A 54,229-nucleotide genomic window follows, 5' to 3' on the forward strand; every position below is an offset into this window, starting at 1 on the left:
ACAGACAGACACACACACACAAATACATTTGAGTCATAAAAACACAACAAGGGCTCTAAATTATCTTATGATTTATTTATTTATTTAAATAATGCCCTGATATGCCTCTGGTATACAATTTCAAATCAAAACAAAAAAGCTGAATTTGATTAAGTTGAGTCAGATGTAGCTGTCATGCGGGTGCAGACACACACACACACAGCCCCCTTGTGGTTGCACAGGATCAGAAACATCCACAACACCGCAGACTCCTCACTTCCTCTGAGATGAGAATATATTTCACAACAAAAAGGTCTTGACTTTCCTTTCAAACATAACTTTTGTAACTTTGTGCAGCTGGAAGACCTGTTATATCCAATTCAAATGTTTAAATGAAGAAATTCTCACAAGAAACTACTAGACCTTCTGTAAGCTCACTTACATCAACAAGTGACTAAACAAGCAAAATGTAAAACTGGAGAAATTCTGGAGAAAAGTAATTAAAGCACTTCAGTCCATGTGGACAGCAAACTGTTAACACCAGCTTCAGTGTTCTTGTTAAAAGGATTAAATACACACCGAGGGCCACAGAGAGACATTTAACCGATATAGGGGGGCATAGTGAGAAGGCCTATATTTGGCTCAGTCCATTCTCCTTAGTTTAATGGAGACGAGGTGTCCATGTCGTCCACTGCACTGCTCCAGAGCTGAAATCATTAGCACTTCTGAAAACAAGTTAGTTCTCCTGTTTCATATAAATGAGGTTATTACTTTCTATTGTCAGTTAAAAGGCCACAGTATGACTTCCTTCATAATTCACTTCAGAGTTTATTCTGCAGCAACTTTACTATACACATCTGACTGTTTGATATTTCATTATTCATTCACCAAGAATCACGGGGAAGATACGCAAACTGTTTTTCAAAGGCAAAATTAACTGAATTCGTTACTCATGTACGAACCCCTGGTGATTAAAGTGAATGGTATGCTGCGACTAAACATACAACTAAAACATAACAGCTTCTTCAAACATCTCTGTAGAAACATTTGCAGCAGATAGTAAGAAATAAGCAACTGGGGATGTGATTTTTTTTATTTTTTTATTTTTAGATTAATTTAGAATTCAGGATTTTCCAACATGTATTTTGACAATGCAGGAAAAGCTCAGGTGCAGTGTATAAAACTAATGATGGCTCCATTCCATTAAGTGTCCCAGTATGTCAGTGAGTGAGCCTGCACAATACCAGAACACTGGAAGTGGCTACGACTATTCCTTCAAAGTGTATTTGACAACATGTCTGCAGTGAAAAGGGTCTATTAGGTGAATGGTGTGCACATTTGCATATCATATGCTACTGTTTGACTGATTCATCGACTATTTAATCTAGAGAAAAGTTTAGTTTAAATTGATCGTTAAGATCATTTTTATATATAGGTCAAACATGCTGAATATTCTCTTCTCCAATATCAGGATTTGCTACTTCTGTTTGTAATATTAAAAGATCTTTAGCTTTTGTATTGTCGGTCGAACAAAACAAGCAAACTGAAGCTTTTTCCGTGGGCTCTGAGAAACTGTGAATGCCATTTATTCACAATTTTTACATTTTAGACTAAAAAGTCATTGGTTAATCTAAAAGATAATTACAGATCGATCAATAATGCAAAAAATCCATAGTTGCATCCTCAATCTTTTTTTTTAATGAAAATCACTGTGACAGCTGTTTTGTATAGTGCCAGAGTCCTGCCTTACCTTGGTTCCTGAGGGAAAACGTTACTGCATTTAAGTGGAGCAACAAGGGGGTTGAGGCTTGTTGTAACAGAGGTACTATCACACCCTGGACCCTGCCCAGAACCGTCACAGAGGGTAAGAAGAAAAGAAAAACAAATATTCAAAAGAAAAAAAAGGTTAATTTTGTAATTGTTATTCCACATATTATTGTTACAGTACTAGTATTACTCATACAGCAATGAGATCTGCAGGACCCCAAACAATAAGGGAGTCACCCAAATGTCAACTAAACACAAGGGTTAAATTAGTTTTCACTTTCTTCCAGAGACTATTGCATTATCATAAATCACACGCCCAGCAACTTGGCAGCAACTTGAGCAGAGGTCTGAAGCAGGAGACAGATGCTTTTCTCACATGGGCAAACATCGACCCACCTTGTCAGGAACATCCTCCACCAGTGGGACTCTTCATCTGTTCTCACTTCTCTGCCCGAATTATCCTCCAGTGTGAAAACAACTACATGTCAGTCTGTCAGCATGCGGTAATGATTTCCTCCCGCATTTGGTGTTTTCCATTTTTCACCTTCCCTGCTCTGCAGTGACGGTGACTTCATGCGGGTGGAAGATCCATACCAAGCCAGTACACAGCCACTTGTTGCTGCAGCTGTCACTCTTCACCCATCATTGACTTTTAACCTGATGAGGTGGAAAGAAGGCACACCCACCCTGTTCCATCACCATGGTGATTTAGATTTTCTAATATTAAATTATACTCAGTGACGCCATCACTGGCCACCAGCATACCCAGTGACCTCACCAAACCACACCAAATATAATTCAAACCTCTGGAACAATGCTCATACTGAAACAGAACAAAAAAACAGCAGCTGGATCCAATTTTTTATGCATGCAGGACACACAGTTCATAGTTTTATTGTTCCAGAAGGCCAATGCTATGTTTACACAATGTCCTTTACTTGTGCATAGGCATTAAATTACACAGCCAAATCCTGGCACATGTGTATAAGTGTGTGACCCAGGGTGATTACTGCTATACACTCTTTTAGAAACAGTCATGGACACAGACGCGCCTATAATCCATACCTACTGAGGTTAATCTGCTCTTCAGATTATCCAACACCTGGTTCAACAGCATAGTGGAAAAAGCCAATATATCAGTGCAGTGGGAAGAGACAGAGCGAGTTTCTTTTCTTGACAATGGCAATAGTAATGGTAGAAGTATTTATATTCTTTACTTCAGTAAAAGTATTAAATTTACTCTGTCAAGTAAAAGTCACACATTTAGAATTTTATACACATATTTGCTGAGTTAGATGAGGAAATTGATACTACTCTCATGTCTGTGCAGTAAATATGAAGCTGACAGGTACGCCTATGTTAGTATAAAGGCTGGAAATATGGGAAAAAGCTAGCTATTTTATGATATGATATCTTTGCAGTGGTGCACTGGCAGTTGTGCAGTTTTTATACAATAACAAATCATATCTGACAGGCTGATCACATGTTTTGTGAAGCAACTAGGAACTAAAACTGCATAAAACTCAAGTACCTCACAATTATGCTTAAGTATTGTACTAAGTTACATTTCACCACTGGACCAGTCTGACAAGTCTGCATTTCATATAAAACATTTTATTTTTGTACATGTTACAATTTGTTGGTAGTAATTTACACAGCTGCACGGTATGATAACACTGTTAAAGTGGTGAAACAGTTATCAGTATAAAAAGTTGTTCATATATTGAAAGAGTTGAGACACACATGATTTACATCCTACAACTGTTAACGTCTTCAATGTTATTTACATGAGAGAACACTGTATGGGATGTTTGTCCAGGTGGCAGATGGAGGATGTTGACAAAAACTGAATGCAGACACAAAAAAGCATGCAAATAGAAATAAATTGGAATACGCAGATTGCAAAAGGCATGACATTGTGACAAGAGTCTGCTTCACCTGTGTTTTTTGCTTGTGTAGACCCCTAAAATAAGAGCAAAGGGCAAAAAGCGTGAAATGTAAACAAGTAGCTAGGACATGTTCTACGTGTCTAACTCTGACCTAGTGAGAGGACTGACCGCCACACTGTCCGACAACAAACAGAAACCTACAGATTGTAATCGGCTGCAGCTGTGAGGGTCCACTCAAGGGAGAACAAGGATCAAGCACGAGTCCAAGGAGGAACATGACAATACCAAAGAAAACACTGGAATTAGTCTGTCAGAAGTTCCAGATCGAGGAGCAGGATCATGTCCAAACAAGTAGTCACAGGGCAGATCTTTTTTTTAGGAATTGTTGGTAACCTCGACGTTCTTTCAGCAGGAGATGCAGCTTGAGGTTGTCTTTCCATAGAGCACATGCTGTTTATCAGCTTGCTTTTCCTGGTTCTCCTGTTCTTTCAGTTGCATTACATCTGAAAGCAGACCATTTGATCAAATCCCTGGGCCACTTGCCCCACAGCGTTTTTCCACTGAAACGTGTTTTCACTTATTTCTGGATCCCAGAGCTATAGAGGGCTCACGCTCTCTGCCTTTCTCCCATCACCACTGTTTTCACTTTATCATGTCTACCACGCCATACATTTACAAACATACAGCTGTTAAAAGGCAGAAAAATCACCTGCCAGTAGGAAAATAGCTGGTAAAACATTCAGATTGTGAAAAGCTGCTTTTACACTGATGAACAGTATAGTACGTACACTGACACTAAATTTGGCCTCCTTAAAGAATTAGAAATCAACGTTTTAGGAAATACTGCTGATTTGCTTTCTGGCAGAGTTTTAGAGTGGAAGATTGATGCCCTTTTCATACCTGTACATTTAATGTAGGGCTACAGCAGGCAGGAGTTTAGCGTAGCTTAGCACAAAGAGGTTAGCGCTTAGATAAAGGCTGCTTGTTGTAGCTTCTTATTTTACCTGACAGATATGAGTTCAATCGAACTCTCTGCCAGAAAGGGAATACACGTATTTCCCAAAATGTTAAACTATTCCTTTAATGTACAATAGTATATACAGAGTTGATCCATTGTAGTTGCTTTCAAATTGTAAAAATTAGTCATCATAGACCACTACATTTCAAAGAGTATTTAAAAGTAAGATAGCACCATTGACTAATAAAGAGCAGCTCTCTCGGTGCCTCTCTGAGAAGACCTAAAGAGTAAATTTGAGCTTTGTAGAGACAAAATAGTAGAGAACTATTTACAATAATATCTTAACTATCAAACATCCTAACACTATATACAACACTATAAGCAACACTATATACATATTCACAGTTTGGAGTTCTTCCCTTTAAGAATGGACAGATATGACTATGATTTCACTAAGCAAAAGTACCACTGTACACAATACTGTTAGGTGTCTGACAACATTTCAAGTAATAGGATGCGGTCCAGTTTTCCCCAAAGGGAGACGTCCAAGTAGATGAGCAGCAAACACGACCCTTGATGTCACAGCCAGCTCACCCAGTCAAGAGAAGGCACCGAGGAAGGAGGAAGAACAGTCTGCCCACACAGGCAGGGACATACGCAGACACAGAGAGGTTGATGTTGTGAATTGGTCTAGAAAATAAAGATCAGTGGTCTGAATGCAGTCCATCTTAAAAAGTCCAGATTCTGAGTGCCATGGTGAGCAAGTGGAGAGTCTTCACATGTTTCTGTGCAACAGAAAAACTGTCAGTCCACATTTTTAGACACCAAATATACACACTACACAGTTTTCTACTATCATATGTTTTTTAAGTTTATTCCCAACGTAGTCTCTTACTTCTAAGTGTCTAAAATGGTCTCGATTTAGCAAATTGAATTTGGTCTTGGAAACACCTTGTTCTATCTAATCCCATATATTAACCTTTGTAATATATTTATTGCTATTACATTACACTTTTCCACAATTTCCTTATTACAAGGTCTATATTAACTTCTGCTAATTCTGCTACATCTTGTGGTATACATATCCTTGCATTAAGTATTTTGCGCCATGGTATGGATCTTTAAGGGAATTATAATTTAAACTAATTAAAATTGAGGCCACACACACAGTCTTCAAGTGAAGAATAAATACCTTGTTCACAGGAGATTTTCATGTCTGTGCAGAGGAGCTCTCTCTGCAGGTATCCAGGACACTGTAGCACACACAAACAAACACAATTGATTTCATCTTTCTAGGCTAATTAGTTACTTCATTTACTGCACAAACAAGTACCCACAACACAGGTTTATCTAGCATGAAGGATCTCCATGGCACACAGAGCAGTCATCTACAGCCAGATACCACTTAAAAACAATCACCACTGTTTAACACAGGCACACTGCTACTGCCAGACTGCTGGCAGATGAAGGAATGTCTGTGTCTCATAATGGTTTCTGTCTCACTGTATCAGCTCTGGGCCTGGCTGGTGAAGATTTAAGAACGATAAATCTGTTTCCACACTGGTTTGGCATGGCTTGAACTCTTCATCTCCTCCAGCTCTCAACTAACAAACGAATCAGTACAATCTTGCCAGACTCCTGTATCTCAAACTCACTTCCCTTTTTCCTCATATCCTGATTTGTTTGGCCCATGTGTTTATCTCATTGCAGTATAGAAGGAAAAATGAGAGAGGCACTCACGCTTGATGCTGCCGTACAAAATCTGCAAACTGCCGGTCCTTAGCGTAGAGCTCGATAATGCGTATCCTGTCTTGGATTTCCTGCAGAAATACATGATATCATTAGGGAGGGAGCATTACATCACAGGCAGATAAACAGTAAACTGGACAGGCTGAAGCTCAATCAAAACCTGACATTTTACAAAAAAAAAGGTACTATGACTTTCCTATTTAAGCGGCAAAAGCCAGTTGGTGATGGAACAAGTTTACAACCTGAGATTTCCTAATTCAGATCCTTATCAGGTCAAATTTGCTCGTGGGAAATGAAAACGATGTGCCCTGCCTGGGTGATTACCGAACATCCAGATAGCCTTAAGCAAAGTACAGCTCTCACCTGCACTGGAGTACAACTGTATACATTTTTGTGTGTGAAATTTCAACGCACTCAGTGTACGTCCACATTAGGTTGGTTAAATTTTAAAAAACACATCTTTTCTCTCCCACAAAAAGGGAGCTTTTCCAAAACTATCTTCAGAAGGTGTAAATCTTAAAACGCCATTTTATTGCGGGGAAACAGAGCTTTTGCGAAAATATGACGTAAGCCAGTCCAGTGAGTGTCAGGGGTTGTGGGGCAGTAAAGTTAAGAAGAAGACTTTTAGTGGCATTTAACTGTCTCACCTATTTTAAATATGGATATACCCAATCACACTGACTGTCAGACAATATCTCAATAATAAAATAATGACTTTATCAGCACTGCAGCACAGCAACTCAGTATGACTGCTGCTTAACATCTCCTCTAAATCAACCAGTGGATAGTAGCCCCCACACACACCTCCTTTGTCAGTTCACTGTTCTCATAGATGTGTCGTATCTCCTCGCTGCTGAAGTCAGTGGAGGCCTCAGCACTGGCGCTACTGTACACAGGAGCTTCAGGATAGCGCCGGTAGTAGTGGCTGTAGCCTGTTGTGGCCTCACTCTCAAACATGGGGTTATACTTTGTCGCCCTCTCCAGAGATGGGAGGCTCTCTGCTCGCCTGCGGAGTAACAGACCAACAGAAATATTAGTCACAATGTAAAGGCAGGATGATAAATAAAGCAACACAACAGAAGCGAGAAGAGAAAACCAATGCAGTGAATAAGGCTTTAGCGTTCATTAACCTTTATTAACTTTGGATAAGTCCTTTCTCCCTCAGTCGGACTCCAGTCTGGAGTCCAGATTGTCATAAAGCCTATTGTGTTAGGTGTTTAAGGCTTTTTGGAAATAGCTCAGCAACGTATCTGATCAGTTAATTGGCTGAGGTTAACACTGTGTTTCTTCACACGCTGCTTTAGGAATCATGCCAGACAGACACATATACACACAGACAGATGGTGAACAGATACTGTGTCTCTTTGGGTCTGCAAAAGAGAGAAAAAGTGAAGAAAGGATCAAAGCAGGACAGGAGGAAAGAGACACCCAGGCAAAGGCCATTGCTGTAAGTCTAGAGGGGTGAGGGGATGGTGAAGTGGACGGTTTTGGCCGTCTAACTGAGGATACAGTCATGGGATGTCTCAACTTATTCTGTCCCCTCAAGAAAGTAACCAGGCTCCTTTAATCTAAAGAGGATTACGTGGAGGAGAGAAAACTTCAGACATACTAAATTTAAGTGTTACTGTTCACTATCAAACAGAAAAGCAAGTATTGTTTATTTTCAGGGGTAGAGTTAACAGCTTTTGCAGGCGGATAAAAAGGAATCTTACTGGGTAATTCTTCATATACTGTTTATTTTATTAGGCTTTACAGTATAACTCAATAATGTTTTTTCTTCCTAAGGCAACATGTTTTTTGGATGCAACTTTTTAATTGGCTAACAAGTGACACAGATTAGAAGGCTAGATATAAATCGTGTATGTGTCTCTCATCATCAAGGATGGCTAAAAAGTTTGGCCATATGGTACGTGAGTGGTTTCCTCACCGTATGGGGTCCTCCGACTCATCCTTGTCATACTGATCTCGTAACGTCCTGGCGAGGAAAAAGATGACTCCGGAGGCCACCAATAGGAATCCAGCTACGGAGGCAATCGCTATGCTGACCACCAGCGGCTCGGATACGTATTCCTCACAGTGCTCTCCTCTGTACCACCAATTCTCCCCGACGCGACACCTGAGATGACAACGGAAATTTGTCAGCAATGTTCCAAAATTATTTCCACACAGACTGGTGTAGTTTCCTTTTTAAAACTCACAGCACAGCAGAAGAACAAAATGTTACAGAGCATGCCCATCACTCTTCTTCTGTTTCTTATCCTCTGTTAAATGATCAAAGAATGTCAAAATGAGTGACTGAATCCTCAATCATGTTCGTATTTTGTCTTGACATAGTACATAACATGTCTACAATTATACAGTTCTGTAAGTGTCATTAAACCAGAAATGCCTTGTTTTGGATTAATTGTAATAATCCCCAAATGTTTGTTTCCTGTCGCCATGGAGCAATGAAATACTTTTGGTTGGACGGCGTGAAGTAAACAACAATCCAACAGCATCTGGAGCTGCCTGTATGTTTTATGCTGTGGTGGTGGGTGTGAAACAAAGGTTAGCACTCCTCTTGGCACAGAGTCTCCTGTCAGTCTGTTCACAATCATTCAATTTATAGCGCACCACATACAACCGTGTGAACAGAGCCAGGGGACATGTTTGTGTCCCTGATTTGGATTATCGGCATTTCATCTTACACACATTAACCCATGCAAATGTCTGTTTGGACATGATGGAAACACAAACACTGACAAAAACACACACAACAAAGTCTGTAAGTAAGCCTTTGAAATGTTGTACATAATAAAAGAAATAAAATATGGCTGTAACACTATATAATGAATAACATTTCACTCAACAAAAATGTGATAATTTGCATCCTGGGGCTTAAAAAATGGATCACAATATTAATCAAATCTTAGCAATTATGCCTTCCCAGATGGTACTCATTGTTTTCATTTATTTACAGTACATTTAATGCCAGAGGGCACGATTACATTAACATAGTAAACAGCCAAAGGTTTGAGTGCTGACTAAAAATGTTGACATGCTGATTATCTTTTTAACAAAGAACCCTCATCCAGGCCAAAAAATATAAATGTTTGAAGACGGTTAATTGGGGTATGGAGCCAACTAAGGTGTAAAACAAAAGCCCTATTGCATGGAGTTGGTTATGATTATAGTTCATTAGGCTAGAACACATGTTAAGCTTCCAAGAATGAGGAGCCAAATTAAAAAGAATGCTTTGGAACAAATGCTTGGAGTGCATTGGACATCTCTTGTATCCACATGATCAACTTCCAGCCAAGCAAACCAACTTTAAATATGGAAGAGGAAGAAGAATCTGGCCTTGTGCAGGATTTGAAAAGCTGTTGGGTTTTCTATGATGAAGCACTGGCTTTGTAACTTGCAAACTCAGACACTCTTTCTCACACACACGCAGATCACTTCTCCTAATCCCCACCCACCTGCAGATGGCTCCCTGGCCGGGGATGATGTCACACTTGCCGTCATTGAGGCAGAAGTCATTTCGCAACTCACAGATACTCTGACAGGGCAGGCTGTCCACGCTGAAGTAGCCAGCATTGCAGACACACTCCGCCTCCCCTGACCACTTGTTCACCTTACACTCCGCATACTCGTTACACGCCTGGAACTTACAGGGGTCGGCCTGGTCACCTGCAAAGGAAAGAACCAGGATTGGAGACAGGAATAAGCAGGTTGACTACAGGTTGTTCTTTTCATGCAGTGATCAGCATTTAAAAGAGGAGATATGCAAAAAAAAAATTCCAAAATGATATGAATACCTTTAAAAAAGGTAACACAGACTTATTCTGCAAATTTCCCAAAATGTCAAACTATTCTTTCAAATTACACCAAAAATAAACACAAAATTAAGTAAACTCAACAAACTGCAGCCCTAATGCATGTTGGGATCCAGTATTTTGTGTTAGCTATGACTCAGATTGATTATGACAGCTGAGTCATGACTGTTAACACAAGCATGAATCGATGATATCATGAATGGCCGATTACAAGCTAACTGATGTTCTCAGACACAGACGCTTGGAGATCGATACCACATGAGGAAATAAAAAATGTGCACAGAAAATGTCTTGCTGAGTCAATAACTGAGCCACCATTATCAGATACTAAGGTAATATAGTACACACGCTGCGTAAAACCAGAGCTGCACACAGTAATCAATCAAAGTGCAGTTAATGATATGTATTAACTGGGCTGCTGTCCAGGTAAGCCCTGATTATCTCATCACAGCTGAAGTGACTGTGACATTCGCCTCATGAGACCACAAAGTGTCACGACAGGGATTCAGAACCTGCTTTCCCAGGCCTTTTCACACACTAACATGTTTTTAATACTGACTCAGTGCCATTATTTTACAAAACAATGTTCTAAGATCACATCCACTATGGGAATAGTTCAAAGTTTGGGGAAATATGCTTTCTTGCATGGAGTTGGATGAAAAGAGTGAAGCTACTTTCATATCTGTACTTTCAATATGAAGCTGGAACCAGTAGCTGGTTAGCTTAGCTTAGCTTTTAGACTAGAAATAGAAGGAGAACAGTTAGCCTGACTACAAGCACCTCCAAATCTCACAAATTACCAAGCTATTTCATGTTTGTTTAAAACAACAGTTTGTGGTTTTACAGGAGGCTATGTGTGGTACTATTTCTTGGCTGGGCACAGTGACTTCCTGAGTTTTACAGGTGCTGGTTTTTGGATTTTGTAACATTTGGACAGCCTACCTGATTCCTCTTGTTTCCAGTCTGGACAGGCTAGCTGTTTCCTTGTTTCCTGCTGAGCTAACATAACTGTGTACTGGCTCTAGCTTCATATTAACCTTGCAGACCCAGGAGTAGTTAAATCCTCTAATCTAATTCTCAGCAAGGCAGCAAATAAGCTTGTTGAAAAAAACAGTTGATGCTATCACAGTTGTTTTGTTGTTGATAAAAGAACTCATAAAAACACTACAGTGCACATCAGAGAAAACCCACCCGACTCAACGTCCAGTGAGTACTTATCGATGGCCAGGTTCATGGTCTGGTAAGCTGTATTACAGAAGTCCTCCAAGATCAGATAGACTGTGGTGGTGACGCCTTGTTGTACGGGCTTGCCAAATTTCATCCGGCTGTTGACCACAATGCTCCCGTTCCTGAAGTTCAAGATCTCCAGGTTCTCAAAGTGACTCAGGTTGGACTGCAGGTAGGGCACAAGCTGGGAAAAGATTGAAAAATGTGCAGTTTGATGTTACAAACCAGAGGCTTTGATACAACAGTGGGGATACTGAGTAAATGTGAGAAGTTTACCAGCTCTAGGAAGCGTTGCTCCAAAGCTTTGTATTCTGGGGAGCTCTTGTTAAAGAGATCATCTGAGAAGATCATGTTGGTCACCCTCAGACTGAAGAACACCATCAGTGCTCGTCCAGGGTTCACAGGCATGGCGATACTTGCTTGGTCTGTGCCGTGTGCCACGCCAAATGGAAAGCCAGTGCTGCCCTCCTCTGTGTGGTTTATCAAACCAAAACCATAATGGATCACGTCAAAGCCCTGGTCCCCGATGGTGGCATCATCCAAGCCTTCATTAGTGGTCTGGATCTGGGGGATAAAAGAAAAAGTGGATTGATTTTGAGATGAGCCTTTAAACTTCTCAGTGGGGTACAACAGTGTTTATAGGTCTGCTTTTAAATCCCTACAAATTCAAAGTCAAACTTAAATAAAAGTTTTATTGATTTTTCTGCAGAGATAGTGCACCCCAGGCTACATTTATGTAGCACCTGAAAAATGACAGTCCTCATAACACTGGCTCTCAAACATCAAACACATCAACCATTGCCAAGGCAAACACTAACCCCAAAGGCCTGAAGTTTAGATGTTGTTTCCAAAGTTTTGTACAACAATGTTTTATCCTCATTTTAAAATGGAAAATATGCACATTAGCTGCAGTATCATTATAGTTTATATTTCTTTAAAGGAAAGTAAGACATTTCAAAAACTAAAATTGTGTATTTGTGATATTTGATGCTCTACTACTTTTCGCAACAATATCAACATCAATTATTTTCCTTTACCTCCACCAGTGAAGGGATGATGATGTCAGGTTGCCCCTCAATGGCAGGGTCTACATCAGAGATACGAGTGAAAGGCGACTCCCTCTCTGGAGACAGGGCAGTCGGTTGGGGAGGGCTCACAAAATCTGTCACTGGTGGTTTTGGTTCATCCTTGTTGACCAGTAAGATTTCATCCTCTGTAAGATCATTTGTCGAGATCTCTGGAGCTGCTGTGGTTTCTTCTTCTACAGCCGGAGCTTCGGGTAACGTCTCTTCCTTCACCTCTTGTCCCTCGCTCTCTTTTGCTTCCTCCATGCCAGCCTCTTCAAATACAGGTTCCTCAGGATAGGTCACCACCACATTAACGTCTTCGTATTCCACAGGCTGTTTGGAGTAAACTTCCTCATTATCAAGTGGAACATCTGTGAGATTTGGCTCTCCCTCTGTGACCTCCACAGAGTCTTCATCAAGAGGAAGCAGACCTGTTTCTGCCGCCTCCGGCTCTGATGCTTCACCCTCTACATCTACAGACTCAGGAGGTGGGACTAGGGCGGGCAGGCCTTCCTTTTCTGTGGTCTCAGCTGCAATTGTGGAGATCTCAAGCTCCTCTGGAATCTCTGCTTCATTCACAACAGCCTCATCCGGATGCTCGTCTTCCACAGTTGTAATAGTAGGTTCTTCTCCCACTGCCACAACATCAACTCCTACTGTTACAGCTTCAGACACAACATCTGCATTTATGGTGACATCTGCTGTTATCAGCCCATCTTCTGAACCAGTCTCCTCAAAAGACTCTTCTGCTGCTGCTGCTGCCGTGGGTGTATATGGCCGGAGCAGGTCCTCCAAGTCATCTGCGCCTGAACCAGAGGCCTCGACCTCCACTGGTGGTTCAGGCAGTGTGATACCCTCTGGCAGCTCAGGGGAGGGAAGCTCAGCTGGGAGCTCCTCTGGTGGAGGGTTTTCTACAGCAGGAGTCTGCACAGTGTCCTCCAGCAACAGACCCTCCTCTTCAAAGCCTGGAAAAACAAAGACAAGAAGAAACTCAACTCAATCTCTGTTGGTCTCCTTTGATAGAAACTAGCTACTTCTTTCCAGAGCCAACAGATCTATTCAACAAACTAGACAAAACTTTTGACATAATCGACAAAATGAGAATTGAGAGATTCAGAAAATAAGTAATTTCAGAGCAAACATAATGTAGTAAGGTTTTTATATATTGTGCTGGCGTGCATGCTTTAAATGCAGCCATCAGTGTAAATTGTCATGTAACCTGCAAACAAGGGAAATAATAATAGAAAAGGTAGATGTGAAAAAGAAAAGGCATCATAGGGGGATAAACTGCATGTGTGAATTCATGCTTGTGTTTAAAATAAACACTCACTGCCAGCTTCAGGTGCAGTCGTGGTCAGGACAGGAGCTGGAGGCACAACTGCACTCTCCTCTAGAACAATGATGTCCATATCTGCTGTCGCCACTGTGCTGGTTTCAAAGAGCTCGGACAGGACATCATCTCTGTTGACATCTTCAGCGTCCTCTTCTAGGATCACAACCTCTGGTTGCTCAGCAGCATCATCAATCTGCATCACAAACAGGCATTATGATCTAAACCCTTTCGTCACTATTTAACTGGAGTGTGTCATGCAACAGGAGCTTTGATAGGCCAGCTGTTTTGTGTTTACAGGTCAGACCATTCAGATCTCTTCCTGCTGCTGCTTTGTGGTTTGGACACAATTTTTACGAGGTACACTATGTATGTGTCTTTACATTAAAGTTATCACAAAACCTAAACTGTAAATAATAAAGTAAAAAACAAAACAAAACCATGAGATGGAATGTGACAGGCATCAAAAACTGTCTATCTACTATCAAAATTTAATTTTGCCCTTCTTTTTAAGATTTCAGTTATTATTTAGGTTTCAAATCTGTCAGAAGTGTGCTTTGTTGTAACTGTAACCCCACCCAGCAGTGATGTTACGGTGTACTGACACCCTAGATCTGTGGTTTCCTTAAGAAGGTGAGTTTTCAGATGGTTTTAGGATTTTTTTATACAATTCTGTTTGTATTGTGTATTTTTTATTTTTTAATAACCATACATTCTATCTAAGCAAACTATCAAAATACTGAGATATAGGCCTAGTGTGTATATTTTTTAGGTTTTCTGACACCTTAAAATCAAGAAGCTGTTGTCACTGTTGATTTGTGATTTAGTAGAATTCAGTTTTTCTATGACTAGCTTACTGCTAACCAAGCTAGACACTATACTAGCTGAGGCTAATGTGCTTTGTTTCTTCTTGACATGAAGCACAATGTAACTAATTAGCTTACATACTAGTCTATATTTTTGTGAATCCAGTTTCCTTGTTGCTGTGCAAAATAGTTTCTACAATACATTTGGTCTAACACTTGTTTTATAATCACTGTCATTGAATGTATTGTTCAATAGTGTTTTCACAGTTTCACAGTTACTTGCAATAAAAGTATGAAAGGCAATCCACTGTCTTCAAAAGATTTACTTTGAGTTTATGAATTATTCATGATCATATAAATGCAAATGTAATTAATAAATGCATGATAGATTTTTAAATGTATTAATGTAATGACTGACCTGTTAAATTCTCTAATTATATTTGTGGCATACTGCAGGCTCCATACTTCTAATAATGGAAAACTTAAAAAACAGTAGCTAAATCTAAAATGTTCCAAATCAGGGCAGCAAAGTGCTTCGGTGGCACAGTAGCTCTCTGCTTTTGCCTGTAAATCAATTACCGATGATAAGTTTGCCAAACTTTCCCAATTCATATAATGAGTCAAATTAATCACTTAGCGAGCTGAGCTATAAAGTGAACCAGCAGACACATTTAGTGCAACCCAAACTCTGATTACCATCAAACAGCAGTCAACCACAAGACAGCACATATAAAGACAGACTTTAGATGATATTACATGTCTGAATAAACTCATATGTGCTGTCTCTTTACTTGCTGTGGGGTGGTGCACTGTAGCCTTTGCCCCAGAATAGCAGTGGATTATTAAAGCAAGAGCCAAACTAATCCTCAAAGCCTCACTTGATCCTCGCTGGTGAGCTCATCCCCTACCTGCACTGGTGTGGTCTGGATACTATCACAAGCCAGTTACAGGTTATCACAACATCGCTCATACTGCAACTGTCAGCTTCCTTAAAACAAAACTGATTTATCAGCTGTGGAGCTCAAAACACCTGGATGGCCTGGAGAGAGATTGTTGTCATGATAGTTGTGGAGGCAACTTGTTACTCACCATGGCTCCGTCTGCAGTGTTGACAGACTCAGGGACCTCAGACACTGTGGAACCAGGGGAGAAACAAATATTAATACAAACTGACACAAAAAAGGCAAATGTGCCAAATAGCTAAAATAATCATGGCTGCAGGAGTCTACAGAACCCTTTTTACTATTACCACTTCAGCACAGCCTTCACTTTGACAGCATTACCTTCAGGGGTAAATATCTACAAATCAGCGCTAAAATCTGGAGTGAATATCAGCCGCTGTGCGCCAAGGCTATTACTGCATCACCACCAAAGAAGAAAAACAAAGCCAAGCTGTGCCTTTAACTTCCCCAGCCACACATGTCAGCCATATGAGAGTGTTTAGCCATCATTTCACATGTCCAAGAATATAATTAATGTGAGCATCAGATGGCATTCATCTCCAGGGGAGCTAACACAGTGAACTAATGACACGCATTCTCTCAAAAACATGAGCAGTGAGAAATCTCACAGGAGGAGAAGATGCTATAGACATTATCACATCCTTCAGTTTCTGGAGAAGGACCCTGGTCAGAAGTAGGAGGTTGCTAACCTACTTACTGACTGGCCATGTCTAATAGATGCAGTGTTTCAAATCTCCCCATGTGAGCAACTGTGTATGTGAAAAACATAAAACCTTTTGTGGAGGAGTGCAAAATCTGATGTACAGCACCAGTTGGGGCTTTAGACCACAAGTTTGAAAATGTAAAATATATCGAGGTTTGGACTTTGGAAGAAGTGAGCATAGCATCAGCCCACTCCTCATTCGCTGCTTGAGGCTAGCGGCTCATAAAACACCTGAATCTCCGACCAAACTGTCGGCGGTTGGGTTGCACTGTGGTTAATGCAGACACCAGGTTTCGACATCGAAGAAGAATATGTGGAATAGAAATGACGATATCTCTGGTTCTACAGCATCAAGTTATATTCTTATAAGACTTACAATCTCTTTAACCTGTCTGATTACGTTATAGGTGTGCAATCCTTAATAGGTAAATTACTCCTATAAAAGTTAACTGTAAGATGTTCTGGGTGTAAGCCAAAATAAAGGAGTGAAGTAAAGCAGAAAAAACCAGAGACCTCAGATTTCAAAAGTCCCCTTTGCTCAGTTCTCTTTTGCAGACCATGTAATGACAATTATTTAACTGTAGCACAGAATAAATACACAGTTCTTATTACTGATGATGTGTTATTTGTTCATTAAAAATGGCCCAGTTTTGAGCTGAAACTTCTTACAAATATGTCTCTGTCGTCTTTGACAGAAAGAGCAGACAAATAAGAAACAGATGAGACTATTAAAACCCTGGAATGTTTTCTCAAGTGGTGTAGCGTATGTTGTAATATCAATGCTGGGTCTACTGTGTCTCTATTTGATATGACATTTGGAGGTTTGCCCTGCACTGCATGCACTAGCTCTGCCAATGCGTTCCCAGTGACTTCACTGCCATGCCAATTAAATAAATATAATGGTGGCATGTGTGTGTTCTGTTACACTGCAGGGAATATCTTTAGGGAGCTCAGCAGTCACGCACTGGCCATCATCTTACCATTCTCCAGCTCGACGTTATGCAGGGCTTCGGTTACAAAGTTCTTGACCTCGCTGATGGTGTAGACCACCGTATAGCGCTCCATGACCTCGCGGTATGAATTTTCCACCAGGTTCGACTGCAAGGTCAGGTAGTCCAGTTGTTCAGTGCTCACTCCTGCTCCGTCCACCACAACTGTGACAGCATAGTCCACCACGACACCATCCAGCCTGAAGACATAAATATGTAGTGGTTACATCCAATCCACATACTGATTATCTTTTGCAGTGGAAGCATATTGTGATATACACTCCTCGGGCCACTTTAATAGGTACCTATACAGTTTCATGCAATGCAATGCAACAGATCTGCCAAATTCTTATTTTCCTACTGTTTTGCCCACCTCATTTAGAAATAAGAATATTAGAAAACACATCTCACTACATTGCAGTTGAGTTGAACCCCACTGCAACGAAACAATTGTAAATGTATAGTTGAATTAATACCTCTTTAACAGTGTAAATATTATCTTCGTGAAGGCAGAATTTATAGCTCAGCTGTTGTATATATAAAGTTTTACATAAAGTGAACCTAACAATGAGTGTAATTACATTGAAACTATGTCGCCAACATTAACAATTACAAGCAGATTTTAAGTTTAAATTAAAATTTTTAAGTAAAATGTGTTATTAACTAATGGTGTGAACAGCATTAGAACAGTGAAACACAGTTTATTGCATTGAATATCAATTAAATTATTTTTTGCATATATTTTGCATATACATCAAGATTGTTTTAAATATATATATATAAATATTTACTGTAGGGCCATTATGGTGCAAACATTACATTAAGCACACTGCAGAGTATATGTACATCGCCTCACATCCTTCCACAAGCTATAAATGAACATTGCGTGAGATTGTTTTGCCTACTGAAACTACTGTTTCCAAGGTAAAGAATAAACTTTCAAACTCAATTCTTATTCATATTGTGATTTTGATTTCACATCAGATACATTTCATATGCACATCAGCCATAATGCTGTTTTTCCATCTTCTGCGTCACTTCAAAAAATCAAGTGCCTTGCTTAAGGGCAACTTAATAGTTGTTAAGTGAGGGGAGAGGGTTTCTTTTTAATTTTCTGACCCAAAGTTGCTGAGGAAATTTACACTACTTCCTAAACTCCAACTAAACACCATCTTCTGTTGTTATTGTACACATATTTATGTATAAGAGAGTATAAAATAATGTCTTCTGGACGAAAGAGCAGTTCTCTAAGAGGATGAAAATCGCTTAGGCATTAGCGTGATTTAACGTCAAACCTGTTAAAAGAGTTGTAGAGCGCTTACAGTTGACTGATGACTCCAGTGATTTACTCCTTCTCGGAATGCAGGAGTGCGACTGTATAGGCCAAAAAACAGCCGAGTCAGCAGAATGATCAATATCATCATAATAAACATGGAAACCTCACAAGAGATTCCAGGCCCTGGAAAAAGCCATCTATCAGCCTTCATTTGACTACTGGAAGCCCTCCACTCTGACCTAGTTTGTTGGATTTCTGGCGGACAGCTGAGCATATGCCGGCCCACAGGCGACCACATTTAGGAGGAGATCCAATTTTTCCTCCTTTAGTTTCACACATTCACAGAGGCAGGCAGACAGAGATCTACTCCTGCTGTGCCCCGTTATCTGCAGTTAGCAGCAGCATGCAACATTCTTCACAACATCACTGTGAGAAGGTATAAATATATTTCTCAGTGTACTTAATGTATATATGTTTGCACAATTGTGGCCATATAGTATAAAAGTACAGTTAACCAAAAGAGCAGGACATGTGTCTAAAAACTCTTTTAAGGCGGAATGTAGTTGTACTTTACTTGGGTATTTCCATTCTCTCCTACTTTTATTCCACTATATTTCAGGATCAAATGTACTTTGCGTGATTGCTGTAGTGGGTTATTTTGCAGATTAATAATTTACATACAAAACAATGATCAGATACTAAATCATGATGAATTATTGAGATTAAACTGCCCAATACTAAATAAAGTTGTCAAACTGGCTCCAACTTGACCAGCTGCAACATTAAAATGTTTTAGAGGAGCTGGTGGGAGGTTTTAATTACTTTTGGTTAGAGCCAGGCTAACTGTTTCCCTCTTTTTCCAGTCTTTGTGCTAAGCTAAGCTAAACTAAGCTAAGCTAAGCAGCTGTTGGCTGCAGCCTTATATTTATGGTACAGGTGTGGTATTTCCCAGAATGTCAAACTATTCCTTAGAAATTTTAAATGCAAGACTTTTACCTGTAATGTAATGTATTCTTATACTGTGGTATTGCTACTTCTACTTAAGTAATGGATCTGAATACTTTTTCCACCACTGGTAGCAAGAGAAACAGTCATATCTATCTATTCACTAACTCTTCACCCTCCATTTACTTCTGTCTCTTTGCTCTTTTTCGTCTTCGCTCCCATGACACACACAGCATCTTTCCCTTTAACCCTCCTCCTGTCCAACCCCTTTACCACAGGTGGTAAAGCCCTGATAATCGCCTCTATAGGAGAGCACCTGCTCACTCCATTGGACCCATCACGATCCCACTTAACAGGTGAGTGACCCAACTAAGACCATTAACATAGGCAACTAGTGACACACATAACACGTGCCACGCTCACAGGTAAACACAGTGGGAGATGAAGGTGACGCCATACACGCTCACGCAGATCTAGCTAAGGAATGGTTGATTGGGATCTGTGGGCTTAAATACAAGACAAGGTGGGGATAACTAATACAAGGTCAAACTACCACGGCCTGTACTGATGACTCACCCTTGGGTGTCCTTTTGGGGTCTACGTGAAACAAGGAGTAAGGTGAAATTGTGTTAATGCAACAAGTTGAGTTTTGACCATATTGTGAGGAGCCAGGATTAAACCACTACAAAGAGACCAACCTGAAATCCAGCACAGACACACTCTTAAATCCAGGGAGCCCCTCCAAAGCAGCCTCTATCTGCAAGGACAAAAATGATCCAGCATCATAAACAAGCCTCAACTAGAGTTTGTTTCTTATTTTAAAGGGGTTACATCGAACTGGCTTGGTAAAATAAATCTGATTTATTGTTCCAAAAGGGCTCATTATGTTCAAAGTAGTTGAAAGGTCTTGAGTCTTTTGTGTTGTGGCCCACATCATTATCCTCAGGAGGTACACTACTGCACTGTGGTCAACTTCTTTTATTGGTCTACAGAGCTTTGCTTCTAGGCACTAAGAAAAAAACAACACATAAACTGTTCTACAGACTAAATCACCCAGTTTATTCTGATTATCCATCAGAGAAAGAGGATACAAAAAGGTCTCCAGAGGCTTTTGTCTCCTGGTTTGTCCTCCAATTCCCCCTTTTCTACAGACAGTTACTACCTCTGAGTCCCTGTCCTCCACACAGGCTTCTAATCTTCTCAAAGCACGTAAACTGGTGTGTACGCAGTGTGTGTGGGTACATAAGCGAAGGTACGCAGATTTTATGTGTATAGCAGATGTCCAGCGATAATAAAAATGGGTGAGCAATTACAAGAAATGACACCAAATCAAGTATGCGCTTATTATGTTGTTATTTACAAAGTATGTCTGTGTCTGTGTACCCTCCCACATTTGTGCGTCAAGCGGGTGCCAGGGAAATGTGCCTAAACAAAATTACTGCATTTTCAGAGTTCCTGTAAAAACCACTGAAGTTGCTTCCAAAGGCGAGTACCTGCACATACGTGTGCATGTGCAAAAGTTTATCTATTCCCAAGACACATCATAATGCTGTATTTTCAGCACATAGTTATTTCACCAAAACCAAATGTGTACCATAAAATCGGTGTTTTTGAACTCCTGCCTAACAGTTTGGGTTTAACTACTGCTGCTGTTAAAGTGTGCGTTATTAAAACTAACAATGCATCCATCACAGACCATAAACCAGGAGATATAGTCCAGTCTGCAGCCAAGATACAGTAGCACGAAGGGGAGTCGTAAAAAGAGACAGACAGAAGTTGGAGCTGGAGACGAACCTTTTCAGCAAGCTGTCTGCTGAGCGTTTGGTACTGGAGGCTGGCTGGATCGTTGAGGTTGTCGCTGTACTTCTCTCCGGTCAAGAGGATACTGAGCTCCACCACCTGCTCCAGCACAGCCGGGGTAGGAGGCTCCACAGCTATGTCATTGTCCAGCTGTGCAATAATAAAGAGTAATATAGTTAAGTGTATTATTAAAGCATTATAAATCCCAATATGTGAACGATATGTGTGTGCACTTACTGGATTCTCCTCTACTTCTGGGACAGTGACAGCTGCGTCCTCTGTGTCTTCTGGGTGGTTGAGGTCATGTGCAACAAAAAAAAAACAAAAAAAACTTACGTTGGTATATTTAAAGTGAATGTGAGCTTCAACCTTTGGCAAGTGCAGTGATTCCTGCTGGTTGTATGGATTAGACTGTCTTGACCCGGAGTACTTTCGAAATCACAGGCTTGCAGCCAAGCTCACTCCCCACACACACAGAGAAAGATTGGACTAACTTATTGCATAGAAAGACATAAAACAAAGCAAAACACTGAAACAACAATGCTCGAGCACAGGTACAGATATGGCAGGATGCTTATATGACAGTATAATGTCCTACAGCTAACAGTGTTGGTAACAGTGACACTAACCTAGCTCAGGAGCCGCCGCAGCCTCCGGTGTGTCTGTTGTCGGAGTGCTGTGAAACAGTAGAAGATTTTGCTGATATCATATTACCCCTACTTAATCAGAAATAAACAGCACACAGGCTTTTCAGGGTAATTCACACTGTAGGTAGAGATGGGTCTACAAATGGGATTTAAAGGATTTAAAGGATTTTTATTTTTAATCAACAAATCCTCTTAACAGTCCAAAATCAATAATGAATTTACTCTGCCAATTAGTACTGTCTTGTCTCAGCCAAAGCCTGATACAGCTAGCTGCCTCCATTGTCATTAAAAACACTGTTTTTATAACACTTAGACTAGACATTTTGAGAAATATGCCTATTCATGTTCTTTACGAGAGCTGGATGAGAAGAATGATATCACTCTGAAATTTGTATGCTGAATATGAAGCCACAACCAGCAACAGGTTATCTTAGCATAAAGACAAGGAACAGGGAAACAACTAGCTTGGCTCTGTCTGAAAGCCAGCACATCTAAAGCTCACCAATGATTAGCACAATGTAGCTCATTTGTTTAATCCATAAAAAAACAAAACAAAACTGAAGTTTTGCAGAGGTTACTGTGTCTGACTATTTCTTGAGCAGGAGCAGTGACTTCCCAGAGTCTTGCTGTCATTGTGAGGTTGCCAGGCAACAAGTGAGACCACCTTTGGACAGGCTAGGTGTTTCCCCCTACTTTCAGTCTTTATGCTAAGCTAAGCTAAGCTAACCAGTTGCTGGGTATGGCTGTATTTAGATATGCTATGTGTTAGGTTTGTTTATGTTGAAATTTTTTTTGAGGATGGCTAAAAGATATAGTCACATCCTAAGTTAGCTTAGCTAATGTTAGCAAAATGCTATCTAAATAGCTAGCTAATCTACATCTTACCTTATATATTGGATGTAACCCGCTAGCTAACGATTAATGTTGATTAGCTAGCTAATGATTGATGGTATCTTTTAAACATCTTAAAACATGGAATTATCTTTTGGACATAAAGAGCATAAAGAGCTAATCTAAGTACAGGAAAGAAGAAAATTGAACGAGGTTTGCTCAACTGTAATTGGAGCACAGAGCGAAAGGGGGCGGGGCTTAAGAGGGTTCAATTGCTTTAAAAGGCCCATACTGTTACTGGCTGACATGTTACGATGATCATGGCCAGTATAGTTTTATAACTTTATGAGCATGCACAGGGACACAGTTCAGTATTACTGAAGGAGAACAGACTACACTGACCAATGTGATGGAAGGAATAAATAAACTCAATGTGTATATATGTGGGTATAGAGCTTCTCTGCATGTTTATAATAAATGTTTAAAGGCATGAGCTATATCAGACTGTGGCTACATAGACACAAGTAAGCAGAATGAATTTATTATTTTCTTTAGTTGTTTTTTTTTTTGATGGAACTTAATACCACTGTTATCTTTTTAAGATTTTTCTTTTCAGAGAGAGGGCAAGCACACAGACGGCAGAGCTTGGATATTAGCATCCAAGTCTAAGACACACAGATAAAACAGGAAACAAATGAACATGAGACATCTGAACAGGTAAGGTTGAAGAGACTTGACAACCGTACCTGCACATATGTTGCCAGGACCTGGTGGGCTCACTACAGATAGTGGGAAGAATGACACATTTACAAAACACAGACTTAATGATGAGATCATATATTTATGATTGAAATAGTGAGCTAGTTGTGGAGGGAAGGAGGTGGAGGGTTTCTCTTACCTTTTCACACCAGGCCGTGACATTCTCTAGAAATAGAAAAAACATATGTTGTAAGCTACAGTGTCAGCCACCTGCAATATATTATGTTCACAGATGTTTTTTTTATTACACCATTACATATCCACAAACCTTTTTAACCAGAGCCTGGTGCTCCTCTGATTGGCTAAAGTAGGTGCCAATATCTTGTGCCGTGACTGTGCCCTCCTGGCACTGACTCATCCAGCTTTGGTACTCTTCTTGCTCTGGCAGGCGGTCCCAGAAGATCTTGAAAGCCTCCCATATGGTCTCCTGGCACACTGGTCAGACCAGAGAAAGACAACAGCCACTTAAAAAAGAAGCTTGCAGAACTTGCTAAGAAGTGTTTTCAAAAGTCTTTCCACTTCAATTCTTATCTCTATTTGTCTCTATACTTATTCTCGAGGTCTCTTATAGGTAACAAAGACCACACTCAGCACACTTAGCAGAGGAAAGAAATCATCTTTAATTCACCAATTACTTCATTAATTAATCTAAGACCTAGATGTTAATAACTGGAAGTTTTGAGACCCCTAATCTATCTCCATTGTCATGTTTACTTCAAGACATAACTCCTTTTCATGAGTCAGCCTGCTGGGCGCTGATCCAAAGTCAGTGCACAGACATATGCTCCGATCTTCTTCCCTAATCAACGCCGACTGTGAAGCCAAAGACACCAAATCACCTCCAAATCTAGCTTACATAACAAACCTCAAGTTTTCAACACCACAGAGAGTCACAGACTCTCTCTTGGCATCTACAAGCACTCGTTTGTCCAAGTCTAGCTGCCCAGGAGTTCATTGACTAAGCACCTTTATCTCTGCCCACTCACAGTGTTTCTCAAGTAATAAGGAGTCAAAGATGTTTCATCTCTGTTGAATATTTTGTTTCACAGCTCCCATCCACCTGTGGTAAACTGCAGGCCCCTTTGCATCTGTATCATGAGATGTCAATTCACCAAAATCACACAAAGAAATGTATTTGCTCATTTATTCCTAGAGCTATAAAGTAGAGGTGGCAGAAATATTTAAATTATTTACTTTAGTAAAAGAAGAAATATTGCAATGTAAAATGCAAAGCAAAATGTACCAGTGTGTCGGATTTTGTGGCATCTACCGGTATAGTTGCAGATTACAAGGCCCTTGCCTCACCCTCCAGTTACAAATGTGTCGGAGAAACTACAGTGGCTACGAAACTAACGAAAAACACAAAAGGCCCTATCTAGAGCCAGTGTTTGGTTTGTCAACATGGCGGCTGCCGTGAAAGAGGACCCACTCCCTCTGTAGATAAAATTGGCTCATTCTAGGTAACAAAAACACAACTATTACTGTATTCAGATGATTATACACGAATGAAAACATACCTAATATTATANNAATGTTACACGCTGGACCTTTAATGTGTCAAAAGTAAAACTACTATAAAGAAATAAAGAAAAATGACTCCCATGAGTGTTTTATTATTATATTCTATTAGTGGTTAAATATTACTGACATTTTACTGTTGTATTTGGCAACGTTGGAACTAATTTCAACTATTTTACATACAGTTAGATGGTTTCTGCTGCTAATCAAGTACTGTGAAAGTGAAGGAAATTTAGTTTGTTAAACAGTCTTTGAAACAGTGCCACTTTAACACTAAGAGAGATTTAAAGGGGAACCATTGATTTTACACATCAAAGTCTGTTAACAGGTCTTAGGGGTACTGCTGCATATGTGAAAAACATTGTATAAAGACTTTTGTGGCTCCAGAGGGAGCTGTATGAAATCTGAACGTCACTTGAGTCCGTATTGGTTGGGCCTGAAGACTACTAGTTTGAAAATGAAAAGAAAAGTCTTTAGAAACAAGTAAGCTTAGCAGGCCTCTTTAGCCCACTCCTCATCTCCATTTGACGTTAGAGGATTAGCCGCTACAAGCAAAAACACATGAATCCCCAACCAAACTGTCGGGGGTTGCATTGGCGTAAAGTGGGCAATTTTGACAATTCTGTCTGATATCAGACAAGAAAAACTTTTTTTGTGTGTCTGATAATGTGCAATGCTAAATTGTTCTCTATTACTATTTTAAGGGTAGATATCTCAAAGCATAGCCACATAAAAACAGGATTATCTGAGCAGATGCCAAAAGGGTAAGTGAGCAAATGCTTTTTGGACTGACTGACAACCTGAAGTAGACCACAGTCTGTTAGAACGCAAATCTCATAAGGCCTAATTGCAACTGGTGTCCACACAGATGTCTGCTTGACCCAGGTGAATCCCTTGGTGTAAATGCGGCAAAGGTTAACATTCTTGCCTACTGGACGAGTCCTTTCTTGCACATTGGGGACACAGACAGGACAGTGGGGACAATCTCACAAAATCAGTTTCTTGTTGTTATTGCTGAGGGTTGTGTGTCCTCACCCATTATCTGACCCAACAAAGACATTGCCAATATCTATTAATCTACTCTTATTTATGTTCAATCTTACCTCTGAGATGAAAGTAGCTCAGATGGTTTGCAACAATCTGCGGAGCGGTCTCTTGTGCACAAAGTTTGACTCCACTTGGGAAAAGGATGTTGCGTTTCCGTCGAGAGAGAACTGCTTTGTGAGATACCTTTACATCAGATAGACGAACAACACCTGGAAACTCCACAGGCTCCTGACTATAAGGCAGACTCAGGTAACCCATAGAGGAACCTTCCAGTGTTGCATCTAGGATACCGCAAAGAAAAAAAAACCATTAAGACTTAACATCTTTCTTATCTTTGAGTAGTGAGCAAGAAGTGTGTAAATTAACTACAACACATACCTGTCCTTATGTCCAAAAATACAACCACAAAACTAAATACGACAGAGTAGAAAACACATCTCCAAGATACGATGCTCATGTTAAATCCGTGATTGTGTTCAACTCCGTCGGCTTGGAAAAGCATCAAGTAGATATGTTCTCCTTCTCAAGTCATGGAACAGCAACGTGAACAGCTTCTTACAAGTTTGCATAGTTCAGAAGTCTCCAGACGCAGAAAAATAACAGAAGCCCCTACAGAAATCATTTGACGACACTATGACACACTGGCTTCCTGCTGAAGAGAGGTGTGTCCCATGGTGTGGAGAGGACAGCTCCTGGCTCAGGTAGATAGGCAGATGGCTCCTGGAGAGTAGGGGATTTTTTAATGCTTGCTAATCCTGTTTGCTCTAAGCCTTTTAGAAGAGCTCGCCAAGAAGTTACTGGAGCAACACTGGGAAGGGAGGGCACTTAGTGTGGAGGAAACGTGGCCGGAGAGGAGGTAACAAAGGCCACAGAATCAACAGCGAGCAGGTAGATGCATTAATACATACAGATATTGTTGTAGTTTATTTAGTCGGGATTTAAATGTTTTCTGCAACACTCAGCTGAGCAAATGTTTGCCAGTGAAATAAAATTTGAGTCGAAGGACAGACCCTTTTACTGTTAAAGCACCCTGCCATCCAATCAGGCAAATGGCATTAAACACATCCAGCCTTTGGAGATCACAATGGCTGTTCTGCATCTGCTGCGCTAAATGAAATCCAAAGCCAACAGGATCATATAACGGAAAGTGCTGATCAGACAGTTGCAGTTTCTAGTCGAAGAACTGTGTCACTTCAGATAACGTTCTATAATCTAGAAAGAAGCTCCTTACAAATAATAAATAATCCCCCCTCCCCACCCACTCCCACCCAAAAAACACAGTGATTATGTGTCAGGTTGTTCCAGCAGCTAAGGAGCAGCAACTGAAATCCTCTCAGTATGTATATATTGACAGCAGTGAGAGTCATGGGCTTAGTCTGGACTCGACCTTTAACCCCAAACTCTAGGTATGGGGTTTATCCTGCTTTTAAAAGGGAAACCATCCTCTTCTTATCGTTAAGTAGCTGCATTACGTATGTGAAAAGAAAATAGGAGAGAGTAATGAGGGATAACAAACTTACGGTTCAGTGAGCCAGTGCATTAATTTTACATCTCACCTATGTTATCCTCAATGTGGCGACATTAGCATGCCAACGAGCTCAAAATGACAAATCCCATAGTGATGTTTAGCAGGTGTGTTTACCATGTTCACCATTATAATCAAGTGTTTTAGCATCCTATCATCTGGTAATTAGCACCAAATACACAGTACAACTGTGGCTGCAAAGTATCATTTTTAAAATTTTAATTTTGACGAGATGGTGGTGCTCGGTCAAAAGCAAGAGAATAAACTAATTCACAAATATCACCCGCATGGCCGTACTGCAGGAAGGTTAAGGAGATCACCAAAGTAATTATGATTTATCATCTGGGAACCTTCCATATCTGTATCAAATCCATCCAGTAAAATAGTTGGACCAAAGTGGTGGACCGACAGACATCGCCATAGAGCCAAGCTGCTAACATGGATAAAGAGTAATCAGGGCATACACAGCATTTTTGAACCACAGATAAAAACCTGAAACTTCAGGAACAGTTGCAAATTGTTTCATAAGGCTTTCTGCGTCAGGGTCAGAATTCATCAATAAAACAATTATTTTAAAATGTCTCTTAAATGCTTCAAAGGCAGAAGTGATCAGTTTGACTGGCCTAATGGCACTGTTGATGGTGAAGGAATCTGGCCAAACACCAGGTCATAGCAGTGGCTGTACCAATGTTTTACTCTGTAAGCTCCAAAGTGTGCCTGATCCTATACCCTTAGATCGTGGACAGCCAGCAGGGGAGCCAAGTAGGCCTAGAGTACAGTGGGTTTTACTACTGTACGAGAGATTTTCCTGATGCAATGAGACACATTCCTCTGCTTCTAATAGTACAATGTCAAACAAAGAGTATAAACAATACTGTGTGCAGACAGAGGACAGGGTTAGCTGTGCATAAACATTTGTAATAAACTGGCAACTGAGTGTAAATGTTGAGCACACAGAATGGCTGCAGCACACTGCCATACAAAATGCGAGGGGGGGATTACTTGGAGTCAGACTGTGAGGGGATCTGACAGACTGAGACAGTAAATACACCTAAGCTGACCGTGTAACTCTCCTAATAGTTTACACTGGAAAGCATTGTAACGTACTGTAGAGGCATTTGCAAAGGAAGCCTTTTGGCCTGAGAAGAACAAAGTTGGCTCTTCTGGTCAAAAGGAGAATTAGAAACAGTAATAGAAAAAAGGTTTGAGAACAGGAGCCAAAGAAAACTTCTAATAAATAAAAAGGAATAAATCAACTCATTTACAACACAGACATTCAGACTCTGTGTGTTACCAACCTCTAATCCTCATCTTGTTATAAAAACCATTTAAGACACGAGGTCAAGACTCAGGATAACATTTAAAATATTGTCCAGTTGGCATTTGTCATATAATACCTCAGGAAAACACACATTTCTTTAATGGAAATATCTCAGCTTGTGTTCCAGATGACAGAAAAAGTAGAAAAACAAAAAACAACAGTATAACAACAATTTGGTCTACAAGTTTTAATACACAATTGAAACCAAAGATATTTTGGGACCGGCTTCTATATATTCATCCAACACAAATGTCTTAAAAAAACATGTCTTCGAGGACTTCAAAGTGTTAAAGGAGGCAAACATCTGAACAAAAGGGAAAAAAACTACTAGACTATCCAGTCTGTTGAGAAGAACTTAGGCAACAGCAGTGATGGACTGGGACGTCTCTTAGGTCTGAATTAAGTGGGTTTGTGTTTGGCATAATACTGTTACACATGCTAATGTATGTGCACCCCTGAACTTCTTGCAAGTCTGGATAAATAAATGGAAATGTCCAAGATACAAAATAACCTCCATGGCACATCAGTATTCAGAATATATGCAAACTAACATCACACAGTAATCTGCACTGATAGTCTGAAATCCCAATTTTGTCTAATTTTGCCCATTTGTGTAGGTGAAGTTGACATCGGGGACCATTACTTTGCCCCAGCATGATTTGAGGGTGCATGATGGATTGCGGTATAAAAGGGTGTCACAGATATATGGTAACATACAACAGTTCGATTCTTAAAAAGAGGTAAGTGGACAAGCCTAGCTCAGGCGTAGACAACCTGCGCCTGTGGAGCCACATGCAGCTCTTTAGCCCCTCTCCAGTGGCTCCTTTGACAAATAATCATATGGACATGAATAACTTTTATCTTTTAACATTTTCATTCATCATTGTCATACACCTAAAGTAATTCTTACATTGTCAAATCGTAAAAATGTTTAGCCATTACACACCAAATAAAAAAAGATTGTTTCAACATTTCGGCAACTAAAACGTGCGTCGTATGTTACATCCTGACCTTTTCCTCTGTATTTTGCCGAACCTCAATAGTGGTGGATACTAGTCTCTCTTGCTAGGCTAACTATGGATTCCAAATACAAAAAACAAATCTGAGGAAAATAAAGAATGTAATAGTGCATGGACAGATCTGTTTGCTTTTACCACCAATGCTGCTGGCATAATTAACATTATAAGGCTCAAATATGCTCTGTGGCTCCAGACAAATTTTTCTTTGTTTTTGGAAAATGGCTCTTAATAGTAAAGGTTGCTGACCCCTGGCCCAGCTTACTGTCATCTATAGACAGCATCGTGTTTCCTATCTAGCACTGGGAGGCTAACAGGATAACTGAGTGAGGCACTGAGTGACTGAAACAGTAACATTTTTCTAGTTCCATGTATCCGACAAAGGGCAAAAGATGGAATTGCTGCTTCATGTTGGGATTACAGTTCCTGAGGCGTCAATGGCATGTAATCTTATAATGAAATTCAGAAAGGACACTGCAACGTATTTTATACTATGCCAGGAAATCAGGGGAATTCAGTCCATTCAGTAAAAAAAAAAAAAACTGTTCACAATTTGCTGTACAAACTAGGTTTAACCATTGCTACACAATTTTTAGTTTGACTTGTGAATCTACATAAAAAATTATTATTTTTTTAATAAAATATCTTGCAGCATAAAAACAATCAGTAAAAAGTTATGGGGTGTACAAACATTATCATGTCTACATACAATCTACCTTAAAACTCATTCTGGTTGGATGAACTACCTGTTTATTTTAAATTATTTGATGCCTTCATGTTCACTCACAGGACCCACAGATAGTCTACAAAGTTTACATGTTCTGTTCAAGTTAATGCATTAAACAATTACAGCATCTAATTTAAAGGAAATATTTTCAGTTCAAACTGAAGTGTCCGTTGCTCAGTATGAGCAGTGATAATATATTGGCTACAGGAATGTGATGCACTGCAGAGCTGCTTCTCGTGTCTATCTGTTACTATCCAGGTTTTGATGTCGGTAAAGGTTTAGTACCAGATCTCTGATTTCGTCTCGTTTCCTCCGCACCTGCTGCCGTGGAAACCAACGTTCTAGTTGTAGAGGGAGGTCAAAGTGCACCACAGGGTCCTGAGAGCAGAAGCAGAAGAAATTTTCCGTTACTGTGTACATGCCTCAAAAACCTTTTAAATGTCTCACTGAGTTTTAATTTCAATGTGACAATTTAGAGCTGTTGCTCATTGAATGTTAAATGGCCAGACTATGTGAGATGCTGCCAAGTTCTTTACCTTCAAAAAACTCTCGACATACTGCAGCAGGTAGAGGCCGCAGTCACTGCTGTTGTCCTGAAGGGGAACTTGGCAGTGTGAGCTCTGCATCTGATCAGGACTAAAGTCCCTTGACGAACCGCGACGGACTTCCCATTCTGACTCTAAGTAGCTGAGGGACAAACACGCATTATCTTACAAACATTTCTAAACACAGGCATGCAGCTACAGACATACGGATTCAAAGTGCCACACTTACTCCCGTAAGAGTTTGAAGACTCGCTCATGAAGGGAACGTTTGAGGGAATCCATGACAAGAATACACGGCCTACGGAGAGGAGAGGCATGTCTGTTATACAATATTCAAATCCATATTAGTTATTACCTACATTGTTTCACGTGTACAGGGTAGTGTGCATGCAACAAAGCAGACCACCTGTGTAATGGCATACTCACCTCTTGCAAACTGTTTTCTTCTGGTAGGTCTGCTCAGTGCAGGTCTACAAACAAAAAGGAAAATAATCAGACCTCCAGATTTGGAAGAAAACTCTCAAAAATTCTGTCTGTGTGAAAGAAATAATAATGTTATTCCAAGTAAGCAAAGTATAGAATTTGTTCTTACCACTGGGCCAGGTTTTGGATCTTTAGTGGGTTCTTCTTGACTGTTTCCTAAAACACATAAAACACATAAAACACATAAAACATACCATTACCGTTCAGCTTTGCAACCACAACATAAATAATTCAATTGCTTACCAAAGAAGGCATCTATCATTTAGCCAAACATACCAGTCTCTGTGTCCACATGGTCACTGTGATTTACTGTAGGTGGTTTCTCATTGTTATCATTTTGGCTTTTAGCCGCCACTTGATCCTGTATCTCCCCAGTCTGTGAGTTGGGACCATTCCAGGCCTCAGATTTTGGCTCATCCAGTCCCGGAAAGCAAATGACAACTAAATACCAATGAGCCCTAAACAGACAACAGAGAAATGTGATATATAATGTGATATACCCAATAATACAATGCAAATACACTTCTTCATGTGTTTAACTCACTCCTGATTGACAGGCACAAACAGGAAGTCCTTTTTGAAGATGTCTACATGTCGTGTCCACGTCTTCACACGTTGGTGCCGCCTCTGCCTCTGACAGCTGAGGTGACAAAAATAAAAACAGAGACACAACTTTTAAGTGTTTCACATGAACATGAACACACTTGAGAGTATTGCAGCAGTAAGCAGTGTAAGGCCCTGAGGGGAAATGTGCAGTCATCGCACTGCTATGTTAGTTTGTAACGCTTCCATTTTGATACTTCGCTGTTAGGCTGATAATGTATAAAACATGAGAAGAAAAGAGCTTTTGTCAAGGGAGTAAGGCTGTGGCTACTTCCTGGAAGTAGTACATATCAGTGCACACATAGAACATACCAAAATCTGAAATGTCTCAATAGTAAACATTTGTTTTTTGGTTTATATTATGCCGGCACTACTTACGAGTCACTGGTGCCACCTTCACTGGCATTGTCCCTCCGTGTCAGCTGCTTGTAGAAGAAGCTACTGAAGATGTGTGAGCGCTCGGCCACAGCAGCAGAGGCCTTATGGAGGAGGTATCTGGTTCCAATAACACATCAACGCAATCAATTCAAAGGCTCTCTGCAAACTGTGAGGAGCCAAAGTAAATTTGAAGCTTTTTGTTTGAAAATGTCTTACTTACTTGAGGTAAAAGTCAATGATAACATCATTGAGGAACTGCCCACTGTCAAGGCACTGCAGGTCCTCCATTGTAACAGTTATTCCTCCTTTCAATGGTGGAGGAGGAAACTGGATCAACCTAAGCAGAGGCAGAAAGAAAGATTTTAATATGATTATCTGCAGATGTAGTTAGACAGTTAAGTTGTAACAGTTAATATAAGCAGATATGCAATTGGTCCCCAAAAAGCCTAAAATTCAGATTTTTACTTTTTAAGACCCCGCAGACACAGATGGGGACACAGGTTTGCCAACAAGAACTGGCATTAGAATGATATTCTGTATCTGCAAATACACTGAGGTACGTAGTCAAAATCGAGAGAGAAAACCTTGGATCGGTGCATCCACAGCTTCTATTATATTTTCATACCTACGACTGAACAACACTGTCTACAAGAATCTTGCATGAGAAGCTGCACATGGGATAATGTAGGTTACTTGCCTGTGGGCTAGGCCCTGATGTTTATATTTAATCCAGCTGGAGTCTGGTTTACACAGGGACACAGAGTAGGATCCTTTGGTTCTACGATGGCACACTGTGTATACAGGAGCGGGTTCCTCCTTTTTCTTCTGTGGGAGGAAATTTATACCATAGCAGCAAATTTTACATTGTAATCATTTACCTTTGTAAAGGTCAATAGAAGAGTGAAATATCCCATAGAGGATGGGGACCACTCCCAACCAGGGAGTCAGGACCCCCGCAAGGAGATGAGAAATAAATCTGAGGGGTCACAAGATGATTGAACAAGTAATGCTTATTTTTCCAGACTTTACTCTAATTTTTTCTTTTGATTTTGTGTTTTTAGAACAAAAGGCCTTTACTCACTAAGAGGTGTTGTATATTTCTTTTGGAACGGTTGTTTGTCAGTAGTACTTTCACACAAAATGCCGATATTACATAGATAAATAGATACTTTATTTATCCCGAGGGAAATTCAAGAATAGCAGAAAAGCAAGTGAAAAAGGCATCAACCGATCACAATGTGCAGAACAGTCATCACATCACAACTCATGGCGGACCTGTTTGTTTGTTTGTTTGTCATAAACCAGACTGGAGCCCCGGGACAAGCAGCTGAGATGAACCCAGTGAGTATGATTTCTCTATCTGCAAGCCGTTCAGTGCTGCAGTGTGACCCCCAGGTGACGCTAATTTGCTAAATCACTACCTGTATGAATAGTTCTGATGAAACATATTCACAGACAAGTATTTCACATTTTCATGTTGTTTATTTGTCAGGTCCCCCAGTGTGTTGAGGCCCTAAATGATTTAAATATAGCAAAGAAAATCACTCTGATTTAACTAGTCAAAATCAGTAAACATACAACCTCTGATGAGGTAGATGCTGCTATTTTAAGAGGTCACGAGCCAAAACAACTTACCTCAGAGGGATGCTCGAGCTCCACTGGTTTGAGTGGTGTCTCTGTGTCTCGTTCTATCGCTGTCTCCGGCTCCAGTATTGTCTCTTTCTGTGTGGTGTTTTTGTCTGTATCAGAATGTGGACCATCCTGGTCTGTGTTAAGTCTAGGTTCAGTGCTCCCCAGGCCAAACAGGAACAGCAGGTGAGAGTCCAGTCCAGTTTTTCTAATCAGCTCTATGCACTGGCCCACAGAAAGAATAGGAGTGTGGATGTCGTCCAAGCTACTAACTCTGTCTGCATCATGAGAAACAATGGATTTTTCATTTGCAAGACTTTGGATACAGTCAATGTCCAACAAGGAGCGCAATAAAGCCCCCTCCATTCCCTCCAGAGGTTCTCTCAGGGTCAGCAGGATGAACGGGCTCACCTTGCCTTTTAAAATAAAGAAATAACAAATATTATCTAGTATGCACATTTACATTAAGAATAGTGTGACATATCAAACATTGGTGACGATGATATCGGAGGTAAAAAAAAACAACTAAACTAAAAAACAGGAAACACTACAGCTACAGACTCCAAGCGTACTCTGAACTGGTATCTACAGAGTAAGCGTTCTCACCAGTGTTCGTGGGACCATCTTGTTTGACCCCCAGCTTGAGGAGGTCCTGCTGTACAGCAGCTGCAGCAGTTTCTGACACACAAAACAGAAGGATAGCGCGAGGGGAAGGCTCCTCGTCAGTCTTAAAGTGAAGCTTCTGGGCCTCCAGGTCCTGCAGCTCCCAAACTCCGTACCTCTGCAGCTCTTTACGCTCAATGGTTAACATTACCCTCACCTGTTCACTCGTGTCTGGGGACAAGAAGCGGCCAGGTTAGCTTAGCAGCTCTCAGTGTTGATATCAAACAATGAATACTGCTGCGGCTCAACACCCTGGATAATGAATGAGCTTATAGCTGTGCAAAGGGCTGTCATCTGTTGATTGACATTCCTTACTTTTTGTTTTAGTGTAATAGAGCACATATTTGAAAACAAGACTAGGATTATACAGCTTTGCTAGAATCCATATGGCCATGCTGCTAACATATGGAGCTAAAATAGTTAACAATATCCAAAAGTTGGATTGCAGAACTGGCTACATCCTGTATAGCTTTTTGCAGGCTAGGCTCAAGGCTGAACTAATTCTTGCATTCAAGGTTATTTAGTCATAATTTGTTTTTCAGAAACAAAATTGTACTTGCTAGAAAATGTCACAAGACAGTTGTTTGGTGTGTCCCAAATTTTATTGAAGAAACATATTTGTTGCACACGGCCAAGATCAAATTTCAAGAAATAACCACCTTAGTTCCCTGAAGGGGAGATTTCACAGGCTCAGAGGTGAAAGTGTACTAGAGCCTTGAGGGTCTAATCCAGGAAACACACACACCATCTAAAATAGACCACAAAGCTGTGACTGGATGGTGTGTAGACAGCATGACCAAAACAAGATGAGATGGGTCTGACTTTATACAGCCAAGACCAAAGGTCATAGGCAGGCCACAGCTTCTCTACAAAGACTGTGGTATATAGTCAAAAAGCAAAAGAAAATATTCACAGCATTACCTTTCAGTGGGATGATGATTTTTTGGTCTGCCATCTATGAAAGGAGAATAACAATGTGTTACACTTGCTGAATGTGATGCCAGCAGCAAAATGCATGTATTTATGGGTTATACCATTAAGTCTCCATTCGATTTCCCTTGGAAACCTCCACAGTGCAAAGCGGAGAAGGCCACACTCACACAGTAGTCTACACTAGGGATGAGAGAAACCTCCACCGGAGGATTCTCTACAACTACATGCAACACCTGCAACACATCAACATATGCAGTTTAAAGAAAATGGTGCAAACAGGGTGAAAGGTCAACAGTAAGGCAGGTACACACAACAGTATCACACTATAACAGTACAATAACCTCCATACTACAATGAGACATAGCTGTTAGGTCAAGCAATTTAGTTGAAAGCAATATTACAACAGAAATCATGTTAATTTCAATATTTTAAACCCACTATGTGCAAGATTGGAAAATGTTCTGCTATGGCGCCATCTAGTGGAAGTATTAAGAATAACAACAGTTGACAGCAATCCACACTGCTGCTTTTTTGGTATAATCAAAGTATGTTGTTATCAAAACATCTCTCTCAAGAATATCTTCTGGGGGTAAAATGATCTGAACAGTACATTACAACAGGTACATTTTCTATTTTGTAAATGGATCCCATTGTAAAATAAAGCTTGTATGAAGCTCCTGTTAGCTCAAGCTTTCTCTGCCCCTGCAACATGTTTTTTTGTTTCCAAATACAGCTACGTTTTAAAACTGTTAACCGTGGGTCTAAAATGTGGGGTTCTGGGGGGCACTATGCTACAAATATGCTGGCTCTATAACCAAGAAATGCAACTACTTTTAGAGTTTGCTTGAATTAGACGAGAATAATCAGAATGTTCCATTTACTATATCCTAAAATCCATGTCTGCTCAGATATAAGACTAAGTTGTCAAACAGAACCATTCTTGATCCTTTTCTGAAATACGTGTCTGTTGTAATGAAGAGGTATGGATATAAATATAGTACAGGGACACATTATGCCAACCTGCATGTCCTCTATGTGAGAAGCTTCTTGCTGTTTGGCCACAGCTTTTGGGGATTGTGCATGTATTACTGCTTCTTCTACAGTGACCAGAGTACGGAGCGCTGGGCTGCAGGGCTGAGGAACGTCACAGCTCTCCTCATCGTCACTGGACAGCACAACTGAAATACAAGCATGACAAACAGATCAGGCCCAGTGTGAATTTTTCTTGGGAATTATTGTGCTATCTTACTGCTCTCAAAGACACGCACACTCCCAAGCACAAACATGCCCTTAATTGGCACTGCATGAAGGAGGTGTAATGGGCTTTGAGGTAGAGCAAGGACAGCAGTAATCCTGGAAAAGACACGTGAGTAGGACAAAAAGAGGAAACCCAGTAGCTACTAAGATGCTGCGCACACACACACGCAGCCAAAAAAACAAGAAGGTCCAAGACAAAACAACAAAATACCTCACAAATGATTGTGGTCAATGTCATGAACATAATGCTTGAGCCACATAGCAGAGGAAAATACACCCAGTTGCCAGTTTATTTGGTACACCTTGTTAAAAGTATACAACCAGCAAAATGGTATAAAGCTGGCAGTAACTGTTTCTTGAGTTCCCTCATAAATAAACGTTTCAGCAGTAGAATGAAGCTATCAGATTTAAAAGCTTTTCTGGCTTCACTCGGCCTGTGTTGGTGTACTCACTGGGTTCAGAGGGGCTTCTTTTGGTTGTGCTGTCCTGGCTAGACAATATACTTTGTCTGGGAGTACCAATAAAGTCTCTGGCCTCCAAAGTAGGACTGATGATTGGGACCAGAGCTTCTGTTGGATCATCTGCTCCAACAGTGAACTGTACAATGCTACGATCGAGGCTCTCCAAATCCCCGTCTTCTCCACTTTCTTCCAGGCAAAAACCCGTCAGGGCTGGTCTTCCATCTCTTCCGTCTTCTCCAGTGAGGCGAAGTACACTCTCACGGTGGCGTTTGGGGCTGCCTGTTCCGTTACACTGGGCCCCTGCATCCTTTCTTTTCCTCTTCTGTTAAGACAGCACATAACACATCACCTGTGTGAGCTAAGCAGACAACTCACGCTGCTACAGCACCGATTTGGGCCATGTCCCATGTTCAACTGCAGGGCGGTCTTTATAGATCTGACATTATCATTTTTCACATGGAATACAGAACATTACTGGTTTTGTCTATTTAGTAATGGCTATTGTGCTGTAAAACTGTTGCTTTATTTAAACATGACGGATCGTAATGAAAAGAACCACAATGCTCACACAATATTTGCTATTTGGTGGTGGTGTCACTGATGGAAAATACTTTCTATCATGCTTTTTGTAGCAACTGGGATGTTTGGGTAAACTTTACTCTTTGGTGAGACTATGTTTTGAAGCTTTGTCTGTCACCCATACAGTACTCACCAAACTGTTTTGTACTTCTTTTTCTGGATCAGTCCACCTGTCCTTTATGGCACCAGGGGAGAACTCATCAGAACTTCTTCTATCCTCAGCAGGCTCCCAGCTCACCGACAAACCACAATCTGAATAAGACAGAGAAACACTGATCAACCTGTGTTGTTAAAAGAAACACTACTACTACTACTACTATACTACTACACTACGGTATACTATAAATTAAGGGCTAAATTGTGAAGCGGTATTGGCTATGTTGAGCTTTGATCCGATCTTTTGTTTTACCTTGATCGGGGCATCCCTACTATAAAGTGCAGCATCTGTTTTTTTACTCTGGAAGCAAGGCCAGGAGTATCAATAAAGGTTTTGCACTAGAACAAACCTTACATTAAAGGACATCTGAGAGGTCAGGGGAAAGGAGGAAAATCTAAGCATGATTTTTTCAAGGCATAATATTAGTAATAATAATAGTGTCTGAATGTCTTCATGTTTACACACCAACAACTTCAGCGAATTTGTAGTCCTCTGCACGGTCCTTGCCTATTATCACCTCCTCAATATCTCTTTCTTCTTTGGCCACTTCGTCATCAACATTTAACCTTCTCCTCAGTCGTGATCTGAAGACATGAAAGAATCAATACCATGTTCTAATTAGGCATCGTACTTTGTTACATTTTTTCAGCAAAGCCCCATAAAGTAGCGTAGCTGCACATAATCACAAATTATCCGAGACTAAACACATAAAAACCAACCAAGTTTTTTGCCTGGAAAATATGGCGAGCCAAGGATGTAGCAGGCCGAGCCAAACTTCATTAAAAGGCAATTTCTCCTTAGTTTGAAATTGAAAATAAATAGAAGAAATTGCCCTATTAAAGAATACCTCCTACTGCTTTTGTGGCTATTTTTGTTCATTATTCACAGGTCTATGTGGAAAACCACCACACTTCCCTGACTTTTGAAGTGTAGTCTATTTCTTGTGCAAATACAATACAGCATCAGATGTAAGACAAAGAGACGAGCCCACACAGAAAATGTACTGTTTAGAAGAAAACGACCCAACAAGCTTCTCATGCAAGTGGGTTCCATTTTCTGGCTCATTATTCATAGTCAGGCGCTTAATGGCGTGAGTCTCCCTTTCTTTTCTGCAACTGTCTATCTTATTATTATTCTAGAGATGCTGCAAGCCCGCAGGAATAACACTGTGCTGTGCAGAAGCCACAGGTAGAATTGGCAGTCTACTGACACCCTGGGACCCAGGAAGACTTTATGCCATACATCTCTATTATGTGAATAATGATAACTTAAAACAAACAGTACAGTAGAAGCATTATCAAAATATGACTTTGGTAGTCAGCCTTACTCAGCCAAGAGGGAGACAATAAATACGTGTGTCATTAACAGGAGTAGGAAGTGGGAGAAACACAGTCCCTATAATTCGCTAGGTGAGCAGCCATCACTGGAGTGAAAAGGCTGAGGGTAGAAAATACACAAATGGAGTTGTGTGTTGGAGTATCACTTCCACTGACAACAAAACACCAGGAAGTCACTGCTCCCGGTCAAGAAATAGTCCAGCACATTACCAACTGTAAAATAACAACTTGTTGTTTTCACACTTCAATTTCAATTAAATACACAAGATGTAACATGTTAATTAGTGAGCTTTAGTGGTGCTGGCACGCAAACTTTGTTACATATGCACAGAGCCAAGCTGCCCCCCCCTCATTTCCAGTCCTTATGCAAGCTAAGCTAACTGGCTGCCTGCTGTAGCTTTAAAAGGGACTTCCTACCTTTGAGGGGGTGATGAGGTGGTCTTCTGGTTGTGTTTAGTGGTTACATTGTTGATTTTATCATTCCTAGTCTCCCTTTGAGTGGACCTTGTGTCTCGGCAAATCAGGGGTTCTTCTCTGCCCCGACCAGTCTTCCTCCGCGTACTTGACACTTGTTGATTTCCCAAGGTACAATTCTGTTTTATCCTTTCCATATAAGCCCTTCCCTTTTCTGTCTTTAGGATATCTGTCAGGATCAGACAGGGCTTTCTCCTACAGGAGGAAACAGAGAAGCAATTATTCACAACCTTCCCAGAGCAGCCTCTTCTCTTCAACATTGTGCCCCCTCAACACATTCTAACTTATTGCTCATCTACCATTCCAAGTCAGCCTTTATTTATGCCAGCTGATCACGAGGGAGGGGTAGGCAAGAAGACTGGTGTAGATAAGCCATGTGTGTAGTCATGATAAGCTTGGTCTCGAGTCATGGTGCTTATAGGCAGTCTCCTTTTGGCAGTGCAACATGGAGCACTGCAGAAAATTAATACTGTACACACAAATAACACATGCCAGACAGTCTTGAAAATAAGGCAAGGGTGGTTTTATGTTTGTGGTGTGAAATAAAGAATGTCTTGAGGAACCACAAGTCAGATTAAGACAAAACTTGGGAGGACAATTAACTTTGACACGCAAATATTCTCAGTAGTGTAGTAGTGGTACACTAGAAGTGCCATATTACCTCATTAAATGGCCATAACTGCTTAATTACATTTTTTACAGAAATGTTTAATATTGCTGAAGGCACTGAAAAAATAAGAATACTGCAGTAAATCACCTCTATGAGACTTTTAAGAGTGCCCCATCTTGTGAAAGTTTAAGAAACTGCAATGAACTACACAGTCGAGGCAGGGCAAGTTTATTTGTATGGCACCTTTCAACAACGAGGCAGGTGCTTTAGATAAAGACAGAAAGGCATTAAGAAAAGACAACAGAAACACAGGCAGTATAAAAATCCAATGAGACAGTAGAATGATAAGTACAATATACTGTATGAATAATAATAATAATAATAATAATAATCATAATAAATGCAATATGTGGTGTATAAAAACTGAATGCTGCTTCTGTGTTTAGTTTTGACAGTAAGCTGACCTGTCCCTGCACCCTAACCTTGCTGACCTTATCATTCTCATTAGGAGAGAGCCTGAGAGTGATTCATGAGCTGGTTGTCAATATGCTGACAATGAGGCAGTGATGTTTTGTCTGTGTCGCACAGAGACTGCACCATCTTAGGCCTGGGCTGATGGGTGTAGCAGACTGAACTGAAAATGGTCCAACAGTACTTTAACTTTATTCAGATCTGCTTGGGTGGAGACAATCTGCCCTGAAAAGATTTAAGTTATCAATTGATCCCTTTGCGAACCACAGGTTTTGCTGAGCCATGTGTTGAGTCCTAAGAGTCTGCTGATCCTGTGGATTGTTGGCAGTGGTCCACTGATAAAAAACACTTTAGCACTTCTGATTGCTCTCTGCAAACATCATGGGCCCTCAGACGTAGAACAATCTGATTAAGTTTGGGCTGTTTGGTTATCCATTGAGGAAATTTCTTTCTATGCGACAAGACATAGCATCTGGGCAGCAGTGTTATAAATTGTCTTACCGCTCATGTTTCTGGTAGCGGTGTCTCCCACAAAGAGTTACAGGTTAAATCTTCTCTTTAGGTGTTTTCTTTTGCATTTGCGCCACATGAGATCTCTCTCTAAGATTTTTTAATGGTCCAAACCTGTTTTACAGTTATGTCGGGGTGACTGTGATCTGTGTTTATGCCATCCTTTGGCTGACTACAATGAACTTTAATGCTGTTTATGAGCTAACTCACTGGCAGATACTCGGTGTCTCAGTTCAAATATCCTTGTCTCAAGTATAGCAATACTCTAAACAATCTAAGACAGTACGTACACTGCATCGATTCTGATGAGCAGAGAGGCATAGTGCAACCCAGGGTACAGTTGTGTCAGTAGTCCACTAAGTTACTGTTGGATCAACGTCAGCGGATAGCAGAGGGCTGTTTATAGTAGATAATCACAACCCAGACTTGTTACACATTAGCCTTAGAATGATGTACTTGTTTTGGACACCTTCTTAAATGTGCTGTAGCAAAGTAGGAAGCCATCTTGGAAAAATAACAATAATAATAAATTCACAGCCCAGTTTTAGTTTAGATGACTCGAACTAGTGGCATACCTGTCAGTTTTAACTGATCGGCAGATCAATGATCAGGTAATTCTGCCTGTAATCAATAGCCTAAAAAAAAAGTCCATCTGTCAAAACTCTCTTGTCAGCACCTGCTTACCTGGCCATTTCCAATGTGACCATGGCTGCATGGTTGTGATCACACAGCACGGACCCATTTTTGTGCTGTAAATCACGATGTCTCCGTTTGCAAGCAATTTCGGTCCAGGAAACCTGTTGACAAGAAGGAATCAGTTAGAGTCCCAAAAATAATCCAGAATAGCACCATAAGATTTGTTCATATGGTCACAGAGAGAGCAAAGATATGGTTGTACCTGTCTTTCAAACTTTCCACACTCTGATGAAAAACATGTCATGGGGATTCTGAATGGGCTTTCCATCTAAAATTCACATGCTGGTTAGTTACCATGCTTGCATAAAACGAATGAAATGAAACAGCCATAGATGTGCACACACAGCAATGAGCAAAGCTTGTCATTTTGATCTGTAATACATTACTTTTTCTTTTCTATGTGGTCGCAGCTGTTTAGCCAAACTGGTATTAAAGCAGCGTACATAAGCTGGCACCACATTTCAAATGTGCTCATGGGTAGTAGCTACAGCTGAAAAACAAGTTGATTGATTAGATTGATCAACAGGTAATAAATTAGCAAGTACTTTGATTTATCTTTTTTTAAAAGTCATTTTTCAGATAAAAATACCAACCTACTTCATTTGGTGTCTTGTGTGATGGTAAACGTATTCTCTCTCTCTCTCTCTCTCATTATATTTTATATACTGTTACATGATTAATTGAATATTTGCACAAAGGTTCTAAATAAAAGGATAAAAATAATCAAATGTCAGTAAGTACTTTTTATTTGTTGAGTATATAATTAAAAATGTAATAACATTCCCTGTGGCCATTGCATCTAAACTATTTATAAATTGAATTTACAGAAAATGGGCTATATCATGATGTGTGTCATTGTCAGGATGTGAGATTTTGGTCACATTGAACGGCCCTAGCAGCACCTTATTGCAGCTCCTCCTGCTTGTTGGAGGCTGTCTAGTGAGGAGTGCTTACTGATCCACAGACTGGTGATCAAAGAGTACAACCATTACATAATCCCAAATCACTGTGAGCATGTGAGCATGATTGGCACAATTTATGATAGCAGCCATAAAGCAAGCATCACTAAATATCTAGCCAGGGTGAAAAGCAAATTAAAGCTGCACATTAAAAGCTTACAAGCAGGGAGCAAGATTTATTTTTGTCCGTCGGCTAAATGGTTAGTGATTGATTCATTTTTACCAGCAGCATTTTTTACCAGCATTTGGCTGGTGATGATTTTGTGCACAAGTTAACATGCATGTTGTTAAAAAGGCATATTTCAAAACCATGGGTCATACATACCAAGCTGTCCTTGTCAACAGTAAATGGAATAGTTAAGGCTCTTCTTCGCTCCATCATGGTTCACGATTTGGTAAGGCACAGCAAGAACACTGCAAGAAACACACAGGAAGCAAATCATGAGCAGTGTGTTTCTACCAAAACAAGTAAAACCCTGAGTGACAAAGTGGTCATAGACACGCAGAACTTTAAAACAAAACGTCCTCCAAGCTATAAGCAAAATGTAACTTTTCACAGGTGAAATGTGTAGTTATTATTGGGCTCTGTAGGAAGACACAGACTGTGAATAAAAAGCTAAAAACCATGTAAAACAAAAAGGACAAGTACTACTATACCAACAGTGTCAAATCCCTAAAAACAGAAAGAGCGTACACCCTCGAGGAGCTGGAAACCCGAGGGTAAAAAGAAACCTGGTTTTCCTTAAGCTGTCTAGTAAATGAGTAAAACCAAGAAGAATACAGGTTAGCCTCTGAATGGTTTAAACTGTGTTTATGTTGCACAGGCAGCACGTGTAACGCTAATGTTACCTATTAAAAACAGACCACTCGCATTAAAGCCGGTTCTCTACACAACAGCCATGCGTATTAGTTTAAAGCCCATTTATGAAAACACACAGAAACACAAAGTGAAAGACGTTGTCAACCTGGCGATAGCCGGCGGAGCTAACCATGCTAATGCTACTTCGTCCAGGAGCTAATAGCTAAACGTAAGTGAACGCCACAGCTTACCGTCGGCCGGAGCTTCACTAGATATTAACAGAGCATATAAGGAGAACGGAGACATCTAGTTTCCCCTGAACGCTTCCAGCAGCACCTTGCAAAACACAGCAGGTTCACATTTTTGCTGGGTTTGAGTCTGGACTTAACAAGCGCTCCGATGCTGCTCAGCAACATCCGGTTACTACGGAAGTGCATCGGGAAAACAGCAGGGAGCACGAAGAGGTTGCAGCGTTGGTTCCTGGTAGAGAGGGCTACAATGGGACAGGAGCCCGCCTTCTCATCTGCTCTCACTGTGCATTGGTATTGTTACAGTGCCTTGGAAGATGGGGACTATCCCAGAGGTGGAATAGACCTCTTTGCCACTTTGACAGGAATATAATCTGATTTAGGTTTATTGCCAAGTAGGTTTTTCACACACAAGGAATTTGCCTATATAGGTGCATAACAATAAACACAGCACGAGAAACATATAAATGAAGATGTACTACAGTCAAGAAGCATAAAATTAACAATAAAGACAAAAAAGAAAGAAAATATGGCCTATAGATAGATAGATAGATAGATAGATAGACACAGGTGTTACCAATGATACTAATTAAGTTTCCATTCAGGGAATACAGTCAGGGTGCTGCTATTGTGCATGTTGGCTCACTGGGAAGGCTCTGATACACTTAATGGAACAGCACCTTAATTAGTATCATTGCAAACACCTGTGTCTACCTTACTATTTAATGTCAGTAGGGTTGGTGTGAAAAAGGACTTTTTTTCACAAATATTTGATTGAAATTTATGGTCAGTCCCCAGACTTTCATGGAGTTTACTGACTTTGGTTATGCCCTGACTTTTCCTCTGGCACCACCAACGTGTTGACATTTTAAGTTCAGTGACGTGTCTCGAAAAAGGGATTGACATTTCCTACCAACAATCATGTTCCCCACGGGGTGAATTGTAATCACTTTGGTGATGGCCTGTTTTTCTCTAAGCGCATCAGGTCTAAATTTCAATTAGTCTTTGATTTATCATTTAAAAAAGTGTACAGCCTCAGGGGTATTTTGTGTCAAGGCTGGATTACCAACCAGCCAAAGCAGGCATTTGTCCCAGGCCCAAGGTTTACTGTGTCAGCTGCTTTTTTGGTAATTTAATTACATGCAAATTTGTTTGGGAATTTCTGTGGTGTGTGTAATGTGCTTGATGGGAACTTGGGGGCAGCAGGTGCATAACAGCAATGTTTCGCCCCGGTGCCCCCGACAATGAACATGTCAATATTACCCACTAAACATCAGCGTGATACCAAGCTGACATCAGTACTCAGTTCAAAGCACTTCTGTGAGGCTGTAGACTAGTATGAGAACCAGTTCTAACAAAATTCAAATGATTTAACTATCTTAAGGGAAGAGAATAAGAGATTTAGAGTGTATTAAGATATGTATTTTTGTATGTGTGTATAAGCTTTTGCATGGCATGCTTTAAAATCATACCAAACGATAAATGTACAATGAGAGATTTGTAAGAGTTATGTAGGTAGCATGAACCATTTTTACCATTTGGTAACACATGCCTGGTTGTCAGTAATGATGTGTTTCCTATGTTTGACTTTCCATTGTGAACATAAACAGCATTAAAGTTCATTGTAGTCATTTTAAGTATCAGCTTTCTTAGTTATTACAGTCAGCATAATAACCATTACCGAACACAAGTATACAAACATCACCCCTGTAGCAACGTTTCTTTTAATTTATTGATACAGCAGCAGAAACATCAGGCCTGCTCAGCCCCTGGAGAGAGGTTGGTGAGTCGGCCTTCAAACACTGCAGTACAGAAACTATAGGCCTTTCTCACAGATAAAATGTTGACTAACCAAATAGATTTAATCACACAAATGTCTCCATTACATTCAAGGGAAAAGGGGGAAAGAGTCATTGTAATGTTATCAGTTTCAGCTTTTTTTTCCTATGGTAAGTCAAAATATCTGCTGTGAAAAAGACCTAAATGCGTAACATTAGGAGCTGGATATTGGCCACTGAGTAGTGCATTAACACTGGAAAGCTGTGGAATATTGTTCTTGGTATTACTGTCCGTGTGTAGTTCGTAAACTTTGATAAAAATTAATGTTGACATTGTATTTACACACAGAATCATCCAGTATTATTGTAATACCTGTAATGTAAAAATACAAAGATGACAAATTATATTTTTCCATTCAGGTGACCACAGTCCCAGTGTCCACCGAGATCTTTAACGTCAGGGGCCACATTTCTGCACAGCTGTCTCTGAGGACGTCCCCGAGGCTGCTGCTCCGCTGACACCTCCATCATGTCCGGAGCTCAGTGCGGCCAGTGGAGCGTTTCCTCTTGACTCATGTCCCGCTCTCCTTTCAGCTAAGTAGAAAAGAGCCATGTGAGTCACTGACATGTACAATATAATGCTCCTCTATACGCCTACAGTACATGCACCTAGCTCTAATACCCCTAATCTCATGGACATGCTGCATGACATAATGGTTATGACCAAATAAGAACAATGGTGTCCGAGCAGGTTACTGTACAAAAAGTGTTAACTGATCAAGTTAGATTTGATAGGAAAAAAAGACTCAATAAAAGGTCTCATTGTAACATGGGACACAGTTTAAGAAAGATCTGATGTTCTCTGAAGAATAAACAGTAAGCTGACCATCCTACACAAGCCAAAATAGCTGCAGGCATCATAAAGAAACAGGTATGTCTACATACAGTGTTTTCATTATCTTACCAATAGCACTACATGGTGTTATTATGGGCTTTTCCACTTGCTCTCCATCAGCAATGGAAGCCCGGATCTTCCTAACCACATAGATGCTAGCTGTGAAACAAAAAGAAGAAGTCAGGAAAGTAGAAGTAAGAAAAACAGCACTAAACCTCAGAGTATAATGAAGATAGGTAAAGACATTGAAACATATGAATACACCGCTATGTTATTTGCCCTCAAGATAGATAGGTAAACAAGCTGAAAAACAGCACTTAAGTCTTAAAGATTAATTATGAATAAGGTCGTCACAAACTGTATATTCAGAGGTGGAACAAGTACTCAGATCATATAGTTAGTTTACGGTTAAGAAAAGTAGTCGTGTAGTCAAAAGTTATATATACTTAAAGTAAAAGTACTCATTATGCAGAATGGCCAATTTCAAAATAATATACATTATATTAATAGAAAAGTGGGGCTAATTCAAACTCATTTATATAGACCTACTGCTGGGTAGCTTAATCAATAATAATACATCATTTTTTGGTTATATTTTGTATTTATAATCCAAACATGCAAAGTAAATGTAATGGAGTAAAAATACCTCAAAATTGTACTTGGTTACTTTCCACCACAATACAGATAGATAGATAGATAGATAGATAGATAGATAGATAATTGCAGGACACAATACAAACACCAGTGTCTCTGCGCTGCCTGGGTGTGGTTATCTAAGGCTTTAATTGACAAGAAACGACAAACAAATCCTACCTTTTATCAGCAGTCAGACCATGGTTGCTGATCTATGACAGATAACCTGGTCCGTTGCAGGTAAATGCAGCTTTCTTCCGATATTGATAACCGAACTGTTACAAAAGCACACCGGATGTTACATATAGGGGATAACACCGGGGGGCGGGACTTAAAGCTCCCAGCAGCATTCTGATTGGCTGAGCTGTTGCACAATAAAGCACATTGTTAGCGCAGAGACATGGGACGTATCGATAGAAAGCAGGGTTGAGGTTAGTCAAACTGTGCAGAATCATCCTGCAGCGATCGGCTCACAATGCGTGCTGGTCAGAGAGACCAGACTGATTAATTGGAATTCATTAATTAAAAGTGTATTAACTGACTTAATTATTGTCCAAGAAGCGCAAATAATTGAGTCACTTAATCAATAGCTTTCCTGGAATATAGTAAAGTGTGTGCTTAAAAGACAGCATTAAACCTGAATCCCCTGCAGCTATTAGTCACTTTCCAGGCAAAATACATTGAGCTTTATTTTGAAACGGTCCAAATAGGATTTTTCCAAAACTACTTTTAATGTACAAGAAAGCAGCCTATGGATGTACTGTCCATGCTCGAGACATAAGTGAACACAAATCAGGTTGTCCCATATAATAATTTAATGTCAGGCATTCTATTGCAATTTACAGAGCTACCTTTATCCTTTCCGATCCTAACAACCAACATTATGATCAAGTATTTATGTAATCCAACATGTAGTTATTATTTAGAACTGAAGCAGGGTGAAACCTACCCGGGATAAACATAGCGCAAATCTTTTCACAATAAGAGTACAGCAGTCTTCACATAGTTGCATTTGTATATTCAATATATACACATAGATTTCATTTAACTTAAAACAGTTTCACACAGCAAGACAAGCACAACCTCACACAGAAACCAGACAAATCTCATTCTTTCATAACATTACAATAGTTTTTTTACAATAAAAAATACAATTGCAATCACCGGGGGAAACAAATGAAACATAGTTAGTGAGGAGTTAAAGTCATAAGGAATGATGTGAGGTTGAGGGGAGGAAGTCTGAATTTGTTCAGTGTATACACCAGTGGAAGATGATATTAAACCGCTTCGTGAAGGCAAATTCAAGAACCACTACTGTAATGCTTATATTTTTTGTCCATCATCATGCCAGTGTTGTAAACAAAGAGGGGATTCAGTATTACGGCCTTCCTCCCATCAAGCGGTCACAGTTTTATTTCACTAAACAAGACCTCACACAAAACACAAACATTCACTAGAGGGATCTACGAGGACAGCTGGAGTGCTGATGGTCAGGACTTAGTCCATCCTGATCTTCTGATTGGTCATCCTGTAGATGATGCTGTCATATCCTGGGTCCATGTTCCACAGGTTGTAAGATACGGCGATGACAGCAAGGGCGAGAGCGATCATCAGCCACAGCACAATGTTGAAGACCACAGCGTAGTGGAAGTTGTACTTGTAGGCCAGGTTGTAAGGGCTGCCAGGGTTACTCTGCATAAGAAAGATTTAGATACAGAAAGGTAGATGCATTAGTTAAAACATGTCTGCCATCAGAAAACACTTAAAATCAGTTTCAGTCATAAAACTGCAGTAGCCATTTATAAAGGGTGAAGTGCAGGCCTGCTTATTATATTTCAATAAAAAAATAAATAAAAAAACATTCTTGGTCACACGTTACCTGTTGTAAAGAAAACTATACTTTAGGGATGCACAATAATGATTGGCTAATAATAGTACATTTATATTATTCTAAATTATCGGGATAATTAAATTACAGCCGATAAATTATCGGTTGATATTATTAATTATTTGGAATTCTTATGCAAATTAATTGATAGACCTTGTTTCATGAAAGCCAAAGGATGTTTTACTAGAAAAGAGACATTTGTTGTGTTAAGCATCTTTGCTTACTACATCTTAGCCTTTCTTACACTGAGGTGTATAAAACCTACAGGTTACGATCTTCTTTTTAAAGCAGGGTTATCGTATCGGCTAGAAATATCCATACCGTGCATCCCTACCTTATTTTACAGGTCCGTATTTTCTCCAGTAGAGACCTTTGTAATATGGTAAAGTTCTGAGACAGCTGTTTGAGTTTAATTCGTTTTTTCCTTTATAATATGAACATTGGCTACATTTGGGCTGAAAAAATAAAATAAGAAAAACAAGGAGAATATATAAAAAGGGATTTAAAAATGTATGCAACCGAAGAAATAGGTTTTCAAATGCAATCTGGAGAATCAATCTAGTGCTGGCCTGCTTTGCCCTGCTCCCAATGCCAGACCTTTTCAGCTCCAGCAGTGCGCATGCATCGAGTACCAAACAGGATGTGTCATAGGAGGACAACATCTGATAAGATGCATTAACAAGAGTAATAGGACCGTCTGTGAAGGACACGCACACAGAGACACACACACAAACCCACTCCCCTTACCCATTTTTACCCATTTTTATTACGAGTGGATGATCAAAGCATTCTTTGGCTCCAGACCCAAGTCATAAAAACCAAAGAAGCATGGACTGGAACTGGGTTTATACTTCACTCAAGGGGTTACTGTAAATACGGCGTAGGTTTGGATTTTAAGTTCAGCATCAGATTTCACCTATGTATAGCACCACCACAACACTGCACACATGTATTGTACATAAGCAGGCCATGTTGTACTTTCATTACATTCCCCACAGTAATTGTGTGACAGAGTGCACACATTAATCCGCTGGAGTCACATCCAGGTAACTTCTATTTCGCAATGTCTCATTATTGAGTAGGAAATTGCCACTGTGCAGTAGACTTTTTTTTGTCATAGCAGGTGAAACTAATTTAGTTAACAATATCTCTGTTCCATTAAGTGTCTCAGTAAGCCAAAGAGTGCACCAGCATGAACAATACCAGGACCCAGAAAGTAGCTCACATAAATGTAATGTAGTGGTTTTTAATGTTAGCATTTACACCTTTTCCTGCTACGACATGGCCAAATGCCTGCTGTGAAAAAGTTGTATAGTCGTTTTTATGCTCTTTCTCTGTGATAGAGAGCAACAATTAGGTGGGCAGAAAGTTTGCCTTTCCTAGGTGTGTGTTACTGAAAAAGAACTTGCTTAATGTTTTCTATAACAATGTCCATCGGAATGGAAACTTGCAGCAAGCAGGCCAAGAACAGTTCCTCCTGTCACCATGTGGTATCTCAGTAGCCTCGACACGTAGTTACTTTTTTGAGGCACACGTTGGCCAAGGCGTAGCTACGACAGCTACATGCCTCTGAGTTTCTTTCCTCTCCTGTTGACACAGGGAGCTTAACCTGCCTTCAGCTCACACCTTCACATGCTGCTATTATTCTGTAACCGAACTACACAGTCACTACCGTTGCACATAAGCGGAACCAAAGTTACGCCCTGGTAACTTTAGGCTGTACACCATTAGCAGCATTTGTTAAGGTTAGCACAACAAGCTGCTTGGCTTGTGAGTCAGTCACACTACGGGGAACACAAATGAACACGTGCATCACCCAGATGAACGCATCATTATGACTTCTAGGTTTTTTTTCTACTGTACCAAACTGGAACCTAACTGGTGTATGAAGTGAACCGTGATTTCTGGGTACCGTTAACACCCCTCGTTTCTAATATTTAGCCAACTCAGTTATAATGCATTGCAAACGCCGGATAGGTGTATAATTTTTCTGTTGGCATACTATTTAACTTAAGTTTGCTCAGACTTACAATCTGTTTGGATTCCAGGATCGAACGGGACTTCCTGGTCAAAGGAACCTCAAAGGTCTTAACTGTAACAACCTCCACCACAGCACTGTTGCCATAGAGAGCGTACACATCCTCTCCAAACTGCAATTAAAAAGAAAAGTGTTATTATATACAGAGGTTGACTTAAAAACTGAGGAGATTCTGTTAATAGTGCCTAAGACCATCTCCTTACTTTCTGCAGGACTGAGGCCAGGATAGCAGTGGCATCGCGGTACTGGGGAGAGTCTTGGCCATAGAGCCTGCTGAGCTCCTCCAGGCCAGACAGCTCCAAAGAGTACAGGTCAGGAGAGTGGTCCTTCGCCAAATGTCTGTGTCTCTGCAGCTACAAGAACAGCACAAGGCAAAGACATCTGAGTCACAATGCAAGAACTATCCTCATTTACAGGAGCGAGTTTGAGTGAAACCGGATTACTTACCAGAGCTGTGATATCATGCAGTACTTGGACCTCAGACAGGAAGAGCAAATCAGCCTAGAAAGCAAAAACCGTAACGAGGTAAGAAAGGAAAACGGGCCACTTGATACATTTCATGGATTCAAACTGACACAAACAATATCAGGTAAATACCACAATTCTCCTCCATAAATATGAGACATAAAGAGCCAGCGTTGTGTAGGTACGATGTTACGGTGTGAAACTGACCTCTGCATTTCTGCTGAGGGAGTTGAGCGGCAGGGAAGCCAGCACAGAGCCATCCTGGGACAGCCTGGCACGGATCTGCTGCAAGGTGACTGGGAGGTCCTCGAACACAGCGTTGGCCTTGCCCAGCATATACAACCTCTGAGAGATAACACACGGATAAAAGAATAACAGATGAGCGTGATGTTACACACGGTACGGCCCGTTCAGTCTTAATATATTTTCATTACCTCCTCACTAGGGGCCAGCTGCAGCACTACAGGGGTGTCCTCAGCAAACAGAGAGTGTACCGTCTCTGCAACGCTATCCAAGGTGAAGGGTACCGGCTGCAAGGAAGACGAGGACACACTGATTAACTGAGCGAAGTTACATCGCAGACTTCATTCATGTTTACAGCAAAGCATTGTTTTTGCATCATCGCACCACAGTCCAGCCTGACTCACATTCTCCAAGGGGTAGGAGGCCACACTCTGAGGCAGGGCCAGGCTATCGACTCCTCTTACCACCACCAGTACGTTAGCCCGGGGACGCTGGAACAATGGACCAGCCTGAAGGCCTGGCCAGGACAAATCCTGTACAAATGAACACACATTGTAAATGCTAGGCTAGTATAATCCTAAGTTTAACATGCAATAACAGATGTTTTTGAACAGAACATTGACCTATCATCACCTTGAAGCTACTTTTTGCACCTACCTCTTGAATAGAGAAGCCCATGGTTAAGGCCACCAGGTCAGGAATCTTCTCCCCAGAAACAGGCCAGTCTCCTTTCTGGAAGGACACAAACTCTGGAGCCTGCAGCACCGTTAAGCTGTCTCCTTGTACACCTACGAGAAAAACCAGAGGACTTCCAATCTAAGTAAAACATGAATAAATAAATAAATTCACAGTAAAAAAACATTTTCTCAACCTAACAGACCTAAAGTTCATGAGACTTTAACTGGTAATATTCTTGGCATCACAAAATGTGTGAAGTTCAAACCATGTTATTTTTGTGTTACCATATGTTTACCATATAGTTTTTTAGCTCTAGCTGTTTTCTATGTACGCTGTGTTTTAAATCAATACATTATGCACTATAAAGTGCCCGAAACAAATCTCACATAAAATGAAACAGCAGTGCCCATGGCTGTGCAATACTCGTCACTAACAATGCTTTTCCACTGATAGATGAGAATATTACAGTTTCACAGCACTTCATCGGTCAGCGATAAACAATAAGACCCACACATGTACAGAATGTCCTTTACTGTGCACTATAGGATGAACTATTGATTGTTTATTATGTGGGGTATACTGAATGAGTGACAGAGAAGATGGACATTTTCTATTGACATGACATTATCACTACACACAGACTGAAAACAGCAGTAACTGGCTTTACATACCAATATAATAAAATGACAACAGATCATTAAACTAAAGGCAATTCGGCTTCATCAGTAACACTGGGACTCATCCACTGAGAGTTCCCCTTTAATAATAATGCGCTTAGCTTCTCCAGCCGCTGTTTTGCAATAGTGGAAAGTAAGAGCCATGTCACTTCTGTCAGCGCAGTTATTATTAATTCTCAACGATATGTTAATTGCACCAGCAGCTGCTGTCTCTACAGGCTGACTGGACTTCACACGGTAAAGACAACCCGGGAATATGACCTACAGCGCCGTGGACGGATGGAGGCATTAACTCGTGACAGAGAGCTGCTGATGAATGTACAAGAGGAACTGGCTCAGTCACATGACACGGCAGTCTTGTGTAAATTAGTAACCAGCTACGAGGAAGCATGTAAATGTACGTTTTCCTTCAATTGGATATGACCACGAACAACCTGTGAACCTCAGCAACAAGAAAACAACACCACATTAAACACATTAAACACATTA

General features: G+C 40.4%; 3 protein-coding genes across 5 annotated transcripts in view; all 3 read right to left on the reverse strand.

Moving 5' to 3' along the window:
* Window positions 1–3,380: 3,380 nt before the first annotated feature.
* impg2a (interphotoreceptor matrix proteoglycan 2a) lies at window positions 3,381–26,372 on the reverse strand. The gene is made up of 19 exons (XM_035677118.1): window positions 26,121–26,372; window positions 23,768–23,934; window positions 23,649–23,664; window positions 23,487–23,519; window positions 21,500–21,549; window positions 21,257–21,412; window positions 20,161–20,219; window positions 17,233–17,441; window positions 15,677–15,720; window positions 13,782–13,977; window positions 12,422–13,416; window positions 11,661–11,948; window positions 11,349–11,568; window positions 9,801–10,011; window positions 8,270–8,458; window positions 7,147–7,348; window positions 6,334–6,413; window positions 5,786–5,846; window positions 3,381–5,378 (listed from the first exon to the last, which is right to left on the reverse strand). The coding sequence occupies exons 1-18, from the start codon at window positions 26,320–26,322 to the stop codon at window positions 5,804–5,806; spliced, it is 3,360 nt and encodes a 1,119-aa protein (XP_035533011.1). The 5' UTR covers window positions 26,323–26,372; the 3' UTR covers window positions 3,381–5,378; window positions 5,786–5,803.
* A 2,710-nt stretch (window positions 26,373–29,082) lies between these two features.
* Window positions 29,083–44,639, reverse strand: senp7 (SUMO specific peptidase 7). Of its 3 annotated transcripts, XM_035676458.1 has the most exons (23): window positions 44,449–44,639; window positions 43,724–43,812; window positions 42,642–42,707; window positions 42,428–42,540; window positions 40,096–40,347; window positions 38,807–38,925; window positions 38,318–38,436; window positions 37,597–37,927; window positions 36,908–37,065; window positions 35,989–36,120; window positions 35,876–35,909; window positions 34,898–35,125; window positions 34,298–34,707; window positions 33,360–33,487; window positions 32,883–32,999; window positions 32,663–32,779; window positions 32,226–32,321; window positions 31,958–32,139; window positions 31,791–31,837; window positions 31,625–31,668; window positions 31,428–31,496; window positions 31,190–31,340; window positions 29,083–31,031 (listed from the first exon to the last, which is right to left on the reverse strand). In XM_035676458.1, the coding sequence occupies exons 2-23, from the start codon at window positions 43,778–43,780 to the stop codon at window positions 30,894–30,896; spliced, it is 3,108 nt and encodes a 1,035-aa protein (XP_035532351.1). In that variant the 5' UTR covers window positions 43,781–43,812; window positions 44,449–44,639; the 3' UTR covers window positions 29,083–30,893. The 3 variants fall into 3 exon arrangements, with proteins under 3 accessions (XP_035532351.1, XP_035532353.1, XP_035532352.1); XM_035676460.1 differs by lacking the exon at window positions 35,989–36,120; XM_035676459.1 differs by lacking the exon at window positions 42,642–42,707 and having other exon boundaries at window positions 44,449–44,638.
* Window positions 44,640–48,543: 3,904 nt separating this feature from the next.
* The window catches only part of atp6ap2 (ATPase H+ transporting accessory protein 2), a 6,184-nt gene continuing 498 nt past the window's right edge, over window positions 48,544–54,229 (reverse strand). Inside the window, exons 2-9 of the mRNA XM_035676900.1 lie at window positions 53,043–53,173; window positions 52,790–52,918; window positions 52,577–52,672; window positions 52,350–52,487; window positions 52,125–52,178; window positions 51,881–52,030; window positions 51,670–51,789; window positions 48,544–49,443 (exon numbers count right to left, since the gene is read on the reverse strand). Of these exons, the coding sequence (XP_035532793.1) occupies window positions 49,249–49,443; window positions 51,670–51,789; window positions 51,881–52,030; window positions 52,125–52,178; window positions 52,350–52,487; window positions 52,577–52,672; window positions 52,790–52,918; window positions 53,043–53,173 (1,013 nt within the window). The 3' untranslated portion in view covers window positions 48,544–49,248. The remainder of the gene's footprint in view (window positions 49,444–51,669; window positions 51,790–51,880; window positions 52,031–52,124; window positions 52,179–52,349; window positions 52,488–52,576; window positions 52,673–52,789; window positions 52,919–53,042; window positions 53,174–54,229) is intronic.

Source organism: Morone saxatilis, unplaced genomic scaffold (assembly GCF_004916995.1).
Source record: "Morone saxatilis isolate NCDOM2014 unplaced genomic scaffold, NCSU_SB_2.0 Contig5, whole genome shotgun sequence".
NCBI lineage: Eukaryota > Metazoa > Chordata > Actinopteri > Moronidae > Morone > Morone saxatilis.

Excerpts from the sequence above, each read along its gene's own strand:
- impg2a (XM_035677118.1), bottom strand. The coding sequence starts at position 26,322 with ATGGGTTACCTGAGTCTGCCTTATAGTCAGGAGCCTGTGGAGTTTCCA. Across the intron at positions 10,012-11,348 it reads CTCACTGGACGTTGAGTCGG|GTGACCAGGCCGACCCCTGT; the intron begins GTGGGTTTTCTC and ends TTTCCTTTGCAG. Across the intron at positions 6,414-7,146 it reads ACAGTGAACTGACAAAGGAG|GAAATCCAAGACAGGATACG; the intron begins GTGTGTGTGGGG and ends GTATTTCTGCAG.
- senp7 (XM_035676458.1), bottom strand. The coding sequence starts at position 43,780 with ATGATGGAGCGAAGAAGAGCCTTAACTATTCCATTTACTGTTGACAAG. Across the intron at positions 35,126-35,875 it reads AATCATCATCCCACTGAAAG|ACACGAGTGAACAGGTGAGG; the intron begins GTAATGCTGTGA and ends TCTTGTCCCCAG. Across the intron at positions 31,497-31,624 it reads AAGAAAACAGTTTGCAAGAG|GCCGTGTATTCTTGTCATGG; the intron begins GTGAGTATGCCA and ends TCCTCTCCGTAG.